The following is a 72,089-nucleotide window of genomic DNA, read 5'->3' on the forward strand; positions in this document are numbered from 1 at the left end:
CAGGCTGACATGGCTAGTCATGAACCCAAAGCGGCACAAACCTATGGGGACAGGCATACATGAATATCAACCAGCATGTCGGTCAGCAGTGTCTGAATCCGGGCTGTAGCACTGGGCTAACAGGACTCCGGGAACCCGGGCTGTAGCAGGCTAGGCAGGAATCTGGATGTCACCGCATGACATTTCCCCGAAGGGACAGACACAGGAACGAAGTGAAACACATGTCGGCCGGTCAAGTGTCCTGAGCAGTAGTGCTGGGCTAGCAGGACTCCGATGAACTGGGCTGTAGCGCACTACTATGGCTCATGGAAGCACTAGACTACATTTCCCCATAAGGGAGGCTGCCAAGGATAAACAACTAGATTGTCGGATCCCAAACATACCAAGCATTTCAATCATACACATAATATGCTCGGTATGTGTAAATACAACATGGCATCACAACAAAACTCTACAACTCAAAGTACTTTGTTTAAAGGCTCCGGAGAGCCATACATAACATGTTCATACAGGTAGGGGTCACATGACCCAACACTCAAGTCATACAAGCATACAAGCACATGCGGAAGCAAACTAGTCTGAGTACAGACACTAGAAAGGAAGAAGGCTTGATCAAGCCTTTCTATCTACATAGGGCCCTCCATGGCCAGAACCACCACCTGGGTGGCAAGTCACTCATCAACATCGAGGTCTACGTAAAACCCGTTGGAGGGGGCGGTGTTGTCGTCTGAAAACAATAATTAAAGCAACATGAGTACAAAGGTACTCAGCAAGTCTTACAACAGATCCTACTATACATGCTCATTCTCAAGAAGGTGGTGCAGTTATTGCAGCAAGCCAGATTTGACTCTTGGCTAAGCTATCCTACAAGACACCACTTGTAAAATAGTTTTCGCACACGAGTCCACTAATCACCAACACAATACTCCACCGTGGATCCTCCCTCGTCATCCTACAAGAGGGCCATCCGCGGTACTCACACTTATCTTGAGTATTTTAGTAGTAACCATTAACTTGTCTATGAACTGTATAGGCAACCAAGTAGTCCTTTATTACGGACGCGACTATTCGAATTGATGATGTTAACCCTGCAGGGGTGTACTTCTTCATACACGCTCTCACCACTTACCGCCGTTTACACGACATGTACTCGGCAACCTTCAAGCGGAAGCCCAACGCGGATGTCGGCCATGGCCTACCTAAACACGCAAGTCTCTATTCCAGGTTTATCGCCTATCCAGGTTCCATCCGTTGGGAGTCCAACCGAGGTTTCCACATACGGCCCCGAACGATGTGTACAGGGTTCCCGAGACACCAAACGGGCGACTCGGTACACCGTGCCACGGTGTATCTACCACATCATAGCCCACCCCTAGGGTCAGCGCTACGCACGACCGCCAACACATAACCTATAAACACCCGAAACTAGTTGCAACTCCTGGACAGAGAACTAGGGTGGTTAAGAAGCCGAGAGGGTCCATTGGTTTCGGGCCCAATGTATGGTAGTAACTGATTCTTGAATCACACATACATATCTCAGTTCTTAAGGACAGCCTCAATGAAACAACCCACCATGTACTCCTACATGGCCTGTCACTGATACCTTTACCAAATCATGTTCAACGCATCCCTCACATTACCGACGTATTCATTTCACTCTAGCCCATCACCCAGATAAACCAGACCTGACACAACTCTAAGCATAGCAGGCATAGCAAGGTAGGAAACACATACATGGCTCAAACAACTCATACACATGCTAGTGGGTTTCATCTAGTTACTGTGCCAATGATAGGTCATGCAGAGGATAAGGTTTCAACTACCGCAGCACACAGCAGTTTGAAACATTGTTGTCTTAATGCAGTAATTCAGAGCAGGAGCGAGAACATGGGATTGTATCGATATGATCAATGTGGCTTCTTGCCTGATGGAGTAGTAGTAGGGTACTGCCCTTCAGTTGGATACTCGAGAATATCCTCGGAGGCAGAACCTACCACGAAAGACATCACATAACACAATCATCACATGGCAATATGCAACAATATGATGCATGCTATGACATGGCAATATGAGGTGTCCTAGCTAATGCATTGTGAAACAAGTTGGTTTGAGTCCATTTGAATCAAAGGTTCAAATGAAAGCTTATGTTATTAAGTCTTATAAGTGCATTAGCTTGTTTCACCTAAACAGCAGGGTTAAAGTGTTTTTTCATGCATGAAACCATTGCAAATGGAAAGATTGAATTTTTCTGATCAAATTTCATATATAAATCTTTGCATTTTGAGCTACAGATTAAAAGTTATGAATTTTGGAAGTTTGTAGTATTTTCTGGAATTTCCTGTATAAGAATAATTCCAGTAATTGAATTAATGCATCAGCATTGCCTCAGGGTGATGTCAGCAGTCAACAGAGCCGGTCCAGGTCAAACCTGACCAGTGGGACCCGTGTGTTAGTAGTTAATTAACTAACTAAATTTAGTTAGTGCTAAACTAAGTTAATTAGCAGAGCGGTCCCACTTGCCATAGACTCAGGGGGAGTCAACCTGGGCCCACACAGGGTCAACCAGGGTCAAACTCGCCGGTGTTTAGCCGCCAGCGAGGCCAGACGCGGCGGGGCAGTGCGGGTTTTGTGCTCCAGTGACCAAATGGACAGTGGAGAGCATCTACGCGTAGCTGGGAGCAAGCCGCGTCGTTGGGTGGCAGTGGTGGAGCTTGGCGTGGCCGGAAACATCGCCAGCGACGAGCTGTGCAGCTACTAGAGCTTGGGTGAGGTCGAACCCGAGGCTACGGGGCACGGCGAGGCGCGTGGAGTGGTGCTACGAGTACCTGCGAGTGCGGTGAGTGTGTTAGATGCGGTGGTGTGGCCGGTGGATGGACGGAGTCACGTCGGCGACGAGCTCGGCGGCGGCGCGTGCGAGTGAGCGTTGTGTGGTGCATACAGTGCATGAGAGAGGTAATGGAGAGGGGGAGGACGGAGCAGGGCTCACGGCGATTGCAGCAGGCGTTGAAGCGGGCTCGGGGAAGGCCGGAGCTGAGTGGGGTGACGATAGCGATCTCGGCGGCCAGAGTTGGGGAAGACGGGGTCAGGGGCGACTCCAAAGCGGGCGAGCGCTCAAGGCTCAGCCTGCTCGACGTAGTCGACGTTTGCAGAGCAAACGGACATGGCAGCGGGGCATGGGGACGACGGCGGACGCGGGTTTCATGGTGGCGCGAGCGCGGCAACATCAGCCATGGTGCGGGATAGCGAGGGAGAGGAGCTAGGGAGGAAGGGGTGTGTCTTCGAGCTCGGGGGAGGAGTGGGTGACCGACCCAGGGCAGCAGAACGGCGAGGGGAGGAAGCAGGGCAGCGGGCAGCTACGTGGCGCGCGCTGGTGCCGGTGTCGAGCACCTGCCTGCCTGCCTGGCCGAGTCAAGCAGCTTGCTGGAGCGGTTGCTGGGCTGGGCCGGCTAGGTGGGCCTGCCAGGTGAGCGCCAAGTAAGTCCTCTGCTCTCTGGTTTTTGTTTTTCTTTTTTTATTTGTTCTTGTTCTGTGTTTTGAAATAGTAAAAATACTATTCCATTTAGGAAAAACCTAAAATTATTCAGAGGCACATTTGAAAATATTCTCAACAGCCTAAAATACCTTCAGGATTATTTGGGCATTTTAAAATATTTATAGGATTTAAATTGCCCAAATGCAAATACTAATGGCTTGGTCCAAAAATCCAGAATGGCCTCCAAAAATATGAAACCATTTTTGGCAGAGGGTTTAGCCAGGACCAAAGATGGTGAACATTTATGAAGGGCATTTTGGTTTCATTGAAAATAATTTTGGTAAACCCTAGTTGTTTCCAGGGGTGCTGGGCGTTCTGCCTTCCCCATTTCAGTTTTCTGGAAAAGTAGACATGATGCAACACTCTAATGCATGAACTAGCTAGGGTGTGACAGCTGTCGCGGTGGGGACTGCACTGTTGGGGTGGCTCCCTTAATATGGTCAGCAGCCCGGGCCTTGTCGGTGTTGGTGGGTGCCGTGGCGGGCCTGCCCGCTATGATCCTCCCGCCTCAGCGAAACCATCAAACATTGAATGGTGGTCGTGTACTCATCCATTTGATTGGCTGCTGGTAGGAATCTCAGCAAGAGCTAGGCTCGCGCCATGGCTTCGGATGCAGTGCTTGGCATGGACGACGATGTAGACTGCGGCATCGCCGGAGTCCTGCCGGCGCCAGCGGTGGTGGAACCATGCTCACGGCATCGCGAGCCAGTCGTCCTGGCAGCATGACGACAAGAAGGGTGCACCTGGGGTGGACGACCCCATTCGGCGGTCCATCTTGATGACCTTGGTATTGGGAGGGCGTGTGCCCCGTAGTTGCACCCATAGTAGGAACAGCCAAGGGGTCGCGACTCGCGCTATAGCATGCGCCATCGTTGCGGTCGTGCCCACTAGTGAGGTGGAGAGGTGGGGACTAGATATTCTCCCCGCGTGCGCCTTGTGGACCGTGGTCACTAGGGTGCTGCTGGTGTCGCCCTCCTCCGGCGTCTTTCGCTCCCGCTTCGGCCGCGGGAGGAATGATGATAGTGTCGCCTGCGCTGGTTGTGTTCCTTGCGGCGTCCTAATTCCCTGACGCAACGGCAACCCCCATGGTATTGGTGGCTGGATGCGAGGGTGCCTTCGAGGTGAAAGGGTGAGCTGGCGCGCCGGACTTTTTCTTGGGCAGCATGGATGGTGAACTCAACGATGAAGAAGGTGATAAAGAAGATCAATGCATTGCTTGCGACCTCGGGTTCGCGCAAACGCTCCACCTACCTGGTGCGCCAAAGATGTCGTGGTGGAGCACGATCACCTATGGGGCGATCGGCCCCTTGCGATTCGGCAAGGGGGAAGGGTGCATCGCACAAAGAGGAGAAGATGTTGAGCAACACGGTAGTGGTGACGTTGTATGTTTTTACCCAGGTTCGGGCTGTTGCGAAACATAAAACCCAACTCCTTCTTTGGGTGGATTGATGGAGAGACCATGGAGAACGCGCCGTGCTCAAGCCAGGCATCGCGTATGAGTCTAAAAGGGTCATAATCCTCTCTAAGGTTTCCACGACCCTCCTTTTATAGGTAAAGGGGTTACCATAAAGGCAAAACAGTCATTATCCCATGATTAGAGAGCCAACAGTGCTATCATACCTAACTCTAAAGACAGGACAAGGTGCATTAAATGCACCTCTTAGTGTCACGTTGTAGACGTCGCCCGACAAGCCTTGTCGCAATGTTTTAGTCTCTCTTCATCTGCCTGCTTGACACGCCTCTGGAAGGGTGTCATATGGAGGTAATTTCCCTTCCAAATGGCCGCCACATGCCTATAAACAACCACTTAGCTTTCTAGGGGCTCGACATGCATCGATGGATGACTTGCGTTGCGATGTGGTGGAGCGGTGGTATCTTGGAGTCTTAGCGGGAAAGTGGGCTGCCAGCGGCCCCGGCAACCCTTGCCAGGGGAGTCATGGGACTTGTCTTTGGGGTGGCCTCGACCTGACCAGGCTCGGCTGCCCGGCAAGGGAGGTTTTTCCTTAGTGATATCGTGGTTCTTCAGCTTGTCTTGGTCTTCTCGATCCGCCCTTTGATTTCTTAAAGAGCTACCTCGCTCTGGCTTGGTCTTGTCTTGTCGCTGCAATCTTTCCTCTGTGGGTGTGTACAGACTGGGCAACACACATCAAGGTTTGTTGCACCGACACTAAGAATGTGGACATGTTTTTCAATTTGGGTTTTCGATTGAGGACAAGAGAGGTCTAAGCTTGGGGGAGTTGATACGTCCATTTTGCATCATGTTTTCCTACTATTATTTACAATCTTTTTATGCATAATAATGATTTATAAAGTAATTCTAATGCCTTTTCTCTCATAATATGCAAGGTTTACACAAAGAGGGAGAATGCCGGCAGCTAGAATTCTGGACCTGAAAAAGCTACGCCAAAGTCACCTATTCTTCACATCTCCAGATGAGCTGAAAATTTATGGAGAATTGTTTTCGAATATATGAAGAATATTGCATCAAATAACTTTCAGAGGGGCCCCACCATGTGGCACAACCCACCTGGGTGCGCCAAGCAGCCCAGGCGCGCACTGTTGGGTTGTGCCCTCCTCAGCCCACCTCTGGTGCCCCTCTTCTGGTATATAAGTCATTTTGACCTAGAAAAAAAATAAGGGGAGGACTTTCAGGATAGGGCGCCACCGTCTCGAGGTAGAACTTGGGAAGGAGCACTTTTGCCCTCCGGCAAAGCGATTCCACCGGGGGAACTTCCCTCCTGGAGGGTGAAATCATCGTCAACATCATCACCAACAACCCTCTCATCTTTGGGAGGCCAATATTCATCAACATATTTCACAACACAATCTCTTCTCAAACCCTATTTCATCTGTTGTGTTCATTCTTTGTACCAGAACTTGCTCATTACAAGTTATCTTGCTATCAAACTACCTGTTACCGACAATTTCAGTACTTGCAGAAATTACCTTCCTGAAAACCAGTTGTAATTTCCTTCTGCCCGTCGTTGGGTTCGACACTCTTACTTATCTTAACGACTATGATTGATCCCCTATACTTATGGGTCATCAGCCTTTGTTGCGATTTTGGTTGCAGGTGGCTAACCGCCGATGATGATCATGTGGCATCGTAGTTAACCCGCTAATGACGTGGCTAAGTACTCCCCCGTGTCTATGACAGTGGGTCTCGCCCATTTTATACTTATGGTTAATGAAATGTTTGGTTTAGTTAAATAAACTAGGTGGCCTACTAGTCTGTTGAGCTAGCCACGCGGGCTTTGATTGAGCCCAGTTGTCAGCAACTATGTCCAGCTGACTCTGGACCCCCTTGACTTGTCAATGTGACCGAGTCAATGACTAACTGGGCAGTTGACTGGCACCACAGGTCAGCCACAGTAGCAACCTCCTGGGTACACATCTCTGTACCTATAGCAGATAACTTTTAGTGAATTTTGATTTAATAATATTCCAGGATTTCAAAAAATAATTTAATCTTTAAAAATTCATATAAAATAATCAATAATGCAGATCAAAATAATTTATATATGGAAGTTGCTCAGAAAAATATAACGAATCCGAATGTTCATCGTTTCATCTGTCACGTGCCTCTAGCATGATCAACATGGATCCTTCCCCTACGATTCATATGATCGAAAAATGCCATACACCGGGAAAACAATTCGAGATGTTTTCTTGCTTCGTCTGTATCATGTAGCACTGCATTAGGTCACCCCTAGCTCTGCATTTTGCCATGTCATGCATCATGATGCATCTGTTTGCCTTATATTTATTGTTTCTTCCCCCTCTTCTCTCCAGTAGACACCGATACTGACGCTGCTCCCAAGATTGACTACACTCCTGACGACCAGTCATTTTCAGCAAAGCTTCCAGGCAAGCAAAACCCCCTTGATCATTCCTATATCGCCTAGTTCCTACTCTGTCATGCTTGCATTAGATTTTTCTACTGTATTTGTATGATCCTATTGTGCTGCATAGCCTGATTTTGTAACCTGCTATTGTTACCTTACCTACTTATCCTATATGCTTAGTATAGGTTGATTAGTGATCCACCAGTGACCCCTCACCTTGTCCTAGTTGCCCCCACTTTATCTTCGATGAATCGATCAACGTGATCGACGTCCAAAGTCCGACACATCACGTCACTCCCCCTTAGTTGTGCGACTCTGCAGAGTTACTATCGAGTGCAGAGGTGATACCTCGTATAGCACTTCTGATGAGATCTATGTATTGTATTTAATCGATCGTGGTCTACGGAGGGTGATTCCTCCTTCACCACTCCCGATAACGACTTTGTTGTGCAACACATCAAGAGTGAATCCCCGAGGGTGCTTCCTCCTTAGTTCACCTTGATGGTTACATCAAGTGGAATCCATCAAGGGTGATTCATCATATTTCCCCTTGGTATTACTAACACACGATTACTTTGAGTTTACCCTAGAACCATGTTGAAGTTGGGTCGGCCCCGAGGGGTACCCGCGAGAGAAATGTCGAGTGATGTGGAGCCGGGTTAACCTGGAGGGTACCCGCGAGATAACTATGCGGCACAACCGGGCATTCTTAGCCTTGCCGTAAGTCCATGAGACAGGGTGACGGGACCACATATTGTGGATCATTGATTGTTACGTGAGCTTCCAAGACACTAACGATTTGGATATGTGATCCGAGTAGGCCTCTGGCCTTTTCACAGTGACCACCATGCGGGAATAAGTATGGGCAGTCTGCGTCATATGTTTCTTCCGAAAGCTCACTGACGTCAACAATTGAGTGGCACGTGCCAGGGTGTTCCACTTAAGCACCTACTTTGTATAAAGAGGTAGCCAGGACTGATCCCGACCGTCCATGCGACATGCATGAGTGCAAAGGGCGATGGGCCCAAGAGCCCTACGCGCTTAGGATGTAGACCGACATGCTAACCTATCTGTTCACCCAAGGTAGGACTACAATGTGTCGATCAACCAAGGCAGTCTATGATCTGATGGTGTGCCCAGCCGAAGTTAATCGAGCATGTTTTATAAGTTTGTGCTCCCCTACAGGGAAGTTGATCTATTCGAATAGACGTTGTCGGCGTTCTAGGAACGAGGGTCCCCAGACTTGCCTGCCTGCGGCCCATAGTGTGGCTCCACCAGCGGCCCGTACGGCCAATCTTCACCAACAAACATTCAAGACCCTCGCGTGGGGCCAAGCCTCGTGAGGCAGACGATGCAAGACCACCTCAGGGGCGGCCTCACTAGGCTGGCTCGTGAGTGGCGGAGAGATCAAGGCAAGGGGCACCTCACAAGGCTTGTATGATGCAAGCCATGACGACTGGAGCCAGGCGGGCTCCAGCGCGCGCACTGCCCTCATTTCCTCTTTGGTTCTAGAGGGGCAAGCGCAGGAGAGGAGTCCCGAGGCATCAGGCAAAGGTTCCCCTATCGATGCAACAACACCAAGACCAGCAGGATGGCAGGATGGAGGTCACCGTGGAGCCCAAGACGGCGTCACCACCAGAGCCTTTGGCAGGCGAAGACTACTTTTGTCAGGATAGCTTGTACTAGTTGTCTCCCTTCGAATTTGGCCGTTGTGGGGATCCCTTCCCGCTCAATATTTGGGAAGAGGACCAGTGCCTCTATAAATAGGACTGAGTCATCAAGGGTGCAGGCGTTCCAGTTGGGGTTCAACATCACCAGAGTCATCAAGGGTGCGGCCCTCGTCGACTTCGTGGCGGAGTGGACCGATGTTCCCGACCCAGAAGTGGGTGAGGACCGCTCCCTCTTGCCTGGATGCGAGGCACCAGATGGTTGGATCATATGTACTTCGACGGTGTATTCGCACGACAGGGCGCGGGGGCTGGAGCCATGCTCATCTCGCCCACCCAGGACAAGCTCTACAATGCCATGCAGCTCTGCTTCTAGCAGGACGAGAAGGTCTCCAATAACATCACGGAATACGAAGGCCTGATCGCCACCTCAAGGCTGCGGCGGCGTTTGGAGTGAGGTGCCTCACCATCATAGGTGACTCCCAGTGCTACCTCTTGAGCTTGAATTGATTTTTCCATTGAAGAGTAAAGGGTGATGCAGGAAAGTAGAGTAAGTATTTCCCTCAGCTTTTGAGAACCAAGTTATCAATCCAGTAGGAGAAACGCACAAGCCACCGAATACCTGCACAAACAAACACCAACTTGCACCCAACGCGACAAAGGAGTTGCCAATTCCTTCACGGTTATTTGCAAAGTGAGATCCGATATAGATGGATAATCAGTAAAGTAATATTTTTGGTTTATAGATCAGAAAGTAAAAGATTGCAAAGAAAGTAAATAGGAAACTAAAATTCTAGATTAGAAACTTATTTGATGGAAAATAGACCCGGGGGCCATAGGTTTCACTAGAGGCCTCTCTCAATATAGAAAATATTATAGTGGGTGAACAAATTACTACCGAGCAATTGATAGAAAAGCACAAAGTTATAACGATATCTAAGGCAATGATCATGAATATAGGCATCACATACGTATCAAGTAGACCGAAACGATTCTGAATCTACTACTATTACTCCACACATCGGCCGACTCCTGCCTACATCTAGATTATTAAGTTCATAAGAACAGAGTAATGCATTAAGTAAGATGACATGATGTAGCAGGATAAACTCAAGCAATATGATGAAAACCCCATCTTGTTATCCTCGATGGCAACAATACAATACATGTTGGTTCCCCTTCTATCACTAGGATCGAGCGCCGCAAGATTGAACCCAAAGCTAAGAACTTCTCCCATTGCAAGAAAACCAAATCGATAGTTCGAAGAGACTTGCAAAGATATCAAATCATCCATAAAAGAATTCAGAGAAGCTTCAAATAATATTCGATCATAAATCCACAATTCATCGGATCTCGGCAAACACACCGCAAAAAAGTATTACATCGAATAGATCTCCAAGAACATCGAGGAGAACATGGTATTGAGAATCAAAGAGAGATAAGAAGCCAACTAGCTATGGACCTATAGGTCTGTGGTAAACTACTCACGCTTCATCCAAGAGGCAATGGTGTTGATGTAGAAGCCCTCCATGATCGAATACCCCTCTGACAGGACACCGAAAAGTGCCCCCAGATGGGATCTCACAGGTGCAGAAGGTTGCGATGGTGGAAAAGTGGTTTCGTGGCTCACCCAGAAGGTTTTGGGGTATTTGAGAATATATAGGCGGAAGAAATAGGTTGGTGGAGTCACGAGGGGCCCACAAGGGTGGGGGCCTCGCCCTCCATCCTTGTGGGTGCCTCGTGGCTTTCCTGACATGTACTCCAAGTCCTCTGGATGTCTTCTGGTCCAAGAAAAAACATCGCGAAAGTTTCATTCCGTTTGGACTCCGTTTGGTATTCCTTTTCTGCGAAACTCTACAACAAGGAAGAAAAACAGGAGCTGGCACTGGGCTCTAGGTTAATAGGTTAGTCCCAAAAATCATATAGAATAGCACATTAATGCATATAAAACATCCAAAATAGATAATATAATAGCATGGAACAATCAAAAATTATAGATACGTTGGAGACGTATCACCCAGCTCCTCGTCAACTTCTCCAACAAAGTGTACAAGCTGAAGGACGAGCCCATGGGGGCATACCTCGAGGAGGTACGCAAAATTGAGAAAAAATTCTAGGGCCTAGAATTACAGCACATGGCATGCGGCATGAACAAGGAGGTGGTCGACATCGCCAAGAGGGCGTCTCAGCGTCTGCCTCAGGAGCATGGCGTCTTCGAGGAGAGACACTTCAAGCCATCGACAGCTCCCCCTGCCACGGAACCAGTGTCGCCGCTGGAGGAGCTCCCCACAACACCCCTCTTAGGTGCCCCAGCTTGCGTCCTGACCTCGGGAGCCTGCTTTCTCGTCGCATTTGAACCTCAGGAGGGGTGTAGGACCAAGGAGTTCAAGGCGTACCTGCTCCAAGGCCCCCTGCCGGAGAAGGAGGAAGACGCAGAGCGTGTGCCCCGCTAGGCCACCGTGTACTGCATCCAGGACGGTGAGCTCCATCGAAAACGGCCAAACAATGTCTCTCTATGATGCATCTCCAAGGAGTAGTGATGCGAGCTGTTGGCTGACATACATGTCGGGGACTGCGGGCATCACTCCTCCTCGCGCACCCTCGTGGGCAAGTCGTTCCGTAGTGGATTCTACTAGCCCATGGCGCTCAATGATGCCACCGAACTGGTAAGATCCTGTGAGATCTGTCAGTTCCATGCCAAGTAGATCCACCAGCCCGCCTAGGGCCTCCAGACCATCCCGCTCTCATGATCGTTCGCGGCCTGGGGGCTGGACATCTTGGGACTGTTCCCTCGAGCGCCTGGGGGCTACCGCTACCTCTACGTCGCCATCGACAAGTTCACCAAGTGGGCGGGGGTGGAGGCCGTATGCACCATCCCGGCCGGCTCGGCCGTCAAGTTCATCAAGGGCCTCGTGAGCCGATTCGGGGTTCCCAATCGCATCATCACCGACAATGGCTCACAGTTCACCAACAACCTTATAAAATGTATTTTTGCTAACCTTGGAATGCAGATATGCTACGCCTCGATGGAAGACCTAAGGAGCAACGGCGAGGCCGAGCGTGCTAATGTAGAAGTCCTGGTGGGCCTCAAGGTAAGAACCTTCAAGAAGAAGCTTGAGGCCTGCGGCAGGGGCTGGCTCGATGTGCTCCAGTCCGTGCTGTGGTCCATCCGCACCACCAAAACCAAGCCGACGGGCGAGACTCCGTTCTTCCTCGTCTACGGACCTGAGGTGGGTCTCCCTCACGAGGTCAGCCATCGCTCCACGCGGGTCTTGGTGTTTGATGAGGCACGCCAGGAATCCACACAGGGGATAGACCTCGTTCTGGGGGAGGAACGCCGCCGCGAGGCCTCACTCCGAGCTGTGAGGTACCAGCAGGCGCTGCGGTGGTACCACTGCCGCAGCGTCCGCTCCAGGACGCTCGAGGTGGACGATCTCGTCCGAAGGCGGGTGCTCTGCAAGGAAGGTTTGCACAAGCTCTCGCCCATGTGGGAGGGCCCGTTCAGGATCACCCGTGTCTCTAGGTGTTGCCCCACGCACCTGGAGACACAGGACGGCATCCCAATCGAGAATGCCTGGAACATCCAGCACCTCCGGAAGTTCTACCTATGAAGCAAGGCCCCATGCCCGTGAAGGTCTCCGCTCATGACACTCTCACATAATAATGAGTTGGGGCTGTACACGCCCTGAAGTCTCCTAGGGTCGCATGTGGACCTCACGAGGGCTCCCACCCACGTCCTAGTGGAGGCCCCATGCTCCGCGCTGGTGGCAAGACATGAAGACTAGAATAGGTGCCGGACGCGGCTATTCTTTGCTTGCTTTCTGACTTCTTGAATGAATTTGGAGTTTTCGCATCTTTCGTTTGCCAAAGTTGGAATTTTCTATCTTGTTTGTTTGCCTTTCCAACTTCTTCTAGGAAGAGCGACAGTTGCCCGTCGCTCCTTCTCACATGTCCTGCGCACGGGGGCTAGGCAGGTGTGTACGTCTGGGCTCACTGCAACCACACATCGTCGAAGCCTCATTGCCCCAGGGTTCCAGCGTCCTTAATCCTCGTGAGACGCCCTTGAACGAGCTCGTGGGCAGGCGCACCTTGATACGTCTCCAACGTATCTATAATTTATGATTGTTCCATGCTATATTATATTCTGTTTTGGACATTATTGGGCTTTATTATACACTTTTATATTATTTTTGGGACTAACCTATTAACCGGAGGCCCAGCCCAGAATTGATGTTTTTTTGCCTATTTCAGAGTTCCGCGGAAAAAGAATATCAAACGGAGTCCAAATGGAATGAAACCTTCGGGAACATGATTTTCGGAATGAACGTGATCCAGAGGACTTGGACCCTACATCAAGACATCAACCAGGAGGCCACGAGGTAGGGGAGCGCGCCTACCCCCCCCCCCCCGGCGCGCCCTCGACCCCCATGGGCCCCCTGTTGCTCCACCGATGTACTCCTTCCCCCTATATATACCTACGTACCCCCAAACTACCAGACACGGAGCCAAAACCCTAATTACACCGCCATAACATTATGTATCCACGAAATCCCATCTTGGGGCCTGTTCCGGAGCTCCGTCGGAGGGGGCATCGATCACGGAGGGCTTCTACATCAACACCATAGCCTCTTTGATGAAGTGTGAGTAGTTTACCTCAGACCTACGGGTCCATAGTTATTAGCTAGATGGCTTCTTCTTTATTTTGGATCTCAATACAAAGTTCTCCCCCTCTCTTGTGGAGATCTATTCGATGTAATCTTCTTTTGCAGTGTGTTTGTTGAGACTGGTGAATTATGGGTTTATGATCAAGTTTATCTATGAACAATATTCGAATCTTCTCTTATGTGTGATTGGTTATCTTTGCAAGTCTCTTTGAATTATCAGTTCGGTTTGGCCTACTAGATTGATCCTTCTTGCAATGGGAGAAGTGCTTAGCTTTGGGTTCAATCTTGCGGTGTCCTTTCCAAGTGACAGTAGGGGCAGCAAGGCACGTATTGTATTGTTGCCATCGAGGACAACAAGATGGGGTTTATTTCATATTGCATGAGTTTATCCCTGTACATCATGTCATCTTGCTTAAAGTGTTACTCTGTTCTCTTGAACTTAATACTCTAGATGCATGCTGGATAGCGGTCGATGTGTGGAGTAATAGTAGTAGATGCAGGCAGGAGTCGGTCTACTTGTCTCAGACGTGATGCCTATAAACATGATCATACATAGATATTCTCATAACTATGCTCGATTCTGTCAATTGCTCAATAGTAATTTGTTCACCCACCGTAAATACTTATGCTCTTGAGAGAAGCCACTAGTGAAACATATGGCCCCCGGGTCTATTTTCATCATATTAATCTTCCAATACTTATTTATTTCCTTTGCCATTTGTTTTACTTTTCATCTTTATCATAAAAATACCAAAAATATTATCTTATCATATCTATCAGATCTCACTCTCGTAAGTGACCGTGTAGGGATTGACAACCCCTTATCGCGTTGGTTGCGAGGATTTATTTGTTTGTGTAGGTGTGAGGGACTCGTGCGTGGCCTCCTACTGGATTGATAACTTGGTTCTCAAAAACTGAGGGAAATACTTACGCTACTTTGCTGCATCACCCTTTCCTCTTCAAGGGAAAACCAACGCAAAATGCTCAATAGGTAGCAAGAAGGATTTCTGGCACCGTTGCCAGGGAGGTATACGCAAAAGTCAACACACCAAGTACCCATCACAAACCCTTATCTCCCGCATTACATTATTTGCCATTTTCCTCTCGTTTTCCTCTCCCCCACTTCACCCTTGCCATTTTATTTGCCCCCTCTCTCTCTCCATCCTCCCTCTCTTTCGTCGCTTGCCTCTTTTTTCCCGTCCCTTGTTTGCTCGTGTGTTGGATTGCTAGATTGTCACGATGGCTCAAGATAATACTAAATTGTGTGACTTCACCAATACCAACAACAATGATTTCCTTAGCACTCCGATTGCTCCTCTTACCAATACTAAATCTTGTGAAATCAATGCTGCTTTGTTGAATCTTGTCATGAAAGATCAATTCGCCGGCCTTCCTAGTGAAGATGCCGCTTCCCATCTAAATAGCTTCATTGATTTGTGTGATATGCAAAAGAATAAATATGTGGATAATGATATTGTTAAATTGAAGCTATTTCCTTTTTCGCTTAAAGATTGTGCTAAAGCTTGGTTTTCGTCTTTGCCTAAAAATAGTATTGATTCGTGGAATAAGTGAAAAGATGATTTTATCTTTAAATATTTTCCTCCTACTAAGATCATCTATCTTAGAAACGATATTATGAATTTTAAGCAACTTGATCATGAACATGTTGCACAAGCTTGGGGGAGGATGAAATTAATGATACGTAATTGCCCTACTCATGGTTTGAATTTGTGGATGATTATACAAAAAAATTATGCCGGATTGAATTTTGCTTCTAGAAATCTTTTAGATTCGGCCGCGGGAGCCACTTTTATGGAAATCACTTTAGGAGAAGCTACTAAACTCCTAGATAATATTATGGTTAATTATTCTCAATGGCACACTGAAAGATCTACTAATGAAGAAGTGCATCTTTTGCGTGGAAAGATGGATGAACTTATGAAATTACTTGCTAATAAAAGTGTTTCTTCTGATCCTAATGATATGCCTTTGTCTACTTTGATTGAGAATAATAATGAATCAATGGCTAATAAAAGTGGTAACAACGCGTATAGAGGAAACTTTACTCCTAGGCCGTATCCTAGTAATTCCTCTAATAATTATGATAATTCCTCCAATAATTCTTATGGAAATTATAGTAAGATGCCCTCTGATTTTGAATCTAATATTAAAGAATTTATGACTTTGCAAAAAGAATTTCAATGCTTTGATTGAAGAAAAATTGCTTAAGATTGATGAGTTGGCTAGGAACGTTGATAGAATTTCTCTTGATGTTGATTCTTTAAAACTTAGATCTATTCCTCCTAATCATGATATCAATGAGTCTCTCAAAGCCATGAGAATTTACATTGATGAGTGCAAAGAAATAACCGCTATGATGCGTGCTAAGAAAGATTGCTTTATAAAAGTGTGTTCTTCTAGTTTCCATGATAATAAAGATGAAGATCTAAAAGTTATTGATGTGTCCCTATTAAATCTTTGTTTTGCAATATGAAACTTGATAATGATGGGACTGAATATGATCCACCTTTACCTAGACGACGTTCTAAGAATTCATAGTCTCTAGATCTTGATGCTAAAATTGTTAAAAGTGGGATTGAAGAAGTCAAAACTTTAAATATTAATGAACCCACTATTTTGGATTTCAAGGAATCTAATTATGATAATTGCTCTTTGATAGATTGTATTTCCTTGTTGCAATCCGTGCTAAATTCTCCTCATGCTTATAGTCAAAATAAAGCTTTTACTAAACATATCGTTGATGCTTTGATGCAATCGTATGAAGAAAAACTTGAGTTGGAAGTTTCTCTCCCTAGAAAACTTTACGATGAGTGGGAACCTACTAATAAAATTAAAATTAAAGATCATGAATGCTATGCTTTGTGTGATTTGGGTGCTAGTGTTTGCACGATTCCGAAGACTTTGTGTGATTTGCTAGGTTTCCGTGATTTTGATTATTGCTCTTTAAACTTGCACCTTGCGGATTCCACTATTAAGAAACCTATGGGAAGAATCAATAATGTTCTTATTGTTCAAATAGGAACTATGTGCCCGTAGGTTTTATTGTTCTTGACATAGATTGCAATCCTTCATGTCCTATTATTCTTGGTAGACCTTTCCTTAGAACAATCGATGCAATTATTGATATGAAGGAATGAAATATTAGATTCCAATTTCCGTTAAGGAAAGGCATGCGACACTTTTCTAGAAATAAAATAAAATTACCATATGAATCTATTATGAGATCCACTTATGGATTGCCTACCAAAGATGACAATACCTAGATCTATCCTTGCTTTTTATGCCTAGCTAGGGGCGTTAAACGATAGCGCTTGTTGGGAGGCAACCCAATTTTATTTTTATTCCTTGCTTTTTGCTCATGTTTAATAATAAATAATTTATCTAGCCTCTGTTTTGTTTGTGTTTTTTTGTGTTTAATTAGTGTCTGTGCCAAGTAGAACCATTGGGAAGACTTGGGGAAAGTCTTTTTAATCTTGCTGTAAAAAACAGAAACTTTAGCGCTCACGCGAATCGCTGACATTTTTATTTGGAAAGTTATATTTAGATAATTATTTTTGAAGAAGATTAATAGATAAATTACTCACGTCCAGCAATTTATTTTAGAATTTTTGGGGTTCCAGATCTTGCGTTAGCTACAGATTACTATAGACTGTTCTGTTTTTGACAGATTCTGTTTTTCGTGTGTTGTTTGCTTATTTTGATGAATCTATGGCTAGTAAAATAGTTTATAAACCATAGAGAAGTTGGAATACAGTAGGTTTAACACCAATATAAATAAAGAATGAGTTCATTACAGTACCTTGAAGTGGTGTTTTGTTTTCTTTCGCTAACGGAGCTCATGAGATTTTCTACTTTAAGTTTTGTGGTGTAAAGTTTTCAAGTTTTGGGTGAAAGATTTGATGGATTATGGAACAAGGAGTGGCAAGAGCCCAAGATTGGGGATTCACATGGCACCCCAAGATAATCTAAGGACACCTGAAAGCCAAAGCTTGGGGATGCCCCGGAAGGCATCCCCTCTTTCGTCTACTTCTATCGGTAACTTTACTTGGAGCTATATTTTTATTCACCACATGGTATGTGTTTTGCTTGGAGCGTCTTGTACGATTTGAGTCTTTGCTTTTTAGTTTACCACAATAATCCTTGATGTACACACCTTTTGAGAGAGACACACATGATTCGGAAATTATTAGAATACTCTATGTGCTTCACTTATATCTTTTGAGTTATATACTTTTTGCTCTAGTGCTTCACTTATATTTTTTAGAGCACGTCGGTGGATTTGTTTTATAGAAACTATTATTCTCTCATGCTTCAGTTAGATTATTCTGAGAGTCTTAAATGGCATGGTAATTTACTTAAATAATCCTAATATGCTAGGTATTCAAGACTAGTAAAAACTTTCTTATGAGTGTGTTGAATACTAAGGGAAGTTTGATGCTTGATGATTGTTTTGAGACATGGAGGTAGTGATATCAAAGTTGAGCTAGTTGAGTAGTTGTGAATTTGAAAAATACTTGTGTTGAAGTTTGCAAGTCCCATAGCATGCACATATGGTAAACGTTATGTAACAAATATGAAACATGAGGTGTTCTTTGATTGTCTTTCTTATGAGTGGCGGTCGGGGACGAGCAATGGTCTTTTCCTACCAATCTATCCCCCTAGGAGCATGCGCTTAGTGCTTGTTTTTTGATGACTTGTAGATTTTTGCAATAAGTATGTGAGTTCTTTATGACTAATTTTGAGTCCATGGATTATACGCACTCTCACCATTCCATCATTGCTAGCCTCTTCGGTGCCGTGCATTGCCCTTTCTCACATTGAGAGTTGGTGCAAACTTCGCCGGTGCATCCAAACCCCGTGATATGATACGCTCTTTCACACATAAACCTCCTTATATATTGATAAAAACAGCCACCATACCTACCTATTATGGCATTCCCATAGCCATTCCGAGATATATTGCCATGCAACTTTCCACCGTTCCGTCTATCATGACACATTCATCATTGTCATATTGCTTTGCATGATCATGTAGTTGACATAGTATTTGTGGCGAAGCCACCATTCATAATCCTTTCATACATGTCACTCTTGGTTCATTGCATATCTCGGTACACCGCCAGAGGCATTCATATAGAGTCATACTTTGTTCTAGTATCAAGTTGTAATCATTGAGTTGTAAATAAATAGAAGTTTGATGATCATCATTTTCTAGAGCATTGTCCCAAGTGAGGAGAAATAAAAAAAGGAGAAAGGACATAAAAAAAGAGAAGTCCCAAAAAAATGAGAGAAAAAGAGAGAAGGGACAATGTTACTATCCTTTTACCACACTTGTGCTTCAAAGTAGCACCATAATCTTCATGATAGAGAGTCTTTTGTTTTGTCACTTTCATATACTAGTGGGAACTTTTCATTATAGAACTTGGCTTGTATATTCCAACAATGGGCTTCCTAAAATGCCCTAGGTCTTCGTGAGAAAGCAAGTTGGATGCACACCCACTTAGTTTCTTTTGTTGAGCTTTCATATATTTATAGCTCTAGTCCATCCGTTGCATAGCAATCCCTACTCCTTGCATTAACATCAATTGATGGGCATCTCCATAGCTCATTGATTAGCCACGTTGATGTGAGACTTTCCCCCTTTTTGTCTCCTCCACAACCACCATTCTATTCCACCTAAAGTGCTATGCCCATGGCTCACACTCATGTATTGCGTGAAGATTGAAAAAGTTTCAGATTACTAAAGTATGAAACAATTGCTTGGCTTGTCATCGGGGTTGTGCATGATGAGAGCACTCTTGTGTGACAAAAATGGAGCATGACTAAACTATATGATTTTGTAGGGATGAACTTTCTTTGGCCAGGTTATTTTGAGAGGACATAATTGCTTAGTTAGTATGCTTGAAGTATTATTATTTTTATGTCAATATTGAACTTTTTTCTTGAATCTTTCGGATCTGAATATTCATACCACAATTAAGAAGAGTTACATTGAAATTATGCCAAGTAGCATTCCACATAAAAAATTCTGTTTTTATCATTTACCTACTCGAGGACGAGCAGGAATTAAGCTTGGGGATGCTTGATACGTCTCCAACGTATCTATAATTTTTTATTGTTCCATGCTATATTATATTCTCTTTTGGACATTATTGGGATTTATTATACACTTTTATATTATTTTTGGGACTAACCTATTAACCGGAGGCCCAGCCCAGAATTGCTGTATTTTGCCTATTTCAGAGTTTCACAAAAAAATGAAACCTTCGGGAACAAGATTTTCAGAAAGAACGTGATCTAGAGGACTTGGACCCTACGTCAAGACATCAACCAGGAGGCCACGAGGTAGGGGGCGCGCCTACCCCCCCCCCCCCAGGTGCTCCCTCCACCCTTGTGGGCCCCCTGTTGCTCCACTGATGTACTCCTTCCTCCTATATATACCTACGTACCCCCAAACTACCAAATACGGATCCAAAACCCTAATTCCACCGCCATAACTTTCTGTATCCACGAGATCCCATCTTGGGGCCTAGTCCGCAGCTCCGCCGGAGGGGGCATCGATCACGGAGGGCTTCTACATCTACACCATAGCCTCTCCGATGGAGTGTGAGTAGTTTACCTCAGACCTATAGGTCCATAGTTACTACCTAGATGGCTTATTCTCTCTTTTTGGATCTCAATACAAAGTTCTCCCCCTCTCTTGTGGAGATCTATTCGATGTAATCTTCTTTTGCGGTGTGTTTGTTGAGACCGATGAATTGTGGGTTTATGATCAAGTTTATCTATGACTAATATGTGAATCTTCTCTGAATTCTTTTATGTATGATTGGTTATCTTTGCAAGTCTCTTCGAATTATCAGTTTGGTTTGGCCTACTAGATTGATCTTTCTTGCAATGAGAGAAGTGCTTAGCTTTGGGTTCAATCTTGCGGTGTCCTTTCTAGTGACAGTAGGGGCAGCAAGGCACGTATTGTATTGTTGCCATCGAGGATAACAAGATGGGGTTTAAATCATATTGCATGAGTTTATCCCTCTACATCATGTCATCTTGCTTAAAGCGTTACTCTGTACTCTTGAACTTAATACTCTAGATGCATGCTTGATAGCGGTCGATGTGTGGAGTAATAGTAGTAGATGCAGGTAGGAGTCGGTCTACTTGTCTCAGACGTGGTGCCTATATACATGATCATACCTAGATATTCTCATAACTATGCTCGATTCTGTCAATTGCTCAATAGTAATTTGTTCACCCACCGTAAATACTTATGCTCTTGAGAGAAGCTACTAGTGAAACCTATGGCCCTCGGGTCTATTTTCTATCATATTAATCTTCCAATACTTAGTTATTTCCTTTGCCATTTATTATATTTTGCATCTTTATCATAAAAATGCCAAAAATATTATCTTATCATATCTATCAGATCACACTCTCGTAAGTGACCGTGTAGGGATTGACAACCCCTTATGGAGTTGGTTGCGAGGATTTATTTGTTTGTGTAGGTGTGAGGGACTCGTGCATGGCCTCCTACTGGATTGATACCTTGGTTCTCAAAAACTGAGGGAAATACTTATGCTACTTTGCTGCATCACCCTTTCCTCTTCAAGGGAAAACCAACGCAAGTGCTCAAGAAGTAGCACACCTTCTTATGTCCGTGCCTCTGTGAAGCGTGATGCGGTGTACGAGCCCCAACTAACCCACACTCGGGGGCTCGTGCGAGGTAGGAAGATTCGCCTTGTGAGGCCTTCTAAAAAAGGAAGAAACTTTGCAGCTATACAACGTCTCCTGAGGAGAGGCGGCTCCTAAGTCTTCAGGAAGGAAGCCCTCGAAGGATACAGCAGGCAAGGTGTGCCCTCGCGACATGGCAGACTACCACAAGCACATTGAGCTAAGTTACCCTGACTGCACCTAGTAGAAACACAAGTATCAACGCACAACATCAAAGTAGCAAACATAACATAATGCGCAAGCGTCGCAGTTCATTACACACCCCAGCGGGGCCCTCTACTTTTTTCAAATACAGGAGAAAGGAAAGGACAAACAAAAGTAGGCCACATGACCAGAGCAGCTCCCGAGGCGAGGCTCCAGCAAAGCCCGAAGCCTTAGACCGAGCCTTCCACCCGCTTCACCGGAGCACGGCGGTGAGATGGCCCTTCGCCTTCCCCAATCCGAGCCCGGTGGCATGGTGGTTCGTCATAGCCGCCGCTGTTGGTGCTCTCGCTGGAGGTGGAGCCACAACTGCTGAAGGTGGTGCTGCCGTCGCCAAGGGCAAGCTCACCCTCATCGTCGTCACGGCCGTCACCAAGGCCAAGCTCATCTTCCTTGCTGCCATCCTCGGGGCAGCACCCCGGGCGGCGACCTTCTTACCCAAACACCCTCACGTACAAGGTCGCAAGGCCGTCGTACTTAAACTGGAGGGTTAACCTCCCGCTGAGGCCCTATGCGTGGGAGAATGCCGGCCAACCGCGGGTCAAGGACACGTTGCCCGCGGCGGTGACTTCGACCCCCGCCCACGAGGCTCTACTGCAGCAGCCGTCAGCCTACAGCGAGAGGCCATTAAGCATCACAGTCGGCAGCGCACCCGCAAAGAAGCACGGGAGCAGGATCCAGGTGCCAGCGGGCCTCTCCGACCACACGACAAACTCCAGGAACACGTCCACCGAGTAGGAGCACGGTCGAGGACGCCAGGCGACCACGGCGTGCCTTCCGCCATCACAGGAACTGCCACATCCTCAGCGTCCCCCGCCGCAAGAAGGAGCACCGCCGCAGCTGCCAGCAGTGATGCCTGCTCTCAATGAGGTGCCCTACGTCCCTGAGGGGCCACCGCCTGGTCGTGGCATACTTGCAGGGATGTCTGCGGCCTCTCTTGTGCGGCGGCAAACCCGGTCCCTCCATGGGGGCCTTTCCCTTCTCTGCGACGGAGAACTTTCTCGTCGGTGCCACGAACACTTCAGCGAGACGACGAGACAAGGAAGGAGAAGAGGAAGCAGGCAGCAAGAAGATGGAGATGAGAAAGGGGGGCTCCTTCTCTCTCCCCATTTATAGTTAGAGGGAGGCCAACCGCTGGCCTCCATGATCCCCGATAATGATGATCTTTCAGCATGCAACATGCCCTAGTCACGTCGAACGGTTGCCGAGGCCGTGTGGGGAAGCGGAGATGCCCACGTCCCATCGAGCGCCATGCGCCAACCGAGGCCGCAGGAGGTTAGGGCCCGTGGCGCTCCGCCCTTTCCCATTGGCTTCTCCTTGAAGCAAAGTCCGAGTGCGCCTTGGGCCCGGGGGCTACTTTCAGCATTCTGGGAGTGGGGGTACGACACACCTTCAGCATCAACAACTCAAGACACTCGCGAAGGGCCACGGCTCGTGAGGCTGTCGACACCAAGACCTCTAGAAGGAGCGGCTTCCTCAGGTTGGCTCCGGAGGAGCGGAGATCTCTATGCAAGCCTCCACCTCGTGAGGTTTGGATGACGCAAGCCATGACGACCAAGCCCAGGCGGGCGCCAGCGGGCGTAGTATAGCAGTTTCCTCTTTAGTGCTAAGGAGGCAAGCGCAGGCGCGGAGTCCCAAGCAATCAGGCAAAGGTTTCCATTTCTATGCAACAATACCAAGACTGCCAGGACGGCAGGACGGAGGTCATCACCGAGCCCACCACGACGTCATGACAAGAAGGTTTGCAGGCGAAGACCACCTTTCATTAGGATAAGATGTACTAGTAGTCTCCCTTTGAATTTGGTCGTTGTGGGATCCTTCCCGCCTACATTTTGGTGGAAAAGGACCAAGGCCACTATAAATATAGCCTAGCCACCACCATACAAGGGGACGGATCATTCAGATCATCCTCTCCCTCACCAGCTCAAGAACAGGCCCCCTGAGGTTGTTCTTCCACTGTACTAGTTCATCTTCAGCCCACCTCGAGGCTAGTCCACCACAAAGCAGGAGTAGGGTTTTACACAGCAAGGTGGCCCAAACCTGGGTAAACTGCCTTGTCCCGTTTCTTTCTAGTTCATCGAGCTAGGCCGTTAGAGTGAAGTGTGTTGGCAAACGTAGCATGCAATTTAAAAAATCCTACGCTCACGCAAGATCTACCTAGGAGATGCATAGCAATGAGACGGGGAGAGTGCGTCCACGTATCCTCGTAGGCCGAAAGCAGAAGCATTAGCTTAATGCGGTTGATGTAGTCGAACGTCTTCGCGATCCAGCAGATCAAGCACCGAATGTACGTGTCGGCATTCTGAGAACGGGGGTCCCGAGACTTGCCTGCCTGCGGCCTGCGGCGTGGCTCAAAGGGGGGCCCAGCGCGGCCCATCTTCACCAACACAAACCCAAGACCCTCGCGAGGGGCCAAGCCTCGCGGGGCGGACGACGCGGAGCTTCCTCAGGCGCAGCCTCGTCAGGCTGGCTCACGAGGAGGCAGAGAGATCAAGGCGGGGTACCTCACGAGGTGCCCGTGACGCAAGCCATGATGACCAGAGGCGCCAGGCGGGTGCCAGCCCACGCAGTGTCCTCCCTTCCTCTTTGGTGCAAAGGGGGCAAGCGCAACCGCGGAGTACCGAGGCATCAGGCAAAGGTTGCCGTTTCGGTGCAACGAGACCAAGACCAGGAGGACTACGAGACAGAGGTCACCGTGGAGCCCAAGACGGCGTCATCACCAGAGCTTTGTGCAGGCAAAGACTACTTTTGCCAGGATAGTTGATACTAGCTGTCCCCCTTCAAATTAGCCCGCCATTGTTGGCTCCCTTCCCGCTCGATATTTGGGAAGAGGACCAGGGCCTCTATAAATAGGACCAGCCAGCCACAGAGCCAAGGGGGCTGAGAAGAGAGCCGAGCCGGAGGGTTGGAAGGATGGAGAAGATTAGAGAGAGAGAGAGAGAGAGAGAGAGAGAGAAAGAAAGGTGACTGAGCTCCTCCTAGCAGTTCATCGCCCCAGCTAAGAACAGACCCTCGCGAGGCTGTTCTTCCTTGTATTGTTCATCATCATTAGCCCAAGAGGCAATCCACCACACCACACACTGGAGTAGGGTATTACACCACAACGGTGGCCCGAACCAGTATAAACCCTGTGTCTCGTGCGTTGTTCTTTCCTTAGTTCAGATCCTAGCAAGGCGGAGGGGTGCAGGAAGGTAGGAGGCGAAATCTCCGTGCACACCCCAGTGTTCGAACCTCAAGGGTCTGCCGGAACCCGAAATCCGACATTTGGCATGCCAGGTAGGGGTGCACCGGGATTCGTCTTCCACCACCCCATTCTCCTCCGACCACCACACCCATGTCTGACGCTCGTCGGGACCGCGCCGAGCGCCGGGCCGCGCTCACTTCCCGCGTCGCCCAGACGGCCCCTGTCGGCGGGCGTCCTCGTCGTTCCCCATCGCCTGCCGTCAACGCCACCACTGGCCCGGCGGGGGACGAGCAACGAGCATCGTCTCAGCATTCGTCCGTGCGGCAAGACGGCCGCACCGTAACTCCCTCGCTCAACCCAGCTGGTTCTTCGTCCCGCGCGCTCCGCGCGCCCATGGAGCCCCGCAACCTCTCCCCCGCCCATCGCGCTGCACCAACACCCCTGGTCGTCACGGCCCTCTTGGGCGGCTCGCAGGCGCCGCCTACAAGTCACCATGTCAAGCCGTTCATCCGCTGGGTCAGTGCCGCTTCCACGCGGCAGGGGGCTCCCCTGAACCGGGCGGCGCCCGAGACCGGCCTGACCTTCAGCTCAGAGGACCACCCCTCCAACTCGGCCTGCTCGGGTGCGCTCCCGATGCTGTGCACCCCCACCATCTGCCAGGTGGCCGTCACCAGAACCCTCATTGATGGCGGCGCGGGCCTCAGCATGCTCTCGGTCGAGGCCCTCAACCTCCTCTGCATACCCCTGGAACGGCTGCAACCCAGCCGGCCCTTCTCAGGCATTGGGGGCAAGTCGTCCGGCTCCTTGGGACAGATCCGGCTCCCAGTAACCTTCGGCACCTACGACAACTTCCGCATGGAGCTGGTCTACTTCGACATTGCCCCCATCGGCCTCCCCTACAACGCCATCCTCGGCTACCCAGCGCTGGCCCAGTTCATGGCCGCGACGCACCCGACGTACAACCTCATGAAGATGCCCGGGAGTAGCGGTGTCCTCACTGTGCACGGGGACACCGGGGACGCGCTGCAGGTGCTCAAGCTCGCCTTCAAGACGGCGGCGGCGGCACAGCCCGCCAACTTGGAGACCCCCGGGCCCAAGAGGGCTGCACCCGCCAAGAAGAAACAGTTGTTCACCCAAGACAAGGCAGAAACCAAGCAGATACCTGTCGATGAGGACGGATCCACCAACGCCACTTTCACCATAGGCGCCCACCTCAAACCCGAGCAGGAGAAGGCCCTGGTCGGGTTCCTGCGTGCAAACAAGAAGGTATTCGCTTGGGAGCCTGACCAGTTGGCAGGGATCCCTAGGGGTGTAATCGAGCATCACCTCAACGTGTGCCCCAACGTCTGCCCTGTGAAGCAGAAGGCCAGGCGGCAGTCCACAGAAAAGCATGCCTTCATCGTCCAAGAGACCCGCAAATTAGAAGCCGCTGGGGTCATTCGCGAGGTCCGATACCCGGATTGGTTGGCCAACCCTGTCGTTGTGCCAAAGAAGGGAGGGAAGGAGCGCATGTGTGTTGACTTCACCAACCTCAACAAAGCATGCCTGCAAGATCCGTTCCCGCTGCCCCGCATCGACCAGATCGTCGATTCCACTGCGGAATGCGACCTGTTGTGCTTCTTGGATGCCTTCTCTGGGTATCACCAGATCAAGATGGCGGTAGAAGACGTCGAGAAGACAGCCTTCCTAACCCCGTGTGGGGTGTACTGCTACACATGCATGCCATTCGGGCTGTGTAACGCTGGGGCGACCTTCCAGCGGCTGATGCACATCACCTTGGGCCCGCAGCTCGAGAAGAATGTTGAAGCTTACGTCGATGACATTGTGGTAAAGTCTTGGGAGGCCAAGACCTTGATACAACACTTGGAGGAAACCTTCACGAGCCTCAACGCAGTGAACCTACGGCTCAACCCAGAGAAGTGTGTGTTCGGAGTCCCCTCGGGCAAGCTCTTGGGTTTCCTCGTGTCCCACCGAGGCATCGAGGCTAACCCGGAGAAGGTCAAGGCGGTGGAAGACATGAGCCCGCCAAAGACCCTCAGAGAAATGCAGAAGCTCACGGGGCGCGTGACCGCGCTAGGGCGCTTCATCTCCAAGTTGGGGGAACGAGCACTGCCCTTCTTCCAGCTAATGAAGAAAAAGGGGCCCTTCGAGTGGACTGAAGAGGCCGACAAGGCGTTCCAGGATCTCAAGAGATACCTGACCAGCCCACCGGTCATGGTGGCTCCGCGCCCTCAAGAGCCCCTGGTGCTTTACCTCACCGCCACTCCCTACTCCGCCAGTGCAGCCTTGGTGGCAGTCAGAGAGGAGCGCCGAATCAAAACCGCGGCAGCAGCCCGGGACAAGGCAGAACAGGGACAAGGAAGGCCTACAGAAACCGCCACCGCGGCTGAGGAGGATCAGCCGCCGCAAAGGGGCACACCAGAGGCGGAAGAGGCCCCTCTTCCAGATGGCCAGTCTCAGGAGGCCTCATTGCCTCAAGAGACGCCACAGTCTCCGAAGGGAGCCACCAACACTGACGCACTCCACCTCTTTGAGCACCCAGTGTACTTCGTCAGCACGGTGTTGCGGGATGCAAGGGCACAGTACCCCATGCCTCAGAAACTCCTCCTCGCGCTACTGGTGGCCTCGCGCAAGCTGCGGCACTATTTTCAGGGTCACCCCATCAAGGTCGTCTCGTCATACCCCCTGGAGAGAGTACTCATGAGCCCTAATTCAGCTGGAAGGGTCGCTGAGTGGAACATAGAACTGCAAGCGTTTCAGCTCGAATTCAGCACGACCAGAGTCATCAAGGGAGCAGCGTTGGCGGATTTTGTGGCAGAATGGATGGAGGCGCCAGGCCTCAAGGCCGACGAGGATCGGTCCCTGTCCCCGGGAAGCGAGGCGCCAGAAGGCTGGGTCATGTACTTCGATGGGGCGTTCTCCAGGCATGGCGCTGGGGCTGGGGCGGTGCTTATATCGCCCGCTCAAGACAAGCTCTATTACGCCATGCAGCTCTGTTTCCAGCAAGGTGAAAAGGTCTCCAACAACATAGCAGAGTATGAAGGTTTAATAGCGGGCTTGAAGGCCGCGGCTGCCCTGGGGGCTACCGCTACCTCTACGTCGCCGTGGACAAGTTCACCAAGTGGGCTGAAGTAGAGGCTGTCCGCACCATTCCCACGGGTTTCGTGGTCAAGTTCATCAAGGGCATCGTGAGCCGGTTTGGGGTGCCGAATCGCATCATCATGGACAACGGTTCGCAGTTCACCAGTAACCCCTTCAAAACATACTGTGCTAACCTTGGAACGCAGATATGCTACGCTTCGGTGGCGCACCCCCGAAGCAACGACCAGGCCGAGCGAGCCAACGCGGAGGTCCTGAGGGGCCTCGAGACCAGGACGTTCAAGAAGAAGCTGGAGGCCTGCGGCAGAGGTTGGTACGACGAGCTTCAGTCCATGTTGTGGTCCATCCGCACAACCACGACCAAGCCGACTGGGGAGACCCCGTTCTTCCTGGTCTACGGAGCCGAAGCGGTCCTCCCTCACGAGGTCAGATGTCGCTCCGCGCGGGTCCTGGCATTTGATGAGGCGCAGTAGGACACCATGCGGGGGATGGACCTCGTGCTGGGGGAGGAACGTCGCCGAGAAGCCGCGCTACGAGCGGCGAGGTACCAACAAGCATTGCGGCGATATCACTGCCGCAACATCCGCCCCAGAACTCTCGAGGTAGGAGACCTCGTGCTCAGGCGGGTCCTCTCCAGGGAGGGGCTGCACAAGCTCTCTCCCATGTGGGAGGGCCCGTTCAAAGTTGTTCATGTTTCCAGGCCCAGCTCCGCGTGCTTGGAGACTCAGGAGGGGGTGCCACTCTAGAATGCATGGAACATCCAGCACCTCCGGAGGTTCTACCCCTAAAAAGGCCCAGAGCCTGTGAAGAAGGTGAATGCCTGTGAAGCTATCGCATTTTGGAAAAGGCCCAGAGCCTGTGAAGAAGGCGAATGCCTGTGAAGCTATCGCGTTTGGGAAAAGGCCCGGAGCCTGTGAAGAAGGCGAATGCCTGTGAAGCTATCGCGTTTTGGAGAAGGCCCAGAGCCTGTGAAGAAGGCGAATGCCTGTGAAGCTATCGCGTTTGGGAAAAGGCCCGGAGCCTATGAAGAAGGCGAATGCCTGTGAAGCCATCGCGTTTGGGAAAAGGCCCGGAGCCTGTGAAGAAGGCCAACGCCTGTGAAGCTCGCCGCCCGTGACACTCTCACGTAATAATGAGTTGGGGCTGTACACACCCCGGAGTCTCAGGACCGTCGGCCTCAGGCCCTGGGGCTCCCTCCCACGCCCAGTGGCAGCACTTAGCTCCGCGCTGGTGAGAAGACGTCGAAGACTAGATTAGGTGCCGGACGCAGCTTTTCATTTGCTTTCCGCAGTTGGCTTGTTCCTTCTCATTCGAAGTTTTATTGAAGTTGTTGCCGTCTTTGGCTTGTGGTTCTTCGACTTTTCACTCTCCTGCCTCGATTTCTCTGGTGCAAGGCCTCGCGAGGGGGGCAGCTGAGCGCCCTCGCGAGTGTTCCTATCCTAGTCATTCAAAGAGTTCGCGACCTGGGCCCCTTACAGGAGCACCCCTCTAGTCCGTGCCCCACGGGCACCGCAACACAAACAAAGGGCCTGGGTCGGTCGCCCCCCCACGGCCGGGGCCGGGAACTATCCATGCTCGGGCACGTAGCCGGAAGGTATGGTAACGAAAGCAAAACGATGATAACAGCAATAACCCAAACACGCCCCCACGGGGCTCCACACTATTGTCTTTGTTATGCAGGGAAAAGGAAAAAGAAAGAACAAATCCGGTGCAGCTCGCCTCACACCGTCCCGCAGGGAAGGCCCGAGCTGCCTCCGGAGCTCAGGCGGACTCCCTCTCGCGCTTCACCAGGGCGCGACGGCGGGCGGACACGTTGCCACCTCCCAAGCAGATACGGCGGCGCCGAGGCTGACCGCGGCCACCGCTAGAAGAGTCGCCGCCTAATGAAGAACCGGAGAAGCTTGAGGAACCCTAAGCGCTGCCGGCCGCGCGAGCGCTGCCCTCTCCATCATCGCCGGAGCTGGGTTCCCAGTCGCAGTCGTCACCCTCGGGGCAACACCCTGCGCGGCGACCATCTTCCCCAAACACCCTCACGTAGAGGGTGGCATCGCCGTCGAACTTGAAGTGTAGGGTGCACCGATGGCTCAGGCCACGCGCGCGGGCAAACGTCTGCCAACCGCGGGCCAGGAACAGGCTCCCGGCCGCGGAGACCTCCAGTGGGACCCATGAGGCCCGGCTGCAGCAGCCGTCGGCCTGAAGCCAGAGGCCGCCCGAGGCGCCGGCCGGGAGCTCGCCAAGGAGGAAGCGAGGAAGTGGAAGCCGAGTGCTGGTCGGCCCCGTCGACCACACGATGAACTCCGGCAGCACTTCAGCAGTGCGAAAGCGCGGCCTAGGGGGGCGTGCAGCCGGAGCGCGCCCCCCGGCCGCAGCAATCCGCCCGTCGTTGTGCTGAAGATCGCCTCCACAGCCGCGGGGAGCCACCGTGGTGGCGACAGGATGTTTACGAGGGCGCCCTCGGCCACACTTGGGTGGAGTAGAGGCGGCTCAACCTGGTGAGCCTTTTCCTTCTCTGCAGCCGAGAACCTCCTTGACGGGGCCATGAAGAAAAGGATAAGCACGGAGGGATGAACTGGAAGGGCGCGTGCCGATCCATACTTATAACTGGCGATGGCCAACCAACGGCCTCCACGATCGCAGGTAATTATGACCTGCTTTGCATGCAGGGACTTGTCCAATCCGTGCAGTTGCCGAGACGCCATGGGGAAGTGGAGACGCCCACGTCCAATCAACCGCCACGCGGCGCCCAAGGCCACAGGCTGTTAGGGCCCGCGGCGCTTCGCTCTTGCCCTTCCGCCTCCCTGCACGGCCAAGTTCGGGCGCGCCTTGGGCCCGGGGGCTACTGTCGGCGTTCTGGGAATGGGGGTCCCCAGACTTTCCTGCCTGCGGCCTGCGGCGTGGCTCAAAGGGGGGCCCAGCGCGGCCCATCTTCACCAACACAAACCCAAGACCCTCGCGAGGGGCCAAGCCTCGCGGGGCGGACGACGCGGAGCTTCCTCAGGCGCGGCCTCGTCAGGCTGGCTCACGAGGAGGCAGAGAGATCAAGGCGGGGTACCTCACGAGGTGCCCGTGACGCAAGCCATGACGACCGGAGGCGCCAGGCGGGTGCCAGCCCGTGCAGTGTCCTCCCTTCCTCTTTGGCGCAAAGGGGGCAAGCGCAGCCGCGGAGTACCGAGGCATCAGGCAAAGGTTGCCGTTTCGGTGCAACGAGACCAAAACCAGGAGGACTATGAGATGGAGGTCACCGTGGAGCCCAAGATGGCGTCATCACCAGAGCTTTGCGCAGGCGAAGACTACTTTTGTCAGGATAGTTGATACTAGTTGTCCCCCTTCAAATTAGCCCGCCATTGTTGGCTCCCTTCCCGCTCGATATTTGGGAAGAGGACCAGGGCCTCTATAAATAGGACCAGCCACCCATAGAGCCAAGGGGGCTGAGAAGAGAGCCGAGCCGGAGGGTTGGAAGGATAGAGAAGATCAGAGAGAGAGAGAGAGAGAGAGAGAGAGAGAGAGAGAGAGAGAGAAAGGTGACTGAGCTCCTCCCAGCAGTTCATCGCCCCAGCTAAGAACAGACCCTCGCGAGGCTGTTCTTCCTTGTATTGTTCATCATCATCAGCCCAAGAGGCAATCCACCACACCACACACTGGAGTAGGGTATTACACCACAACGGTGGCCCGAACCAGTATAAACCATGTGTCTCTTGTGTTGTTCTTTCCTTAGTTCAGATCCTAGCAAGGCGGAGGGGTGCAGGAAGGTAGGAGGCGAAATCTCCGCACGCACCCCAGTGTTCGAACCTCAAGGGTCTGCCGGAACCCGAAATCCGACAGTACGGCACCTCCGAGTTCTACACAAGTTCAGCTCGATGACGTCCCTCGAATTCTTGATCCAACAAAGTGTCAAGGGAGAGTTTCGTCCGCACGATGGCATGGTGACGGTGATGGTGATGTGATCCGTGCAGGGCTTCGCCTAAGCACTACGACAATATGACTGGAGGAGTAAACTGTGGAGGAGGCCACCGCACATGGCTAAGAGAACAATTGATGTGCTTTGGGGTGCTCCCTGCCCCCATATATAAAGGAGGGGCGGAGTAGGACGGCCCTAAGGGCGCACCCAAGTGAGGGGAAACCGACTAGGACTCCTAGTCCTAGTTGGCTCCCCGTTTCCTTTCTTTCGGAGGGGGAATGGGGAAGGAGAGGGAGAAGAAGAAGGAAAGGGGCAACCACGCCCCTTCCCCTTGTCCAATTCAGACAGCCCATGGGTGGAGGGCGCGCCACCCCTTGTGGGATCCTCTCTCTCCCCTATGTCCCATGTTGGCCCATTACTTTCCCGGACGGTTTTGGTAACCTCCCGGTACTCCGAAAAATACCCGAAACACTCCGGAACCATTCTGGTGTCCGAATACTATCGTCCATATATCAATATTTACCTCTTGACCATTTTGAGACTCCTCGTCATATCTGTGGTCTCATCCGGGACTCCAAACAAACTTCGGTCACCAAAACACATAACTCATAATACAAATCGTCATTGATCGTTAAGCGTGCGAACCCTACGGGTTTGAGAATTATGTAGACATGATCGAGACACATCTCTGGTCAATAGCAAATAGCAGAACCTGGATGCTCATATTGGTTCCTACATATTCTACGAAGATCTTTATTAGTCAAACCGCAATGACAACATACATTATTCCCTTTGTCATCGGTATGTTACTTGCCCAAGCTTCGATCGTCGGTATCTTCATACCTAGTTCAATCTCGTTACAGGCAAGTCTCTTTACTCGTTCCGTAATGCATCATCCCGCACTAACTCATTAGTCGCATTGCTTGCAAGTCTTATCATGATGTGCATTACCGAGAGGGCCCAAAGATACATCTCCTATACTCAGAATGACAAATCCTAATCTTGATCTATGCCAACCCAACAAACACCTTCGGAGACACCTGTAGAGCATTTTATAATCACCCACTTACGTTGTGATGTTTTATAGCATACAAGGTGTTCATCCCGCATTTGGGAGTTGCATAATCTCACGGTCAAAGGAAAATGTATAAGTCATGATGAAAGCAATAGCAATAAAACTTAGCGATCATTATGATAAGCTAACGGACGGGTCTTGTCCATCACATCATTCTCCTAATGATGTGATCCCATTCATCAAATGACAACACATGTCTATGGTTAGGAAACTTAACCATCTTTGATTAACGAGCTAGTCAAGTAGAGGCATACTAGTGACACTTTGTTTTGTTTATGTATTCACACATGTATCAAGTTTCCAGTTAATACAATTCTAGCATGAATAATAAACATTTATCATGATATAAGAAAATATAGAGAACAACTTTATTATTGCCTCTAGGGAATATTTCCTTTAGTCTCCCACTTCCACTAGAGTCAATAATCTAGATTACATTGTAATGATTCTAAAACCCATGGAGTCTTGGTGCTGATCATGTTTTGCTCGTGGAAGAGGCTTAGTCAAGGGGTCTGCAACATTCAGATCCGTAAGTATTTTGCAAATCTCTATGTCTCCCTCCTTGACTTGATCGTGGATGGAGTTGAAGCGTCTCTTAATGTGTTTGGTTCTTGTAACACCTCCGATGTTAAACTTCCTTATTTGGAGATGTATGCAACCTTGTCATGTTCTATACCAAGTGGTTTTCCTCTTTGTGGGTTTAATTTTGGGTTTGCTTTGTTTGCCATTGCTTGTCTTGTCATGTCTTGTCATCATATGTTGCATCATGGCCTCATCATATGTTGCATTGTGTTTGGGGTCCTTTTACTTGTCATCATCATCATGTGCATTGATGTCTACTACACAACCTTCTTCTTGTAGTCGTTGTTGGGCCTCCAAGTGTAGAGGTTTGTAGGACAGTAGCAAATTTCCCTCAAGTGGATGACCTAAGGTTTATCAATCCGTAGGAGGCGTAGGCTGAAGATGGTCTCTCTCAAACAACCCTGCAACCAAATAACAAAGAGTCTCTTGTGTCCCCAACACACCCAATACAATGGCAAATTGTATAGGTGCACTAGTTCGGCGAAGAGATGGTGATACAAGTGGTATATGGATAGTAGATATGAGTATTTGTAATCTGAAATTATAAAAACAGCAAGGTAACAAATGATAAAAGTGAGCGTAAACGGTATTGCAATGTGTGGAAATAAGGCCTAGGGTTCATACTTTCGCTAGTCCAAGTCCTCTCAACAATAATAACATAATTGTATCACATAACTATTCCTCAACATGCAACAAAGAGTCACTCCAAAGTCACTAATAGCGGAGAACAAACGAAGAGAATATGGTAGGGTACGGAACCACCTCAATGTTATTCTTTCAAATCAATCCGTTGGGCTATTCCTATAAGTGTCACAAACAACCCTAGAGTTCATACTAGAATAACACCTTAAGACACAAATCAACCAAAACCCTAATATCACCTAGATACTCCAATGTCATCTCAAGTATCCGTGGGTATGATTATACGATATGCGTCACACAATCTCAGATTCATCTATTCAACCAACACATAGAACCTCAAAGAGTGCCCCAAAGTTTCTACCAGAGAATCACGATGAAAACGTGTGCCAACCCCTATGCATAAGTTCATGGGCGGAACCCGCAAGTTGATCACCAAAACATACATCAAGTGAATCATGTGATATCCCATTGTCACCACAGATACGCACGGCAAGACATACATCAAGTGTTCTCAAATCTTTAAATACTCAATTCGATAAGATAACTTCAAAGGGGAAACTCAATCCATTACAAGAGAGTAGAGGGGGGAAGAAACATCATAGGATCCAAATATAATAGCAAAGCTCACGATACATCAAGATTGTATCGCCTCAAGAACACGAGGGAGAGAGATCAAACACATAGCTACTGGTACATACCCTCAGCCCCGAGGGAGAACTACTCCCTCCTCGTCATGGAGAGTACCGGGATGATGAAGATGGCCACCGAAGAGGGATTGCCCCCTCCGGCAGGGTGCCGGAACGGGTCTAGATTGGTTTTCGGTGGCTACGGAGGCTTCTGGCGGTGGAACTCCCGATATATTCTTTGTTCTAGAAGTTTTAGGATACGTAGGTATATATGGGTGCAGGAAGTACGTTGGTGGAGCTTCGGGGGCCCCATGAGGTAGGGGGTGCGCCCCACACCCTCGTGAGCACCTCCCTTGGCTCCTGACGTGGGGTCCAAGTCCATCCGGTAGCTTTCCTTCCAAAAATAACTTCTCTAGTTGATTTCGTTCCCTTTCGACTCCATTTGATATTCCTTTTCTGCGAAACACTGAAATGGGCAAAAACAACAATTCTGGGCTGGGCCTCCGGTTAATAGGTTAGTCCCAAAAATAATATGGAAGTGGATAATAAAGCCCAATATTTCCCAAAACAGTAGATAACATAGCATGGAGCAATCAAAAATTATAGATACATTGGAGACGTATCAAGCATCCCCAAGCTTAATTCCTGCTCGTCCTCGAGTAGGTAAATGATAAAAACATATTTTTTATGCGAAGTGCTACTTAGCATAATTTCAATGTAATTCTTATTAATTGTGGTATGAATATTCAGATCCATAAGATTCAAGATAAAAGTTCATATTGACATAAAAATGATAATACTTCAAGCATACTAACTAAGCAATTATGTCTTCTCAAAATAACATGGCCAAAGAAAGTTCATCCCTACAAAATCATATAGTTTAGTCATGTTTCATTTTTGTCACACAAGAATGCTCTCATCATGCACAACCCCGATGACAAGCCAAGCAATTGTTTCATACTTTAGTAATCTCAAACCTATAAACTTTCATGCAATACATGAGCGCGAGCCATGGATATAGCACTATGGGTGGAATAGAATAATGAGGGGGTTATGTGGAGAAGACAAAAAAGGAGAAAGTCTCACATCAATGAGGCTAATCAATGGGCTATGGAGATGCCCACCGATTGATGTTAATGCAAGGAGTAGGGATTTCCATGCAACGGATGCACTAGAGCTATAAATGTATGAAAGCTCAACAAAAGAAACTAGTGGGTGTGCATCCAACTTGCTTGCTCACGAAGACCTAGGGCACTTGAGGAGGCCCATTGTTGGTATATACAAGCCAAGTTCTATAATTAAAAAATCCCACTAGTATATGAAAGTGATGCATGAGAGACTATCTACTATGAAGATCATGGTCCTACTTTGAAGCACATGTGTGGTAAAAGGATAGTAACATTGTCCCTTCTCTCTTTTTCTCTCATTTTTTGGGACTTTTCTTTTTTTATGGCCTTTCTTTTTTTGGCCTTCTCTTTTTTATGACCTTTCTCTTTTTTTTATTCCTCACTTGGGACAATGCTCTAATAATGATCATCATCACACTTCTATTTATTTACAAGTCAATGATTACAACTCGATACTAGAACAAGGTATGACTCTATATGAATGCCTCCAGCAGTGTACCAGGATATGCAATGACTCAAGAGTGACATGTATGGAAGAATTATGAATGGTGGCTTTTCCACAAATACTATGTCAACTACATGATCATGCTAAGCAATATGACAATGATGAATGTGTCATGATAAACGGAATGGTGGAAAGTTGCATGGCAATATATCTCGGAATGGCTATGGAAATGCCATAATAGGTAGGTATGGTGGCTGTTTTGAGGAAGATATAAGGAGGTTTATGTGTGGAAGAGTGTATCATATCACGGGGTTTGGATGCACCGGCGAAGTTTGCACCAACTCTCAATGTGAGAAAGGGCAATGCACGGTACCGAAGAGGCTAGCAAGGATGGAAGGATGATAGTGCGTATAATCCATGGACTCAACATTACTCATAAAGAACTCACATACTTATTGCAAAAATCTACAAGTCATCAAAAACCTCGGTACTACGCGCATGCTCCTAGGGGGATAGATTGGTAGGAAAAGACCATCGCTCGTCCCCGACCGCCACTCATAAGGAGGACAATCAAATAACACCTCATGTTTCAAATTTGTTACATAACGTTTACCATACGTGCGTGCTACGGGACTTGCAAACTTCAACACAAGCATTTCTCAATTTCAAAACTACTCAACTAGCACGACTTTGATATTATTACCTCCATATCTCAAAACAATCATCAAGCATCAAACTTCTCTTAGTATTCAACACACTCATAAGAAAGTTTTTACTAATCTTGTATACCTAGCATATTAGGATTTTAAGAAAATTACCATGATATTTAAGACTCTCAAAATAATATAAGTGAAGCATGAGAGTTCATCTATTTCTTGCCACCATGCTCTAAAAGATATAAGTGAAGTACTAGAGCAAACAACAAACTACTCCGAAAGATATAAGTGAAGATCAATGAGTAGTCGAATAATTATGCAACTATGTGAAGACTCTCTAACATTTAATAATTTCAGATCTTGGTATTTTATTCAAACAGCAAGCAAAGCAAAATAAAAGTGGCATCTAAGAATAGCAAACATCATGTGAAGAAGCAAAAACTTAGGATCAACCGATACTAACCAATAGTTGTTGAAGAAGAAAGGTGGGATGCCAACCGGGGCATCCCCAAGCTTACACGCTTGAGACTTCTTGAGATATTATCTTGGTGTGCCTTGGGCATCCCAAAGGTTGACCTTTTGTGTCTCCTTAATTCCTCTCATATCACGGTCTCCCTAAATCTCAAAAGCTTCATCCACACAAAACTCAACAAGGACTCGTGAGATAAGTTAGTATAAACCATTGCCAAAACCTTATCATACTCTACTGTAGCAAATCACTAAAATTATTATTCAACATTGCATACTAAATTCCTCTGCATATTTAATAGTCCTATCCTCAAATAGAATCATTAAAGAAGCAAACATATGCAAACAATGCAAACATAACAGCAATCTGCCTAAACAGGATAGTCTGTAAAGAATGCAGCAACATCCATACTTCCCTAGCTCAAAAAAATATGAAAGAAAATTACCACTGTAGTAAATTTATCAGAGCTTAATATGCAAAAGGTTTCAACATTTTATCACATTCTGACTTTTCTAGGGAATTATTGCAACAGCGGTAAACTTTCTGTTTTCAAACAGCAACATGTGGACTTCTAAAATAGGCATAGTAAAGGCTATCAATGCCACTTTTATTGAAATAAAAGATGAAAAACATTGTACTAAATAACAGCAAGCGAATCCTAACAAAATAAATTGATGCTCCAAGAAAAACACATATCATGTGGTGAATAAAAATATAGCTCTAAGTAAAGTTACCGATGAATGAAGATGAAAGAGGGGATGCCTTCCGGGGCATCCCCAAGCTTAGGCTCTTGGTTGTCCTTGAATATTACCTTGGGGTTCCTTGGGCATCCCCAATCTTAGGATCTTGCCACTCCTTATTCCACAATCCATCAAATCTTTACCCAAAACATGAAAACTTCACAACACAAAACTTAAGGTAGAAAACTCGTGAGCTCCGTTAGCGAAAGAAAACAAAACACCACTTCAAGGTACTGTAATAAACTAATTATTTATTTATATTGGTGTTAAACCTACTGTATTCCAACTTCTCTATGGTTTATAAACTATTTTACTGGCCATAGATTCATCAAAATAAGTGAACAACACATGAAAAACAGAATCTATCAAAAACAGAACAGTCTGTAGTAATATGGATCAAACGTATACTTCTGGAACTCATAAAATTCTCAAATAAATTTCTGGACCTGAGTAATTTATCTATTAATCATCTTCAAAAAGAATTAACTAAATATCACTCTTCAGTAACAAATGGCATCAATTCTCGTGAGCGCTAAAGTTTCTGTTTTTTACAGCATGATCAACAAGACTCTCCCCAAGTCTTCCCTAAGGTTCTACTTGGCACAAACACTAATTAAAAGCATAAAACGACATCTAAACAGAGGCTATATGAATTATTTATTACTAAACAGGAACAAAAATCAAGGAATAAAAATAAAGTTGGGTTGCCTCCCAACAAGCGCTATCGTTTAACGCCCCTAGCTAGGCATGATGATTTCAATGATGCTCACATAAAGGATATGAATTGAAACATAAATAGAGCATCATGAATAATATGAATAGAAAATTTATGTCTAACCCACTTCCTATGCATAGGGATTTTGTGAGCAAACAACTTGTGCGAACAAGAATCAATTTGCATAGGAAGGTAAAACAAGCATAAGTTCAAATTTTTAAGCAGATAGAGAGGAAACTTGATATTACTGCAATTCCTACAAGCATATGTTCCTCCCTCATAATAATTTTCAATAGAATCATGAATGAATTCAACAATATAACCAGCACCTAAAGCATTCTTTTCATGATCTACAGGCATAGAAATTTTATTACTCTCCACATAAGCAAAATTCTTCTCATGAATATTAGTGGGAGCAAACTCAACAAAATAATTATCATGTGATTGAAAATTAAGATCAAGATGACAAGTTTCATGGTTATCATTATTCTTTAAAGCATACTTGTCATCACAATAATCATCATATATAGGAGGAATGCTTTCATCATAGTAAATTTGCTCATCAAAGCTTGGGGGACAAAAAATATCATCTTCATCAAACATAGCTTACCCAAGCTTGTGGCTTTGCATATCATTAGCATCATGGATATTCAAAGAATTCGTACTAACAACATTGCAATCATGATCATCATTCAAATATTTAGTGCCAAACATTTTATAGCTTTCTTCTTCTAGCACTTGATCACAATTATCGGAATCCTTATTCTCACGATAGCTATTAAAAAGATAAAGCGTATGAGACAAACTCAATTCCATTTTAATAGTTTTCTTTTATAAACTAAACTAGTGATAAAACAAGAAACTAAAAGACTCGATTGCAATATCTAAAGATATACCTTCAAGCGCTAACCTCCCTGGCAACAGCGCCAGAAAAGATCTTGATGTCTACTACACAACTTTCTTCTTGTAGACATTGTTGGGCCTCCAAGTGCAGAGGTTTGTAGGACAGTAGCAAATTTCCCTCAAGTGGATGACCTAAGGTTTCCGTAGGAGGCGTGGGGTGAAGATGGTCTCTCTCAAACAACCCTCCAACCAAATAACAAAGAGTCTCTTGTGTCCCCAACACACCCAATACAATGGTAAATTGTATAGGTGCACTAGTTCGGTGAAGAGATGGTGATACAAGTGGTATATGGATAGTAGATATGAGTATTTGTAATCTGAAATTATAAAAACAGCAAGGTAATGAATGATAAAAGTGAGTGTAAACGGTATTTGCAATGCGTGGAAATAAGGCCTAGGGTTCATACTTTCGTTAGTGCAAGTCCTCTCAACAATAATAACATAATTGGATCACATAACTATCCCTCAACATGCAACAAAGAGTCACTCCAAAGTCACTAATAGCGGAGAATGAATGAAGAGATTATGGTAGGGTACGAAACCACCTCCAAGTTATTCTTTCCAATCAATCTGTTGGGCTATTCCTATAAGTGTCACAAACAGCCCTAGAGTTTGTACTAGAATAACACCTTAAGACACAAATCAACCAAAACCCTAATGTCACCTAGATATTCCAATGTCACCTCAAGTATCCGTGGGTATGATTATACGATATGCGTCACACGATCTCAGATTCATCTATTCAACCAACACATAGAACCTCAAAGAGTGCCCCAAAGTTTCTAGCGAAGAATCACGACAAAAACGTGTGCCAACCCCTATGCATAGCTTCATGGGCGGAACCCGCGAGTTGATCACCAAAACATACATCAAGTGAATCACGTGATATCCCATTGTCACCATAGATACGGATGGCAAGACATACATCAAGTGTTCTCAAATCTTTAAAGACTCAATCCGATAAGATAACTTCAAAGGGGAAACTCAATCCATTACAAGAGAGTAGAGGGGGGAAGAAACATCATAGGATCCAAATATAATAGCAAAGCTCGTGATACATCAATATCGTATCACCTCAAGAACACGAGAGAGAGAGAGAGATCAAACACATAGCTACTGGTACATACCCTCAGCCCCGAGAGAGAACTACTCCCTCCTCGTCATGGAGAGCACCGGGATGATGAAGATGGCCACCGAAGAGGGGTTGCCCCCTCCGGCAGGGTGCCGGAACGGGTCTAGATTGGTTTTCGGTGGCTACGGAGGCTTCTGGCGGCGGAACTCCCGATCTATTCTTTGTTCTGGAAGTTTTAGGATACGTTGGTATACATGGGTGCAGGAAGTACGTCGGTGGAGCTTTGCGGCCCCCACGAGGCAGGGGGCGCGCCCTAGGGGGGGCGCCCCCACCCTTGTGAGCACCTCCCTTGGCTCCTGAGGTGGGGTCCAAGTCCATTCGGTAGCTTTCCTTCCAAAAATAACTTCTCCAGTTGATTTCGTTCCGTTTCGACTCCATTTGATATTCCTTTTCTTCAAAACACCGAAATAGGCAAAAAACAACAATTCTGGGCTGGGCCTCCGGTTAATAGGTTAGTCCCAAAAATAATATAAAAGTGGATAATAAAGCCCAATATTGCCCAAAACAGTAGATAACATAGCATGGAGCAATAAAAAATTATAGATACATTGGAGACATATCATGCATCTTCATGTGTACCATATTGCATTGTGGCATGTTATTTTGTGAGTCATGGCATCATCACATTCCCCCTCATCTCCCCACCTCTTCCTTTCCTTATTTTTGGCAAGTGTCATTTTTCCCTACTCCATAAATGTCCATCTTCTCCCTACAAATCTTGCACCATGGCCTAACCCCCCTGCAAATTTTCACCTTATTTGAAATTGTTTTGGTCAGGTTCAAAAATGACCCAAGTTTGAAGTAAATTCAAACTTGTTTTATTTTTCTACCTTTAAAAATGCCCAAACCAATTTCATTAAATAGGGCATAATTCCAGGATCATGGGAATATTGTTATATTTCTCAAACTCCTCTCCTTTTCCCCATCCCTTTTCCTTTTGTTTTCTGTCTGAAAAAAAGAAAAAAGAAAAAGGAGCAGCAGCTGAATTAGAGCAGCCCAGTAACAGCACCCCCCCGGGCCTCGGCCCCTAGGCCGGCCCAGCAACGAGCCCACCTTGACCCGTGCACCTTCCCCTTTGCTGCCTTTTCTCACCTACTAACCCGCGCACCCCCGCTAGCCCCTCGCCACGTGGTCGCCTCGTCCCCACCTGTCAGCGCCTGCCCTGTAGATGCCACCCACCTTTCTCCTTCCCCTCCCTCTGCTTTCCGACGTGCCATGGCCACCATGGCCGAGCGCACGCTGTACTCGCCCACTCGCCCGGCCCCCCTACTTAACCCCTCTCTGTGTCCCCTTGCCCTTCTAGGTTTCTCTTCTTCGCCCTTCGTCGCCGCCAAGTGAGCTCTGCCCACCAGATCTGCCCCGCCGTCATGTCCTGAGTGCACCTGAGATTGTGGCCTCGTCGCCGCCGTGCTCTCCGTCGACTGCAGCTTCCCAGGCAATGTCCATCTTCCTCCCTGATGTCGTCAACATCCCCGACGTCCACTACTTCACCGCGGGACACCAAGACATCGTGGTCTTCTTCCGCTTCTTCCCCACGGTGCTCGCAAGTGTTCGTTCATCGACATCACCCGCTACGGCCTCTTTTCGTCGTCCCGATCATGCTAGCATGTTCGTCGTGAGCTCCTGCTCCTCTCCGACCTTTACCCCACCTTCGCTAGCTTGCTCCGTCGCCGTTTTCCACGATCATCGTCCGCGCCGCCATCGGACCTCGCTCCGACGAGTGCTCTGAGCACCGTTCGCCATATTTGCCATGTCTAGTAGGTTCCTAGCGCCGCGCGCGTCCAAGGCATGCGTTTTGCCACCCGTTTAGTCCCTCGCCCCGTTGCGTTCGTCTTCACCTTTGCCGCCTCGGTAGGTCATCGCCGGCGTCGTTTCCATCGACGCCCGGTGCAACTAGAAGCACCCGCAGGTGCGGGAACCTCCCGCGATCCTTTTGCGCCCCTCCGCCACGCCAAAGTGTCACTGGAGCTACTCCGGTGAGCCTTCCGTCGTGTTTTGCTCGTCGCTCGTGCCTCCCCTGTTTCCTCAGCTCGGTCACCGTGTGGGACCTTGCGGGACCCACCAGTCAGCCTCTTAGGGGACCAGGTCCGACCTATCATCCCCTCCCTCCTTTTCTCTTTTTCTTTTAATTATTTCCAACGTATATTCCATTTCTGGCATAGGGAATCTTTCCAAATCGGGCAGGTCCATATCTGGACATTTCCAATTAAGAAAACTTGCCATTTCTGTCAATTGCCACTTAGGGTAGTATTTTACTTATAGCTTTTGTGGTGATTTTTCTACAGTAGCCCCCACATATTATATATGTTTTTGGGGTAGAAAAATCCCACGAATCCAGTGGTGGCATTAGTTTTTGCATTTGAACAAGTTCATGAACATGTCATTTTACATCATGATGTTGTTTTGTCTTTTATGTGTATTCTTTTTCAAATATGCTATGGGTTAGTTTTGCACATGAACATGCTCTTTAACATGCCTAATTCATGCTAGATTTTATTTCATGTAATTTAGTGCACTGTGATGAGTGCCAGAAGCTTCCAAAGTTGCCATCATGAATCTATGTCTGAAATCTGTTCATATCAATTGGCATGTTTGCATTGATGCTACCATCTTTTCTGTGGGTCTTTGAGACAAGTTCAGTAAGGGAGTTTTATTAAGTGCATTTAGGACTATCATGCCATGATCTTGTGTAATGTAATATGTTCATGTAGCTTATAGTTTGCTATGTATAAACTTTGCTACCTGATGCTGTTTATGTCATGATACATGAATTTCTGGTAAGTCGGATAAGCTGTTAGCTTTCGCATTTTTGGTATGCTGTTTTAGACTTGTTCTAGGGGTTTCTAATAGTAGCTCAGTGTTCATGATTTGGAGAGATTCACCTGTACTTCACTGCCATGCATTGTGTTTTAAGCAGTTTGCATCATATCTTGTATTGCTTCTCATTTGCAAACCGTGCATCCATTTTCGGTGATCTTCATATCGATTTCATTCGAAATCTCCAAACCTATCCAGTGGCATGCTTGGTTTGCCAAGTTGATTCCATGATCATACTTTCCCTTCTGGAGTACCCATATGTGTTGCACATCATACCTTGCATTCCATGCCATGTCTTGCATCATGTTGCTTGTGTGTTGCACTTTGATTGATTGTAGTTCTGTTGCTTGTGTTTTTGCTTTGGCTTGAGCCGGGAGGCGAGTTCATGAATGAGGATCCTTTTGAGTATGTTTACAAGGAGCAAGCTTTCGACAACCTTGAGAACTTTGCAGGCAAGAAGATCATTACCCCCGATATCACTTCTATCCTTGCTAGCTAGTTGTTCGTTCTATCGTTATGTCGCGCTACATACCACTTGTTTATCGAGCCTCCCATATTGCCATGTCAAGCTTCTAAGTCACCTTCCTAGCAAACCGTTGTTTGGCTATGTTACCGCTTTTGCTCAGCCCCTCTTATAGTGTTGCTAGTTGCAGGTGCTTTGCAGGTTGTTCCATGTTGGAACATGGATATGTTGGGATATCACAATATCTCTTATTTAATTAATGCATCTATATACTTGGTAAAGGGTGGAAGGCTTGGCCTTTTGCTCAGTGTTTTGTTCCACTCTTGCCACCTTATTTTCCGTCATACCGGTGTTATGTTCCTTGATTTCGCGTCCCCAACACGATGAGGGTTTATGGGCTCTCTTGATAGTTCGTTTTGAATAAAACTCTTCCAGCAAGGCCCAACATTGGTTCTACCATTTCCCTAATAACAACAAAAATTTGCATAGGGAGTAATTAACCCGTGGATTCTTAATCAACCCCTGGGCCAATGCTCCTCATGAGTGTTGGTCCTACCTAGAGCACTGTGCAGGGCCACCCTAGGGCAACTTGCGTTATTTTGGCACATGTATGCATCACTCATCCGCCGTGGCCTGAGACGAGATACGTGCGGCTACTATCACGGTGTCGGCACCTCGTGAGGTCTTGTTGGGCGTGTTTTGCCATTGTCGAAATGTCCTGTGCACCGGGATTCCGAGTCGGATTGAAGGGTCCCGCGATGGAGGATTGTCTCCGCGGATCGTGAGCTTGTCATGGGCTAAGTTGGGACAACCCTGCAGGGTTTTGAAATTTCAAGAGCCGTGCCCGCGGTTTGTGGTAGATGGTAATTTGTTTATATCCGGTTGTAGAGAACTTGACACTTGACTTAATTAAAATACACCAACCGCATGTGTAACCGTGATGGTCTCTTTTTGACGAGGTTCGGGAAGAGAACACGGTGAGGTTATGTTTGAACGTAAGTAGTTCAAGATCACTTCTTGATCACTTCTAGTTTACGACCATTGCGTAGTTTCCCATCTTACTCTTGTACTCGTGCGTTAGCCACAATATTTGCTTAGTGCTTGCTGCAACTCAACCATAACCTCATCCTACCTATAAGCTTACATAGTCTTGATCTCGCAGGTTTTGAGATTGTTGAGTCCTCGTGACTCACAGATACTACCAAAACAGTTGTAGGTGCCGATGATACCAGTGAAGGTGATGCCACTGAACTCAAGTGGGAGTTCGACGAAGACCTTGGCCATTACCATGTTTCGTTTCCGGATGATCAGTAGTGGTGCCCAGTTGGGACGAACGGGATTTTGCATTTGGGGTTGTCTTCTTTTCATTTGGATTTGTCTATAGTCGTACTTCGGTGTACTCTGAATCATGTATGAATTATTTGTCATTGTGTGACGTGGCGATTGTAAGCCAACTATTTATTTATCCCTGTTCTTGTACATGGGATTGTGTGAAGATGACCCTTCTTGCGATAAAACCAACATGCGGTTATGCCTCTAAGTCGTGCCTCGACACGTGGGAGATATAGCCGCATCTTGGGCGTTACAAGTTGGTAATCAGAGCCATCCTGACTTAGGATCCCCCTGCTTGATTGAATCGCTGACGTTGTTGAGTCTAGAACAAAAATGTTTCAAGTCTCAGGATTATATATATCGGAGAGCAGGATTCTTTTTACTCCTCAGCCCCCTTCATCGCTCTTGTGAGGCCTCCTAACATAGATGTTTTGAGTTTCCTCTCCTCATTTTCACTAAAAACAATTGAGGATCATGTGGGTATCTTGGGATCATTTCGATATTCTTGTGACAAGAACATTGTTCTTGGTGCCTCCTGACATTTAGGGGTTGTGGCAGTGTCCCAGGGAGTTGAGCTCCAAGGTGTTGTCGTCACAATTTTATCGTTGCAGTTCTGGAATACGTGAGTTTGCCGAAATCGAAACTCTCTTTTATGCAGTTAGTGGTGAGATAACCTCGATGCCACCCACTATTGGGGAGGGAGATCGGGAGTATTGCCACAGCTCATATAATGGATGCTTTTCGAATATTGAGGTACATGATTTCCAGAGTTTTCTTGGTTCTTGTCGGATTTCGGGTTCCGGCAGACCCTTGAGGCTCGAACACTAGGGTGCGTGCGGAGATCTCTCCCCTACCGATCTACGTCCGATCTCCTCGTGTGATCTAAGCTGGAAACAACGAACAACACAAGGGACACGAGGTTTACACTAGTTCGGGCCACCGTTGTGGTGTAATACCCTACTCTAGTGTGTGGTGTGGTGGATTGCCTCAAGGGGCTGATGATGAACAGTACAAGGGAAGAACAGCCTCGTGAGAAGTGTTCTTGAGCTAGTGTGATGAACTGCTAGGGTGAGTTCAGTCGCCTCTCTCTCTCTCTGCTAGGGCTCTACCAGATTTCTGGATGTCTCAGGGTTTTTCTAGATTGATCTCTACTCTGTGGTGGCTAGCTCTATTTATAGAGGCCCTGGGCCTCTCCCCAAATAATGAGCGGGAAGGGCGCCAACAATTGGCCATTTTGAAGGGGAACATCTAGTACAAGTTATCCTGACCAAAGGTGGTCTTCGGCTACCAAAAGCACTGGTGATGACACCGTCTTGGGCTCCACGGTGACCTCCGTCCTGCCGCTCTGCTGGTCTTGGTCTTGTTGCTCCAGAATGGTAACCTTTGCCCGATGCCTTGGCCTGTGCTTGCCCCCTTTGCACCAAAGGGGAAACAAGGACACTGCGCAGGCCGGCGCCTGCCTGGTCTCGATCGTCATGGCTTGCGTCACGGGCTCCTCGCGAGGTACCCCTGCCTTGATCTCTTTCCCTCCTCGCGAGCCTGCCTGATGGGGCTGCCTCTGAGGAAGCTTCCGGTCGTTCGCCCCGCGAGGCTTGGTGTAACATCCCAAATTTTCAATTTGGAATGTTATACATTAGATCATCATGCATATCTTATTTTCTTGCTTTTTGGTCGATCCTAGAAATTTCACGCAACTCAAGGACCTTCGGAGAGAGTTGGAGATTTCGTTATTTTCATATTTGAGAGTTTTCTCTAATTTGAAAAGAGGATCATTTGATTTATTTATTTCATCTTCAATAATTTTTCCAATATCAAAAAAATATGAGAGAGGGAATAATATGACTTTCCCAAATTTAGGAAAATTGAAGATTTAATAAATAGATCAATTTTGGTTTTGCCGGAGTTTTGTTTGCTTTTTTTTGATAGGGAAAAATGCGCGTTTTCGAAAATTGCATTCTAGGCCCGGAGAAAAGTTCATTTTGTTTGACTCATTTTTAGGAGTCGGGGAAAATTTACTTTAGTAATTTTGGAGCTTGTTTAGATTTTCTTTCTTTTGTTTTTCTGCGCGCATAACCGTTTAAAAAAAGGAGCCAGGCTAGCCGGGCCAAAGGCCCAGCCAGCCGGCCGCCCAGCCCCAGCTGCGCGTGTGCGCCAGCGCCAGGCGCAGGCAGCCGCCAGCCCCGCCGCCCCTCTAGGCCGAGTCCTAGTAGGACTTTAGCCCCCCCTTTTCCTTGTTTCGTTTTTCCTTTTTCCTAGTCTATTTCTTGTCCCCTACCCCAAGTAACCCCCTCCCTTCACCTATATAAATACCCCCACAACCCCCCCCCCTCCAACACAGCAAATCAAACCCCAAGCCTCTCTCCTCACATCAATCCCAGGCCCCACACCACCCCGCGCCTCCCCAAGCCGCGCCCTACGCCGCCACCCCTCACCCTATGCCGCCGTCCTTGTGCATCGCCGCCGCCACCCAACGCCGCCGTTCGCCGGAGCCCCTCGCCGGAGCCTCGCCGAGGTAGCCGCGCCTCTCTTTTATCCCCTCGGCTCGGTTCTTCTTATAAACCATTCCGATTCTTTTCTTCTCTTCCGATTCGTTTTCTTTCCGATTCTTTTCTAAACCGTTCCGGTTTCTAGATCGGTTTTTCGTTTCGGTTCTTTTCCGAAAACCCAAGATTGGTTTTCGTTCTTCTTTCGGACCGTTCGTCTCAACGAACGTGATCACCGGATTCTTCTAGGTTAACGAACGTCCGTTCGTTTAACCGTTCATCTCTTTCTTTTTGTCGGATTTATTACGCGATCGCGATGTCAGATCCGATCTTCGTTCTAGTTTATCTTCTCGCCCGTTTATCGGAATCAGGTGATTCAAGCGCCTGGAGTTTCGTCTCGAAACCGCCGTTCCGTCTAATCAACTTGAACAAGTTTTTGCTATGGAAAAATTTGACCTAGTTTCAACTTGCTAGAACCGAGTTGTTTTCTTCCGCCGTTTGTTTTCCGTCGTTTGTTCGGTTCGTTCTTTCTTTGCAACCGGAGTTCTTAAGTTGAACTTTCTGGTTCGTCCTCTCATTCGAGTTTTACTTGTGCATTAGATGAGTACTTATTGTGTGGTTACTATTGTTTGCTTACGATAGATTGACCGGAGTGTGACGAGTAGATCTATCAAGAGTTTTAAGTACGAATCATCTTCATCTACATTGCAGGCAAGTTCACACTTTGATCATACCTTTTCTACAACCCAGTTTTATTGCATTAGATCAATCCTCACACATTGCATGATTAGGATCTAATTAAATTGTGGGATGGGAAGTAGATGAGGTAGTACCTATCACCTGTATTATTATGAAACCTTTGGGAGTTACTTCTACGTTTGCTTATTATGCCATGCTATGCTAGTAGACGTGGATTGGGTGAGTGATATCCATGACAGATGTGAGTTGATAATTTTAATGGTTTATCTAAGGTGGCAACTTAAACACACATCTGGGTGGATTGAGGCACCTGATGTCTATCAGGACTTGCCTGTTTTTTTTGGACCGCCACCCAGGCTCAAAGGGATCATAAGATAATTCATGCTAGAAACTTCCGTGTGCAGCCACATGCTACTATGGGCTCTGGCATAGTTGACTAAGTTGTGCGAACTCTTACGGGGTGGACTAGCAGATGTAGGGGTTGTAGGTGGTACGGTCTACCCCACATGTAAGGTGCTAGCGCTTCTGAAAGACTATGTCTCGGTCATCCGTTTCTCAAACACCATGTAGTGCGAGAAAACAAACGGAGGCGATCGAGTCATGTGGGGAAAAGTGCGCAAACCTCTGCAGAGTGTACAAACTAATCATGATTAGCCGTGTCCTCGGTTATGGACAACTTGAGTATCTAGTACTTGAATATCATGTGAATCTCATCATGTTACTCTAATTAATGTTGTTGGGTTTAATTATTTTTAATTGGGATTGAGAATGCTGTCAACCATTCTCAATGTTTCACAACCACCATGATAGCTAAATAAATTTATTCCTTTGCAGTAGGGAAAAATTGGCTTTTCGCAAAAACCTTATAACCATAGAGCTTTTCCACCAGCCATATATGCATATAGTGATAGCCATTGTTCATCATTTTCTCTATGGTGTGAATTTGCCAGTACATTCAATGTACTGACCCGTTTCGGGCTGCAACGTCTCATGTTGCAGGATTATCTTACGACGAGTAAGTGATACGTTAGGGTTACGGATTCTACACTCAACTTTGCCGTTGGTGTTGATGGGAATCCACAACCTTGTTGCTTCCGCTATATGGATTGAGGTAATAGTATTTACGTTACTTTATACATGTGATTTACCTCTGTTATAAATCCTTTGAGTACTGTGTGTGTCAGCATACCGATCCAGGGATGACACTTAAGCACAGAGACTTGACCCATTCGGGTCGGGTCGCTACAAGATGGTATCAGAGCACATGTTGACTGTAGGACGTGACCCTAGAAACTGGCAAGCCCATAGCAAAGATTTTTCTCTACAACTTTCCCTTTCAAAAAGATCTTTTACCTCTCTTCTCTTCTGAGCTTATTCAAATATTCCCTTTTAGTTAGACCATACCCCTTTCCCCTTTTTGACCACTCGAAGATTCCACTGATGAGACCACTCCAAGAAGTACAAGATATCTGACAACTACGACCACTATGGAATGAAGAGTATTTTCTGTGCATCTGAATAATGGAAACTACAACGGTTGAAGACTCCGAAGACTAGGAGAATTGAAGGCTCTGTAGAATTTCCAGATTGAGTATGACCTAGGAAGGCTACCCTTATGGAACTTGGCAGACTATGGAAGTTGTCAATACCCGAGATCAAGGTGTATCGGAGAAAGACTGAAACAAGGAGCATGAGAACTCAAAGTTTTGTCGAGAAAACCCTAAGGCAGGAGATATCAACTATGGAATGATAGCTCATGGAAATGACAAGAGCAGAAACACAGCTATCCAAGAAGTTATCTCGCGCTGATGCTATTGTCACCATGCTGAGTTAAGGATGCATGTCATCAGAATGGATTTGATGGAAGAAGGCTGATGGAGCACCTATTAGTAAGATGAAGTTTTAACCTTAGCCGGTGTATCACCAGGATCTGGAGTAGTACATAAAGAAGTTTAAGGTGGAGCTCCATGAAAGCATATTAGACAAGGAAGCATTTCGTGAAGAACTCAGGAACCAAAAGCTGAAAGTAGCCAAGATGGAGGAGCTACAACCTCGAGATACCGGAGATTTGTCAGGAACTGAAGGACAGTATGACCATGGCTCATGCCAAGGATGTTGAAACCTAGAAGTTTGGAATGCAATTCCAGAATATTCAAGGATGTCACGAGAGACTTCGCGTCAACCGAGTTGATCTGGCAAAAGAACTTGAGAAGACAAGCACGATGGCAAGAAGCCATCAGAGACATGACCAAGACTTGAAGAGTTGGAGACATTGAAGATTTATTGACCTTTAGAGGACCAAACCCCTGTTATATACCTACGTTAGATGCGACGTTTGTGAGCTGTCATTTGTTTGATGTTTTTCCCGACAGCCACAAATAAAATCTGTCTTTTCAAAACTGTTGTTTGCATTGTGTGCATCCCTCTCTATTTCTCTTATCTCACCCCAAACCCATGGACCCAATAGATGATGAATGGAGATGAGCTTGTATTTTCTGGACCGATGAGTCAATTGGAGACAGACCGATGGATTCGGAACATGGAGGATCATATGGAGAACAACCCTATCGTCGGAAAGGATATGGCCCAGCATGCTCTTCAATGCTTTGAAAGAGGTGCTGCTACTTGGTGGAGGATGTACCAAACCATGAATGGATGGCAAGGAGTAACCACTTGGAGAGAATTAAAGTTGACTCTACAAAGATATCACCTTGTGTCCCAGAAGTTGAAGTCTTATGGAAAGGATATAAGGAAACCTTGTGCATGCAAGATTTGTGGAGAAATAGGCTACACCCATAAAGCAGACAAGGATGAATGCATTAACTGTGAAGGAAGTCACCCAGTTGAAGAATGCCCAACCAGGAAGATTACTTGTTTCTTGTGTGAAGGGACTACCCACTATCCTGCTCAGTGTCACATTTACCCCATGGTACAACGAACCATCCAGCAGAAGAACGAAGTAATGAAAGGAGCCCTCATGGAAATTTTAGAAGAACCCGTGATGAAGGAAGATGTGGAAGACACACCTAAAGAGGACCCGAGTAAACCCTGCACTAAATCTTGCTATTCATGTGGAGAAGAAGGACACATCTCCCAAAATTGTATAAAGGGGGATCTAGTAGAATTCCCAACGGAGGAAGTAGCGTATGACCCACAGGAAATAGAAGCTCTGATTGGAATGGAAAAGACCAGGAAGAGAAACCGATTGGAGCCCAGGAGGAACCTGAGTCATATCACCTGTTACAGGTGCAAGGAGTCAGGGCACTACCTCAGCAGTTGCCCAAAAAGGAAACCTCGATACTTGTCAGAAGTAATATGTTTTAGTTGTAATAAAGCAGGGCACTTTGCCAGAGATTGTCCGAAGGAGAAGGAGACTTGTGATAAGTAGTTGAGTTTGTAACAGAAGAAATATAGTCGTAGTAGTGAGAACATTTTCCTTTATATTGAGGTGTTGAGTTGAGGCATGTAATGGAAAAACAGGAGATTGTAATAAATTGAGAATCAATAAAGATAGCAGTGTTGGTACTGATTTGGATTTTATGAGTTACTCTATGAGGAAAGATGTTGACCATTTTCAGGATATGAGAAATATGGTCTATGGAATATTGGAGCATTTTAAGGGTGGTAGTACCCTGTAAGAACCGTTGACCCCTGGAAAAGATAAGGATACTCCACTGAGTGGATTTCGGACAAAATGAATACGAGTTTTGTCTCGATATGTGTGATGCCCCAAGAGTATGTGGGATGATGTTGGAGACCGTCGGTTGTTTGGACCAAATGTGATCAGGGAGTCAGAAGAGAATGTTAAGTTGATTCGAGATAGACTGAAGGTAGCTCAGTCCAGGCAGAAGAGTTATGCAGACTCAAAAACTCAAGGAGGTAGTCTATGAAATTGGAGATAGAGCATGTCTTCGTGTGACCCTCTGCGAGGAGTTAAACGTATTGGAGTTAAGGGACAGTTAGCCCCGAGATTTGTAGGACCATACCGAGTTTTGGAGCGTATGGGAGAAGTGGCCTACAAGTTGGAGTTACCCGAAGGACTGTCAGGAGTTCAAGATGTGTTTCATGTTTCCCAGTTGAAGAAGTGCCATGCAGAGATGGCCAATATTCCCATGTAAGGACGCTTGACCCTGGAAAGGATAATGATGTTCCACGAAGTGAATATGGAATTCATTTTATCTCAATATGAGGGATATTCCACGAGGATGAAGAGATGAATTACTATTGGATATGAAGGAGATATGATGTCAGAAATATGGATCAATGGAAAACTCCATGATGAGTCTGAGTAATCATGTCCTAGTTTGGTGCCAATAGAAGGAAGGAAGACAATACAATTGGATGGATTTAAGAATACTAGGAAGTTGGAAGTTGGACTAATGATCAGTTGCCCGAAGATGAGTTCAAGGATTACAAGTGAGGAGATGGGCTATAACCCACAGGCTCCAGACCCTGCCAAGAAGCAAGCACATACTTGCTGAAGGAAGGACCCTGGAAGAGGATATACCTTTGCCGATAGACGATCTTATAGGAGTTACGCAAAACCTGAGAGTTGTGAAGGAACGATAGATGTTTGTTTGGCTTGCAGAATCTATGGATATATCCGAACTTGGTTCGTCGACAAGAGAAATTCTGCAATGCTTGTGAGGATGACCAAGTGTTAGTATGCGAGATTCGCTAAACTGTATACATGGTAATGATTTGGGTGCGGGATGGATTGATCACCATACCGACTTACTCTTATTATTCGCCTTGCTATATGGGATGGTAAATCTGAGTGACTTACCTATAGTAGAGAGACGGCGATATTAAACCTTGTTTAAACCTTAGAATGGTATAAGTATTTTTCCCTTGTACACGACAGTTGTGCCAACCGTAGGTTATACGGTGAGGATCAACCAAGACCCATTTCCTGCAGGAGAAACCATACATTGTTGACCACCATGAGATATCGATAGTTGTTTAGTTTTGGCGCTAGACCCGTCAGCTAAGAAGACCCAATCTCGGAATAACCTTACTAAGAGGAAATGACAGAAGAATTGAGTAAAAGGTTATGCCACTACCTGAAGAGCCTAGAGAAGGAATTATCCTTACGATCTGAGAAGACGGCACTGTCAAGAATAAGGATGGAGTATATGAGTTTTGATGAAACCGTAACAATGATTCTAAGGGTGGTAGCACCCCAGACACCGTGTGATGATCGATGGATTTTGAGAAGACCCCCAAACCCTAACCTTTTCTTGCTAGCCTCTCCGAATCTCGAGGACGAGATTCCTTTTAAGGGTGGTAGGTTTGTAACATCCCAAATTTTCAATTTGGAATGTTATACATTAGATCATCATGCATATCTTATTTTCTTGCTTTTTGGTCGATCCTAGAAATTTCACGCAACTCAAGGACCTTCGGAGAGAGTTGGAGATTTCGTTATTTTCATATTTGAGAGTTTTCTCGAATTTGAAAAGAGGATCATTTGATTTATTTATTTCATCTTCAATAATTTTTCCGATATCAAAAAAAATATGAGAGAGGGAATAATATGACTTTCCCAAATTTAGGAAAAATGAAGATTTAATAAATAGATCAATTTTGGTTTTGCCGGAGTTTTGTTTGCTTTTTTTTGGATAGGGAAAAATGCGCGTTTTCGAAAATTGCATTCTAGGCCCGGAGAAAAGTTCATTTTGTTCGACTCATTTTTAGGAGTCGGGGAAAATTTACATTAGTAATTTTGGAGCTAGTTTAGATTTTCTTTCTTTTGTTTTTCTGCGCGCGTAACCGTTTAAAAAAAAGGAGCCAGGCCAGCCGGGCCAAAGGCCCAGCCAGCCGGCCGCCCAGCCCCAGCTGCGCGCGTGCGCCAGCGCCAGGCGCAGGCAGCTGCCAGCCCCGCCGCCCCTCTAGGCCGAGTCCTAGTAGGACTTTAGCCCCCCCCCTTTTCCTTGTTTCGTTTTTCCTTTTTCCTAGTCTATTTCTTGTCCCCTACCCCAAGTAACCCCCTCCCTTCACCTATATAAATACCCCCACACCCCCCCTCCAACACATCAAATCAAACCCCAAGCCCCTCTCCTCACATCAATCCCAAGCCCCACACCACCCCGCGCCTCCCCAAGCCGCGCCCTACGCCGCCGCCCCTCACCCTACGCCGCCGCCCTTGTGCATCACCGCCGCCGCCCAACGCCGCCGTTCGCCGGAGCCCCTCGCCGGAGCCTCGCCGAGGTAGCCGCGCCTCTCTTTTATCCCCTCGGTTCGGTTCTTCTTATAAACCGTTCCGATTCTTTTCTTCTCTTCCGATTCGTTTTCTTTCCGATTCTTTTCTAAACCATTCCGGTTTCTAGATCGATTTTTCGTTTCGGTTCTTTTCCGAAAACCCAAGATTGTTTTCGTTCTTCTTTCGGACCGTTCGTCTCAACGAACGTGATCACCGGATTCTTCTAGGTTAACGAACATCCGTTCGTTTAACCGTTCATCTCTTTCTTTTCGTCGGATTTATTCCGCGATCGCGATCTCAGATCCGATCTTCGTTCTAGTTTATCTTCTCGCCCGTTTATCGGAATCAGGTGATTCAAGCGCCTGGAGTTTCGTCTCGAAACCGCCGTTCCGTCTAATCAACTTGAACAAGTTTTTGCTATGGAAAAATTTGACCTAGTTTCAACTTGCTAGAACCGAGTTGTTTTCTTCCGCCGTTTGTTTTCCGTCGTTTGTTCGGTTCGTTCTTTCTTTGCAACCGGAGTTCTTAAGTTGAACTTTCTGGTTCGTCCTCTCATTCGAGTTTTACTTGTGCATTAGATGAGTACTTATTGTGTGGTTACTATTGTTTGCTTACGATAGATTGACCGGAGTGTGACGAGTAGATCTATCAAGAGTTTTAAGTACGAATCATCTTCATCTACATTGCAGGCAAGTTCACACTTTGATCATACCTTTTCTACAACCCAGTTTTATTGCATTAGATCAATCCTCACACATTGCATGATTAGGATCTAATTAAATTGTGGGATGGGAAGTAGATGAGGTAGTACCTATCACCTGTATTATTATGAAACCTTTGGGAGTTACTTCTACGTTTGCTTATTATGCCATGCTATGCTAGTAGACGTGGATTGGGTGAGTGATATCCATGACAGATGTGAGTTGATAATTTTAATGGTTTATCTAAGGTGGCAACTTAAACACACATCTGGGTGGATTGAGGCACCTGATGTCTATCAGGACTTGCCTGTTTTTTTTGGACCGCCACCCAGGCTCAAAGGGATCATAAGATAATTCATGCTAGAAACTTCCGTGTGCAGCCACATGCTACTATGGGCTCTGGCATAGTTGACTAAGTTGTGCGAACTCTTACGGGGTGGACTAGCAGATGTAGGGGTTGTAGGTGGTACGGTCTACCCCACATGTAAGGTGCTAGCGCTTCTGAAAGACTATGTCTCGGTCATCCGTTTCTCAAACACCATGTAGTGCGAGAAAACAAACGGAGGCGATCGAGTCATGTGGGGAAAAGTGCGCAAACCTCTGCAGAGTGTACAAACTAATCATGATTAGCCGTGTCCCCGGTTATGGACAACTTGAGTATCTAGTACTTGAATATCATGTGAATCTCATCATGTTACTTCTAATTAATGTTGTTGGGTTTTAATTATTTTTAATTGGGATTGAGAATGCTATCAACCATTCTCAATGTTTCACAACCACCATGATAGTTAAATAAATTTATTCCTTTGCAGTAGGGAAAAATTGGCTTTTCGCAAAAACCTTATAACCATAGAGCTTTTCCACCAGCCAAATATGCATATAGTGATAGCCATTGTTCATCATTTTCTCTATGGTGTGAATTTGCCAGTACATTCAATGTACTGACCCGTTTCGGGCTGCAACGTCTCATGTTGCAGGATTATCTTACGACGAGTAAGTGATACGTTAGGGTTACAGATTGTACACTCAACTTTGCATTGGTGTTGATGGGAATCCACAACCTTGTTGCTTTCGCTATATGGATTGAGGTAATAGTATTTACGTTACTTTATACATGTGATTTACCTCTGTTATAAATCCTTCGAGTACTGTGTGTGTCAGCATACCGATCCAGGGATGACACTTAAGCACAGAGACTTGACCCATTCGGGTCGGGTCGCTACACTTGGCCCCTCGCGAGGGTCTTGAGCTTGAGCTGATGAAGATGGGCCGCGCTGGGCCCCAAGTTGAGCCACGCCGCAGGCCGCAGGCAGGCAAGTCTGGGGACCCCCGTTCCCATAACGCAGACAGTAGCCCTCGGGCCCAAGGCAACCCCGGGCTTGGCCTAGCAAGAAAGCGAAGGGGTAAGCGCGAAGCGCCGCGGGCCCCAACACCCTACGGCCTTGGGCGCCACATGGCGATTGATTGGACGTGGGCGTCTACGCTTCCCCACGATGCCTCGGCGACCGCACGACTTGACAAGTCCCTGCATGCAGAGAAAACGGTCACGATTACCTGCGATCGTGGTGCTCGGTGGTTGGCCTCCTCCGGCTATAAGTATGGGGCTGGGCGAGCCCCTTCAGTCCATCCCTTCCTGCTGCTCCTTTCCTTCTCCTTCCTTGCTCTTGCTTCTCCTCACGCCAATGGAACCAATCCACCGGTTCTCTGCAGAAGAGAAGGGAAAGGCCCCCCGAGAGGGTCCTGACCCACTTCCGCCGAAGGAGCGGCTGGTCCTTCGCCACTGAGAAGAGGGTGCTCAGCAGGAGGCACTGAGGCCCTGGTACGAGCGGCCGCCGCCTGGGTATCCGCTACCCTTGTACGCCCGTGTCGTGGGTCCTGGGGGAGAAGGCGTCGAGAAACATCGACGGTGCCGCCGTCGACGCCGGCGAGTCACGGTGGTGCGCGTTGTTCCTCCTGGAGTCCACGCCGAACGCTCCTCTCGCGAGCTCGTGCTCCACGCCGCCATGCCTCCAAGCTCTTGGATTCGCCTCCCTCCTTCCTTCGCCTTCGAGATGCTGCCGAGCGGAGCTCTGGCTGCAGCACGCTGACTGCAGCACCCTTGCGACCGGAGCGGAGGTCACGGTCGTCGCTCCGGGTAAGGTCTTCATGACCCGGGGCTGGGGCGAAATCGCCCGGGTCTGTCGGGCGGTAGGTGCCCTCGTGATTCATCTTGAATACGACAGCGCATCCCTGATGTTTTTCAAGGTCTTCGATGCTGAAGGACACCGGCTGGAGTGCTGCCCCAGGGAGAGCGACAGGGGCAACGAACCAACGAGGACCTGGCCTGCCCATCGGCCCTTCAGCAGCTCCTCAGGAAGCAGCGGAGGAGCTGGGGAATTTAGTGGCTCCCCCGAGCTCCTCGCGACTCCGGAGACGAGCGACGACAGCTACGAGCCCCCGAGCTCGCGTGGTGCTCGGAGCGGGGCAGCTGCGTGCAGCCGCCGGCGCCACTGATCTGGATGGGGTTGGCGCCGACGTTGGGCAGCCCACTGTTGATGATGGCGTCCCTTGTAGCGGTGCGGGCGATTAGCGTTCCTTAGGATTAGTACACTTGTTCCCTGCGAGGAATCGAAGCAACACCCCATGGGGGTATGTAAGGCGTCTGCCATGTCTTTTATGAATATTATATCCTTAATATGAATCAATGCGAGGTGCTTGTCCTGTCTCAGCTCGGCTCCCCTTTCTATCCTCACGAGGACTTGGCGCTCTACGCTGATAGGTCCCAGTCCCCAGGCAGGCTTCAGCCATCGCTGGTATGCCAGGTCGCAATGCCGTGGTCAAGGCCAGGAGTTGAGCGGCCCGAGGTCCGGTATGAGCCCCGGAGTCGCGATGCTCGGGAGGTCCCCTTTAGCGGCCAAGCAGCCCTCGTTGGGCGAGAAAGGAAGGTAATGTCACCGTGACAGAGCCGCACCGGGCGAGGGTTTTGCGCTGCGTTGGTCCAACTCTTGTAAGGGCGTGACTTATCTCTTGAGTTTGGTGTAGTTCCTCGATGAAGCGCCTGGCCCGTGCGGTGGCAGCTGAGGCGCTGCTGGGTTAGGTCCTCGCGAGCTTCTTCCCACTCCCTTACACTTTCCTTAATGCTCTACGTCCTCAGGTCCCGGCCCTCGAGCGAGCTCAGCCGCCGCTGGTATGACAGGTCGCGATGCCGTGGGTCAAGGCCAGGGGGTGAGGGCTGGAGAGCCAGTAGGAGCCCATGAGTCGCGATGCTCAGGCGCCCCCCTTTTAACGTGCAAGCGGTCCATGCCAGAGAGAGGGAGAGACAACTCGCGATGTCCCTAGCGTTGCTCCTGGAGTAGGTCCGACACACCAGTCATAAAGAGAAACAAGACCTGTTGTTACGGTTGCCAGCTAACCTTTGGTCGCTCCGGGGGAGTGATTGGGGCACTGAGGGCCTGGTGAGGTGGAGCCTTGCAGGGCTGCCGCGGCCAGAGCTCGACCACTCAGATTTTTCGGCGTTGCAGGGATGGACCCATGCGCAAATGCCATGCTAGAGCGAGCGACTCTATAGGTAGGCGTCAATCGAGCAGGCGATTAGGTCGGGTATGTTAAGCACGTCCCTGCAGAAATTCATTTTAAGGAGACGCAGGAAAAGCAAACACCGCAGGGCCAGGCCCGAGCAGCTTGGGGATGATGCAGCTCGAGGGGCGCCCCCGACAAAGTAAGTAAAGAGCATAAGCAAAACGGATACATGTCACAGGGACGGACCCACGCGACCTGGGAATGATGCGGCCCTGTGGGCGCTACCAGCTAAAAACGGAACTTAGATAGATGTCACCTGGTGCCGTTGAAGATGGAGTGATGCTGAAGAAGCGGGCGATGCGCGATGAAGACGTCGACCCTCACGAGCCCCCAGGCCTAGGAGCCCCGGGAGGCTCCGGGGGCACAGGTGGGTCTCTGAGAGCCATCTCCATCTCTGCCAGGACCGCACGATGCCTGACCTCCTGAGCCTGCAGAATGCTCCTCAGCAAGTGTTGATGAGTGGCGACCGCATCCGGCAGGCCGAAAGGCATGCGAACGTAGCTGTGAGGTGGACCCTCGCAACGCCCCACGCGCGAAAGCCAGAGGCGCTCCTGAGACGCGGCTTGGTTGAGCCCTGGCACGTCGACGCAGACGCGCATCCCACCATCCTCTCCTAGATGTGGGGCCATGGTGGGCAAGCGGCGGCTGCCACGCATGACTCTCGACTCCTGTAGCTCTTGAGTGTTGCTTGCGATGAACTCCTAAGGGTTTGGTCTTCCTTGCCTTGTACCTTCCTGAGGGAAACGTGCCTGGAAACACCCCTCCAAGTGGTGCCCGAGAACCTCCCTCGCGACCTTGGCAAAGTTGGTGGCTCTCCAACAAAGAGCCCTGAGCCCTGCCTGAGGAGGGCGCCGGGCGCGCCTTCCTATGCGAGAGAGGGTGGCGCTCCCTGATTGGGCACAGATCCTGACCCAACACCTCTGGAGGCGCTTTCCTACTTATGGCTTGGGCCAGGCGAATCCTTCTTCTTCTTGGGGGTCGCCTCGGGAAGTCTTCCATTTCTGCGGTCCGGGTCTTCGATTGCTACGACTTGGAACGCGCGCTCAAGTGAACACACTGCGTCCCTTTCTTCACAGGGTACGGTGATGACTCCACCGCCCCTGGCATCTTGAGGACATTGTATCCATGGTGAGTCACTGCCATGAACTTGGCCAGGGCTGGCTACCCAAGGATGGCGTTGTATGGCAGACGGATGTGGGCGACGTCGAAGTCGATGAGCTCAGTGCGGTAGTGGTTGCGCTGCCCGAAGGTGACTGGAAGGCGAACCTGCCCTATCGGAACAGTGGAACCATCAGTGACTCATGAGAAGGGCTTGGTTGGCTGAAGCTGATAGTACGACACTTGGAGATTGTCGAACGTCTCGACGGACAGGACGTTGAGTCCTGCTCCGCCGTCAATGAGGGTCCTGGTGACCTGCACGTTGCTGATGACTGGGGAGCAAAGCATCGGGAGGACTCCGGCCGTTGCCGCGTACTTGAGCTGATCCGCTGAGCTGAACGTGATAGCGCATGTAGACCACCTGAGAGGGCGTGTGGCCTCAAGCTTGGGGAGGACTGCATTCACCTCACGAGCAAACTGCTTGAAGATACGCTGTGAGGCTGGGGCCTGCGCGCCACCCAAGATGCAAGCGATTGCGCGCGGCTCCTGGAAGCCCCTAGCCCCCTCGTCCTGATGTTGGTCTTCGTTCCTCCTTGGCGGTGGCGGTAGAGGAGGAAAGCCTGCGTTACCGCGCGAGGGACCCTCACGAGGCTGATCTCTCCAGCCTCCCTCGCGAGGCTGGTCCTGCCAGTGATCCTTGCGAGGTCGGTCTCGCCACCCTTGGCGAGGGCCACGGTCTTCCCATCGTCCGCCACCTCTTCCACCTCCTCGGCCATTGCCCTTGTCGTTGCGCTCGGGGCGTCGGCCGACACGTCCATCTCTCACGGCCCTGAGCTCTTGACATTCGTTGGTGTTGTGGGTGTGGAGGTCATGGTACACGCAGTACCGGCCGCCCTTGGATGACTCAGGCTGATCCCTGCCTCGCTTGGTGTCTGGCTCCGCTGCAAGCAAGGCAGCCCCCTTGCGCTTCACGTCCTTGGCCTTGGGCTTCTTCTCTTCTGGGTCGGCATCCAGGAGTTCGAGGAGGCAAAGGTGCCCTTCCTCAGCCCTGGTGCACTTGGTCACCAAGTTGAACAGCTCCAGGGATGTGCACAGGTCTTCATGGATTGCTAGCTCCTCCTTCATCTTGACGTCGCGTACGCCATCGGAGAAGGCCGAGATGATGGCTTCTTCAGTCACCTTGGGGATCTTGAGGCGAGCGTTGTTGAAGCGCTGGATGTACTTCTGTAGGGTTTCCCCTTGCTGCTGCTTGATGCGGCGCAGATCGCTCACGGCCGGGGGCCAGTCGTGAGTGCCCTGGAAGTTGGCGATGAAGCGAGTGCGCATCTCGTCCCAGGAGGAGATTGTGCCAGGAGCCAGGTTCAGGAGCCAGGTGCGGGCCCCGTCCTTGAGTGCCATGGGAAACCAGTTCGCCATGACCCTTTCGTCTCCGTTGGCGGCTTCAATGCATAGCTCGTAGAGTTGCAGGAACTCCGCAGGGTCTGTCGTGCCATCGTAGCGAGGGGGCAGGTCAGGCTTGAACTTGCCTGGCCATGCGACACCGCGTAGCTCGGGGTTGAGGGCACGGCAGCCTGCTGTGGCCACCGGTGCCTTTTGCTGGTACTGGGCTTGCTCATGGGGATTACCGCGCGCCGCCGCTTGGAGGAGAGAGGGGTCTTGGCGTGGAGGTGCAGGGACGCGATCTTGGCGCGCCGGCGCTGGGAGCGCGCGAGCACCTTCTTGGGGACGAGGGATCTCTTGGCAGCTCCTTTCTTGCTGCGCAGGCACCGGACGCAGAGGGTCTCACCCTGGGGCTGCGCACCTTGCAGCCAGGGCGCCTCCTTGGGGAGGAGGTGGTGGAGGCACCTCCTAATCCTCGCCTCCTACGCGAAATGGAGGGCGAGGCAGCGAGAGGGACGACAAGGGGGAGCCCCCTGCGGCACTGATGAGCTCGGTGATGCGGGCGAGCCAGTCTTTGTAGAGGTCGTCAACGAGGCGGTAGTGCAAGAGCTCTCTTGCCAGGAGCAGCGCGGCGTGCGCGTCCGTGGGGGCGTGACGGGCGTGGGACGGCGAAGCGGCTGGAGTCAGCGACGGTGTGGCGGTGCGGCCTTCCCGCTGTACCGAAGGATGCTGGGACGAGGCCTGCTGCTCGTTCCCCGCCGGGCGGGTGGCGGCGTTGGCGGCAGGTGACGGGGAACGACGAGGATGTCTGCCGATGGGCGCCGTCTAGGCGACGTGGGTGGCGAGTGCAGCCCGGCGCTCGGCGCGAGCCCGACGAGCGTCAGCCATGGACATGACGTAAGATCACACGCGAACAGCGGAAGAAAGATTTCGGCGCATCCCTACCTAGCGCGCCAAATGTCGGATTTCGGGTTCCGGCAGACCCTTGAGGTTCGAACACTGGGGTGCACGCGGAGATCTCTCCCCTACCGATCTACGCCCGATCTCCTCACGTGATCTAAGCTGGAAACAATGAACAACACAAGGGACACGAGGTTTATACTGGTTCGGGCCACCGTTGTGTTGTAATACCCTACTCCAGTGTGTGGTGTGGTGGATTGCCTCAAGGGGCTGATGATGAACAGTACAAGGGAAGAACAGCCTCACGAGAAGTGTCCTTGAGCTGGTGCAATGAACTGCTAGGGTGAGTTCAGTCGCCTCTCTCTTTCTCTGCTAGGGCTCTACCAGATTTATGGATGTCTTGGGGTTTTTCTAGATTGATCTCTACTCTGTGGTGGCTAGCTCTATTTATAGAGGCCCTGGGCCTCTCCCCAAATAATGAGCGGGAAGGGCGCCAACAATTGGCCATTTTGAAGGGAACATCTAGTACAAGTTATCCTGACCAAAGGTGGTCTTCGGCTGCCAAAAGCACTGGTTATGATGCCGTCTTGGGCTCCACGGTGACCTCCGTCCTGCCGCTCTGCTGGTCTTGGTCTTGTTGCACCGGAATGGTAACCTTTGCCCGATGCCTTGGCCTGTGCTTGCCCCCTTTGCACCAAAGGGGAAACAAGGACACTGCGCAGGCCGGCGCCCGCCTGGTCTCGATCGTGATGGCTTGCGTCACGGGCTCCTCGCGAGGTACCCCTGCCTTGATCTCTCCGCCTCCTCGCGAGCCTACCTGATGAGGCTGCCTCTGAGGAAGCTTCTGGTCGTCCGCCCCGCGAGGCTTGGCCCCTCGCGAGGGTCTTGAGCTTGAGCTGATGAAGATGGGCCACGCTGGGCCCCCACTTGAGCCATGCCGCTGGCCATAGGCAGGCAAGTCTGGGGACCCCCGTTCCCAGAACGCCGACAGTTCTGTGTTAACGGATGGATACAGTGGAGCGTAGGGCTTGTTAGTTGTGTGATATATATTGTGCCTCCCAGTATCCCCAACACCAGGTTGCATAACCAGAAAGTTTCAGGAGTTAATAGGTGGGAATTCAAGTAGCTCTTAGTTATTCTTCCGGCAGATAATTGGTATGTGATCAGGTGATCCTTACCACTTATTTGTTCCAGTCATACCTTGTTGTTTCATTCATCAACCTTTATATAAGTGGCTTCTCACCTTAATGGTCATGTAATTGTAACTTTGGAATTCACTCGTTCAATCTCTGTTCGAATGTTTATTGTGAAGGCTATATGTTGCAATTTCTATCCGTTGATTCAGCTGGTTTATCTGTCTATCATGATTCTAACAGATGTCACCTCTTAAGGATGGCTCCTCGAACGCGTTTGAATCCGCAACGTAACGATGGGGATAAGTCGAACCCTCCACCTCTGCCACCTCCTCCGCCTCCGGAGGCATGGCTAGCTGTCATGGCAGCCACCAATGCCAACACCCAGATGCTTTTGCAATTCTTGCAAGAGCGTAACCAAGGCCAAGGCAACCAACGAAATCAAGGCCAAGGGCAGTTCAACAATTGGCCTCAGTTTGCTGCCCGCAAGCAGTTCCTTGCAAATCTGCGAAAGTCTTTCAACAACTGTGCCGAGGCCACGAACACCGACCATTGGCTCGTGGACATCAACAAGCATTTTGAATGTAGCAATGTCAGTGTCGGATCTCGGGTTCCGGCAAAATCCTCAAGGTTCAAACACTGGGGTGCGCGTGATGATCTCCCCCTACCAACTCATGCCCTCCACCTTGCCACGATCTATAAGGCTAATTCGACAAACTCGCAACACAAGGGACACAAGATTTATACTGGTTCGGGCCACCCTTGTGGTGTAATACCCTACTCCAGTGTGGTGTGGTGGATTGCTTCTTGGGCTGATGATGAACAACCTCCTAAGGTGAGGTGTTCTTGTGCTTGGGGGTGTGAGGATGGGATGGAATGGCTCCGATCCAACATGAGGTCGATCCCCCTAGGCATGGTGGTGGCTAGTCCTATTTATAGAGGCCCTAGTCCTCTCCCCAAATATTGAGCGGGAAGGGAGCCAACAACGGCCAATTTGAAAGGGGACAGCTAGTACAAGTTATCCTGACAAAAGTAGTCTTCGCGTGCCAAAGGCTCTGGTGGTGACACATCATTGGGCTCAACGGTGACCTCCGTCTTGCCGTCCTGTTGGTCTTGGTCTCGTTGCACCGATATGGAAACCTTTGCATGACGCCTCGGTACTCTTCGTCTGTGCTTGCCTCCTTAGCACCAAAGAGGACACAAGGACACTATGTGCGCTGTCGCCCGTCTGGTCTCGATCGTCATGGCTCACGTCATTGCAACCTCGCGAGGTTTGCCTTGCCTTGATCTCTCCACCCCTCGCAAGACAACGTGGTGAGGCCGCTCCTGAGGAGGTCTTGTGTCGTCTGCCTCGCGAGGCTTGGCCCCTCGCGAGGGTCTTGAATGCTTGTTGGTGAAGATGGGCCGTACGGGCCCGCTCGCAGAGCCATGCCATGGGCCGTAGGCAGGCAAGTCTAGGGACCCCTGTTCCCAGAACGCCGACAGTAGCCCCTAGGCCCAATGCGTGCTCGGGCTTGGCTTCGAGGCGAAGCCAACGGGCAAGTACGGAGCACCATGGGCCCCAATAGCCTGCGGCCTTGGTCGACGCATGGTGGTTGATTGGACGTGGGCGTCTCCGCTTCCCCATGTTGCCTTGATACCCACCTGGCTAGGCGGCCATCGTGGTCTACACGGTTTCCCTCCCATTATTGCCGCACACTCTCCAATTCTTCCGCTTCCTCGAACCTCAGCCTGTCCCCCTGATCCGATCTGAGCTCGATCCTCCCATTGCCATGGCACCGGATCAGTCGGAGAAAGGGAAGAGTCCCCTGTCCTCCGTCGGGCCATGCCAGGACGCTGAGCCTGCCGTTGGCAGGTCGCTGGTGCTCAACCAAGAAGCCATGGACAAGGTGCATCCCAGGCTCGCCTCCAGCTTCAATGAGTGGGAAAGGATGGTGGCCTGGCCTGCGTCTCGTGCTCGTCTTGACCGGACAGCCACCGAGGCCCAATTCTTCATCGACGCCCTTTGGGTTGGCTTGGTTCCTCCTTACTCCGCCTTCTTCAACGCACTACTTGCCCATTATCAGATCCACATGCTGCACCTTGATCCCCAATCCGTGACCCTCCTTGTCGTTTTCGCCTTTGTTTGCGAGGCCATGGTAGGCATTGCTCCTTCCGTGGCCCTTCTCCGCCACTTCTTCTCATTGCACCTGATTGATCCCTGGCAGAACTCAGGATGCCTGAGCTTTCAGGCCGTGGTGGTGATGGCCGGCGCGGGGATTGACTTCGAGCTCCCACCATCCACAAGCGAGTTCCGGACACACTGGGTATTTGTTGATGTCTGAGTGCTCAGCCCCCTGCTCTCTTCTCCATCAGCGCCCACCATTCCAAACTCCGGTTGGTGCCACCAAAGGCTCGCCGATTCGCACCTTGCCCCCATCTGGCTCAGGCTGAAGAGGCTCAAGGACCTTGACGTGACTGCACCTATGGTGGTGAAGGAGTTCGTCCGGCTCCAAATCGCTCCACTTCAGCGCCACTCTTGACCGATGTGGTCCTTGCTCAACAGCAAGGACCGCATGAGACTTCAGGAGTCCGGGCTCCCCCTTGAGGCGCGGTGAACGGTGCTCGAGGTCCTTACGGGTGTCCCGTTGCCAGACGACATGCCAAGGAAGAGTTGCCTTCTGTACCGCTGCTTGAACAAGGCAACATTCATGGAGCAGATGCCATCTTTCGATGAGTGGGGACTGCGTCTAGTCGGTCTGGTGGGGCCCCGTGAGAACCCCGTCGACGTGGTTCCCCTCCTTGCCGCTGGCGCCGAGCTCGCCCCAAGGGTGGATGTAGGGGGGCGAGCACCGCTGGAGGCCGATGGAGAAGGTGCCGAGGTGCTGATGCTGCCCAGGGCTCCTAAGGCATCGTCCTCGAGAATTCATGATTCTTGCCCTGGGGCGACGGTTGAAGGGGCGATGCAGCCCGCGTCTCCCGGGGCCGGGGCTCCTGAGGCCTTGGCAGGTCGCTACGAGGCAGAGCCCGATAGCTCCCCTCAGCTTGGCGCTCCTGAGGCTGCCACTTCGAGTTCTTCTCTAGTTGCGCCTCGTGTTGGCCGCCATGTTCAGCGCTTCGGTCGGCTTTGCGTGGACTTATAAGAGCTCCGCAAGAGGAAGGGGTCCCCAAGCCGCAGCAGTGGCACCTTTAGGCCGTTAAAATGGAGAAAGTACATCACCGTTGATGAGTAAGTAGCCTATCTTGGTGATTCTCCGCGTGCTGCCTCCCTTCCTGACCATGTCTCTTCAGGATCCCTTCCGCCAAGGCTGCAGAATCTCTTGAGAAGAAACCTCCTCTCGCCTCACTTCTCCCGCTAGACTTGGGCGCTGCAAGCCCGCGCGCTGCCCACAGCATGGAGTCAACTGGGGAAGCCAGTCCGCCAGTAAGGCATCTTGAGCTCACGCCCTCACCGTCTCTCCTTCGTGGCGTTGCTTGGAATACATCAAGCGTGCCAAGGGTTCCTCCCCTAGTCATGGATGGCGGCTGGATGGCTTCGGTCTTGGGCTCCTCATCAAGCAGCGGGCCTCCATTCGTTAGGGCTCCTCACGTGGCCTATCCTGCAACTGGGTGGGCGCCAGCCCCTAGCACCCTGCTGAAAGGGGGCGAGCCGCTTCGGGCCCCATCCATGGTCCCCGCAGCGGAGGACGGAGTCAGCATCATGCTCAAGTCGGCGCAAGAAAGGAGCGTCGTCCGCCATGAGCTCTTTCAAGAGGCGATGGGCGCGATGAACCTGCTTGGTGAAGAGCTTGTGGATGTGGACGCGTGCCTCGTGGCTGAGGGTCTTCGGCTAGTGGAGGAGCGGCGTAAGCTGAAGGTGGCTATCAACCTCGGGCGCCACCAGCGCGAGCTTGATAATCCGAAGAACGAGGTATCCCTCGTAGCCTCCCATGAGGCCTGCTCCCGAGCTCTGGAAGAGGCTGAAGAAGCTTACCGCCGTCGTGAGGCCGCGGAGAAACACATGTGGGAGCTCCAAGCCTCGAGCGCCTCCTTGGATCAGCAAGTGGAGGCGCGCAGAGCCGCCCTTACATCGTTGAGGGGGACGACCACCGAAGAGGAAGAGATCCGAAAGCGCAAGCAGGCGTTGGCCTGGAAGTCGTGGAGCATAGCCTTGAGCTCGAACGTCTGGAGACGGGGGAGCATCAAGTTGCCCAAGCGGAGGATGCCGTTGGCACGCCCCAGGGCAGGGCCTAGGAGGAGGTCGATCGTCGGGTGGCCGAGGCTCGCATGGATCTCGAGGGCGGATACAACCTGAAGCTGAAGTTCGTGGAAGCTTAGGCTGCTGGTAGGACTGCTGCCCTCAATTCCAGGTTGATCGAGGTGGACCGGTGCGAGGAGGCCTCCGTAGCTACCCTGGTCTCGGCACAGGCCGAGCTGGCCTCCGCCCGCGCTGAGCTGCTCCCTCTTCAGCAGCAGGTCACTAACGCCGAGTCCGTCACGTGGTAGAACAGGGAGGAAGTGCTTCAACGGCGGACGCTGGAGCGCGTGCACGCCCCCATGCTCCAGGACCTCAGGAACAGGGCCAATATCGCCCTGGGCCACATATGCGATGAGAATGCTCCTCATCCCCACGCGAACGACTATGCCAGCCACCTCCGCTTCTTTGCCGACATGGTGACACGCCTGGAGAATCGTTCCGATTGAGCTCGCCAACTTGTTGAAGAGAGTAGCCACGGCCTGCTCGGGCGTGCGTTCTCCCGCATCTTCAGCCATCTCCAAAACACCGACCCCAACTTTGATTTTGAGGCCGCCATCGCTCCTATACCCGAGGCCATCCGGGGTGACCTATCGCGACGGGTGGAGGACAATGTGGACGCGCTTGTCAGGGCCTTCACTTATGATGATGATGGGGTGGTGGTCGCGATGGACGAAGGTGACGTGGTCGACAATGGTGATGGCGACGCTAGTGGAGGTGATGTGGATGCTAGTTATGGTGGCAGCAATGCTAGCGACGCGTCTGAGGGCGATCGGGAGGAGGCGGTGAGCGATATGTCCGACTTATCCCGTGTTTCCCAGTTGTTTGTCTTGCACGAAGAAGCTCGGGCGTGGCCCTAGAGGTTGTAATAGCATTTTTGGAGGGGAAGCCCCTTATGTAAATATACTACTGCGTCTATCTTTTTTGGTCGAGTTGAATATGTGTCTCTGTGAACTCACATATCCTGGGGCAAGTTTGCTGTTACAGTTTACCTTAGCCTGGACGAGCCCCAACTGGCTCATGAGGTTGCGAGTTTCTAGGGAGCTCCTGAGGAACTTGTTGACACGCCCGAGGGGGCCGTGTCATAAGAAAGCGCTAGCCCTGGCGCGACATGCGCTTGGCGCGTGTCCCGCCATGCCTAGCCCCGCTCGCGAGGGGCCCGCGAGGGGGGAAGCAACAGGCGTGAACTACGAATTAAGGCAAGAACCAGATAGCAAGAAATCGCTCGAACGAGAAAAGGCACCCCCACGTGCATCAATGAAAATTCAACTAAAATCCAAATCCAGAAGGCATGGTTACAGAAAAGAGATCCAAAGAAAATGGCCGCTTCCGGCACCTAGTCTTGTCTTCTTGTCTTCGAGTCTTATCACCAGCGCGAAGCTAAGTGCTGCCACTAGGACGTGGGAGGGAGCCCACGAGGCCCGAGGGTGGCACTCCTGAGGCTCCGGGGCGTGTACAAGCCCACTCATTATTACGTGAGAGTGTCACGAGCGGAGACCTTCATAGGCATGAGCCTTACTTCATATCGCCAGACGAGGGCCCCACCTTGTGCCTCCCTTGACCACCGTTGGGGGTGACTGATAACCAGGACGACGCCAAGGGGTAAAGGGGACGCCAGCGGCGCCCTCGGCGACCATGGGTCCTCTGACGGGGGAAGGCTCTGGAGCACCTCCCCGACAGAGGGCCTACCTCTGGGGGGACGCCTTGCTCCGTGCGACACGGGGAGGGGCCTTGATCCCGGCCCCTCTCCTACTGCCCCCAGCGTGCCCCCGCTAGTGGCAGGGAGGCCGACAAGCTGGGGCCGCCATCCACTGCTGCAGCCTGATCCTCCTGTGTCCCATGGTTAGCGTAAGCCTACTCCTGAGGAATTAGTGGTACCCTGTAGCTGTTGTCGCTGGCGCAGTGGGTGCCGACTTCTAGCGCCTCCTCCTCCCAGCCTGCCTCGAGGAATGAGCCAGGGTCGTCTTCTAGCATGTACTCCTAGTCCACCATGCGGGGCACGTAGGCCTCCGAGGCCGTCGCCTCACAGACCTCGCCGTAGTGCCCCACGCTCCATGTTGCCCCGCCCAATGTGTCGCCTTGAGGGTGGTAGGGTTGCATCCTGCCGGGGCCGTAGGTGGCAGCGCTCGTGCCCGCACCCACCGGAGGTGGCACGGGTGCGAGCGGGCATCCAGCTCCGTTGGTTGTGCCGGTGTCGATGAAGCCATGTGGCACACCCGTGGGCACACGGGCACGTCGAGGCCCGCCATGCGACCCGGCCGCGGCTTGAGGTGTGAGCAGAGAGCAGAATGGTGGTGCTCCCGAGGCCGCGGCATGCAAGAGCTCGGCGACGCGCTCCGGCAATGCACCCCGGCCGCTCTCCATTAACCGGCATCGCAGCAGCTCTCGACCCACTGTAAGCGCGGCCCTCATGTTTGCTTGCTCCTGTCGGGTGTGTCGCGCCGTGGCCATGGCGTGGCTTGAGGCTCTTGCAGCTGCCCGCACTTGCCGCGGAGTAAGGGTGGACAGCGGGTGACCGCGTCGCCCACGCCCCGCAGAGTTTTGTGCTGCGCGTGCTTCCTGGCGCGCTAGGTTGAGGTCTTCTTGAGCGGGCGGCGCCGCCCGGGCTGGCCAGGCTGCCCAGCGGTCGTCGTTGGTCCTTGAGTCACCGGACATCGGAGCTGCGGAGTGTCGGGGGGCCAACGAGCGGATCCATTGGCGGAAGAAGAGCTCCGGCGCACCCCTACCTGGCACGCCAAATGTCGGATCTCGGGTTCCGACAAAAGCCTCAAGGTTCGAACACTGGGGTGCGCGCGAAGATCTCCCCCTACCAACTCACGCCCTCAACCTCGCCATGATCTCTAAGGCTATTTCTATGAACTCGCAACACAAGGGACACAAGATTTATACTAGTTCGGGCCACCGTTGTGGTGTAATACCCTACTCCAGTGTGGTGTGGTGGATTGCTTCTTGGGCTGATGATGAACAGTACTAGGGGAAGAACAGCCTCCTAAGGTGAGGTGTTCTTGTGCTTGGGGGTGTGAGGATGGGATGGAATGGCTCCGATCCAACATGAGGTCGATCCCCCTAGCCATGGTGGTGGCTATTCCTATTTATAGAGGCCCTAGTCCTCTCCCCAAATATTGAGCGGGAAGGGAGTCAACAACGGCCAATTTGAAAGGGGACAGCTAGTACAAGTTATCCTGACAAAAGTAGTCTTTGCCTGCCAAAGGCTCTGGTGGTTACGCCGCCTTGGGCTCAACGGTGACCTCTGTCTTGCCGTCCTGCTGGTCTTGATCTCGTTGCATCGATATGGAAACCTTTGCTTGACGCCTCGATACTCTTCGTCTGTGCTTGCCTCCTTAGCACCAAATAGGAAACAAGGACACTGTGCGCGCTGGCGCCCGCCTGGGGCCCACCTGGTCTCAATCATCATGGCTCACGTCATTGGAACCTCACGAGGTTTGCCTTGCCTTGATCTCTCCGCCCCTCGCAAGCCAGCCTGGTGAGGCCGCTCCTGAGGAGGTCTTGTGTCGTCTGCCTCGCGAGGCTTGGTCCCTCGCGAGGGTCTTGAATGCTTGATGGTGAAGATGGGCCGTACGGGCCCGCTCGCAGAGCCACGCCGTGAGCCGGAGGTAGGCAAGTCTGGGGACGCCTGTTCCTAAAACACCGACAGTTATGCCTGAGGACTATGTCAAGTTTGCTTCTTTTTAGCTCAAGGACCATGTAGCTAATTGGTATCAGCAATACAAAGATTCTAGAGGGGCCCGACTTCGACCCGGACTTTCGAGATCATCACATTCCAAGAAGTGTTGTCTAGAGTGAGCATGAGGAATTCCACAATATCAAGCAAGGAAGCATGTCCATGTATCAATACGACATCTAGTTTCAGAAGCTTGCTCGCTTCGCAAAGCAAGATGTTCCCGATGAAAAGAGCATGATCTATCAATTTAGGGGTGGCCTTAGAGAGGATCTGCAGTTAGCTCTCATGCTTGTTGAGTGTACTCAGTTTGATCAGTTCTACAACATGTCCCTCAAACAAGAAGCTGATCAGCTCAAGTGTGAGGCCTCGAAGAAGAGAATTAGGGATGCATTTCACTCGTCTTCTTCCTCTCAAGTGGCTGCTAAGCAACAGAAGTACTGGCTTCTTCCAACTCCTTGGTTTCGTCAGCCCTACTAGTAG

This window comes from Triticum aestivum, chromosome 4A (genome assembly GCF_018294505.1).
Source record: "Triticum aestivum cultivar Chinese Spring chromosome 4A, IWGSC CS RefSeq v2.1, whole genome shotgun sequence".
Lineage (NCBI taxonomy): Eukaryota > Viridiplantae > Streptophyta > Magnoliopsida > Poales > Poaceae > Triticum > Triticum aestivum.